We start from the raw sequence: 68,908 nt of genomic DNA, 5'->3' as shown, positions 1-68,908 counted from the left end.
TGCGCATGCCCCAACAGCGAGCGCTGATAGGCGGCGAGAGAGCTGATTGACGTGTCCTAGGCAGCCAACCGGGACGCGGCAAGGGGCGGGTGCTGCCGTATCCCTACTGCGCATGTCCAAACCGCGAGCGCCTCGGTTGGGGGGGGTAACCGGGAGCGAACGGGAACGGGGGTCGGGGCTGCTGCGGAGCGCTCGCTGCGGCCGGTGCCCGCGGAGCCCGGCGGGAGAGCGCGAGGGGAACGGAGCGGCGAGAGACGCGGCAGGTGAGTGCGACCACGGGGACCGTGCCGTTGGAACGGGGGGAGCGGGATGGGCTCCGTTTCCCCCCCGCCCTTACGGCCGAGCTGGCGAAGCTGGTGGGCGGCGTGCGAGCCCGAGGGCAGGTGCGCTGAAGGCTTGCGGTCTGGAGCCGCGTCTCCCTCCGGCGCAGCGCCCGTGCGCGGCCCGGCAGTCCCTCCGGGAGCGGCGCAGCCCCCGTTAGTGGGGGCGCGTTTAAAAGCGGAGCTGAGGCGCGGTTGCAGGCTCGGTGGTGGGGCGCCGCTTCGGCGGGAGCTCGGGGCGAGGCGCGGCGGGTTCCGTGTCCCGTAGGCGCGGCTTCCGTGCCGCGGCTCTCCGTGTGCTTTTTTGTTCTGTTGCCTTTGTTTTTTGGGTTTTTTTTTTCGGGATTCCCGCGGCACGCGGCGCGACCGCTCGCCCGGGGCTGCCGCGGCGGGTCTCTGTGCTGCCGCCCTGTGGCGAAACTCGGGTACTGCAGCGCACGGCCAGGGGGCAGAGACGCTGCTCGACCCGAAGCAGCCAGAGGTGCCAGATAAGAAACAACCGTCAGAACCGGCAGGAGCTGCGGCTTCAGAGCTCTGTCAGCGTTGATCTTATGAGTCTGATGTTGATGTTGATCATTTTGCCTTATATTATGCTACAGTGTTCTGTTTGGTACTGCTAGTGGGTAACAAATAATTGTGCTGTACCACAGCACGAGGTGATAATATTTTGTAGATTTATACTGCCAAAGAATTTGCAAGTATATTGCAAAGGGGGGAATTCAAGAGAAGCTGCCAAGTTAATGTATGCTGTGATGAAGTTATAAGAACTCATACCCTCATTAACCAGTTGATGTGAGGGAAATGCTTTCTGACCCCCTGCATGCTGAGGGGATATTTTTCACCTCTTAGATCCTTCTGCATGACAAGAGGGAGACAGAAGATTAAATAACACGTTGTTTAGAAGCAGAGTGCTTAGTTTCTGTTTAACTAATAGGTGTATTGTCAGTGTATTGGCCAGCGTGCCGCAGAGGAGCAGGAGGCGCCAGCCGGCCGGGGGCAGATGCCGGGTGCGTCCCCAGCTCGCCAGAGCTCCCCCTGAGCCTCCTCCCGCGGCCCCGCTCGCCCCGTGCAGCTGCCCCCAGCTGCGGCAGCTCCTGCCCACCCGTCCCGTGTTCCTGGGCCGCTCCCGAGCCCCACGGTGAAGGCGGCAGGCCGGCCCTCGGCACCTCTCCGGTGGCCCGTGCGGAAGGAGCAGGCTCAGGCAGGGGTGAGCTACGGTGCTAACGGCTGCCGCTTCTTCTTTCCCTCTCCCAGAGGCCACGCTGAGGATGCGGCCGTTCGCTGCCACCCCGGGGATGCCGTCGGCTGCGCCCGCCTCGGGCTGGCGAGGCTCGTCTGGCAGCGCGGCGGGAAAAGGGACGGGGGAGCGCGTCCCGTCCGTGGACGGGTGCTGCCGCGGCTGGAGCCGGAGAGGTAAAGAGGAAGAAATGCGGGTCCGTCGGCCCGACGTCTGCTTCCTGCGGCGGGCAAGAGAGGGAGCCCCTCTCTCCGGGTGGCGAAGGGTCCCTCTGCGTGGCGTGCAGCGGGCCAGGCCGTCAAGGTGCGCGGCAGGTCCGTGCGCGTATCCCGGAGCGGGACGGCTGCGTGGCGAGCGAGCCAGCGAGGCTCCGTGTCCCTGAAGCCTCGTCTCGTAGTAGCCCTGACACCCCACCGTGTTCTCCTAGGCTGAGGACGGCCGAGCGCCCCGAGGGAGGAGAGGAGGGGACAGGAGCGTCTGAGCTGTTAGAAGCCTCCTGGCAGCCACCGAAAGCGAGAGCCGCTGTGAGTCCCTGGCCCTCAGGCCTCGTCCCCGGCTTCTGTGTCCTGGTGCCTCCCTGCCCCTCCGTCTCCTTTTTCCCCACGCTTTCTCTGGCCTGTTCTTGTCCCCGCTGTTCTCTTGTCCCCGCTGTGCGCTCTCGTCTGCCCCCCCCCGCTGTGCGCTCTCGTCTCCCCCCTCTGCTGTGCTGTCTTGTCTGTGTGTCTCCCCGCTGTTCTCTTCCTCTCTGTGTCTGTACGTGCTGCTCTGTCCCCCGACCTTCCTGTCTTTCTCTTTCCTTCCTCCCTCCCTTCGTCTTCTCTCTCTGTGCCTTTGTCGTGCTCAGCGTTGCTGGCTTTCTTCATTCTGTACGGCACTGTTCCTGTCCTCGTTCCTGTTCTGAGCCTTCGTGCTGCCCCCCGCCCCGTTTTTCTCTTTTTTTGTTGTTTTTTCCCTGCCCTCCGTCTCTCCGCGGGGCTCCTCATTCCTCTCTTTGTTCCTCCAGCCCCCTGTGCTCCCCGCGGTCTCTCTCGCTCTGCCATCGGTTTTGCCTGTTGCTCTCCCTCTTGCTTCCCGTTGATAGGAGGAACAAAAATCTTTTAGAAAGCCCTCGGCATAAGGTAGCAAGACCAGGCCTAACGTAACAGAAACCGAACAGAGAAAAACTGGCTCTACAGGGACTGGAGGTGGTGCAAAGCGGGATGTCCTTGGCTCGCAGGCTGGGAAAATGGAACGTTCCACTGAATGGAGAAGGAGCTACTTGAGTAGCAGCACAAAATGAGAGTGGGCGTGCTCAAGAAATGAGGTCGAGAAGCCGACACCGGGGCGGGGGGGCACCGGGGACCGCTGGAGACCCTTGGTGGACACGCTGGCACACCAAGGATGGACTGCCAGCGAAGGGTGGGGTTATGGAAAGAGCTTCCGTTTAATGCATTAACTAAGCGCTGGGAGCAAATGAATATCCAATAGGTAGATGTAATCAATACCAAGAAGCGTGAGTCACATGCGCGCTCGATTACGGGGCGATCCTTGAGCGTGTGGTGCGCTGTATTGAAATTGCCTGCCGTTTAACACTTTCAGAACAGTGTTAAAGAGTCTTTTTTGCCGACGTTTTGGTACCTCCCCGCGTCCCGTGGTTTCTCGCTGCGTCCCCGTGTCCCGCTCCCTGCCCGTGGCCGCGTTCCTCTCTGTCCCATTGACCGTGCCGGGCTTTTTTCCTCCGTCTCCGCCCCGCCGCGCCGATTTGTTTCTTCCTCTGCCCTGTTCCTCGGTGCTCTTCCGGCCTCTTTTCCTCTGTCCCCCCCGCTGCTGTGTTCTCTGCCTTGTTTTTTCAGATACCTGTCCCTGTTTTCTCTTCTCGCTTGTGAAGAGAAGCTGCCAGGGGGCAGAGACGCTGTGTGACCCGCGGGGTTCGCAGTCAGGTCTCCGCGTGTCAGCGTCCGTCCCCCCGACGGGGGTCAGGTCCCCGTTTGTGTGCAAACAACATCCCTCCCTCGGTGCCTCCTTAGAACGTTTAATGGTGTAAATATTGCTACTGCTAACGTTGTCGGTGCGGCTTCTTTCCTCAGTGGATCCGTCCTGCAGTCGGTGGCCCACGAATGCTTGGCAACAGCAGGAGCGGATTGAAAGGACCGTCCGCTGGAGGATGCCAAAGACTCCTGGGTCACTGATGGAAGCAGCTTTGCGTAAAGCAAGGGGTACGTGAAGCCGGGCGTGCGGGGACGGCTGCCCAGCAGGTAATGGGAGCTGAACCTTTACCTCCAGGGACTTCTGCCCAGAAAGCTGAAGAACTTGCTCTCCCGCGAGAGAGCGAAGGGGGGTATCGATATTGGCCGGCACGAACAGCTCCCTGCTCAGGTTGGCCAGCAGCATTGCCGTGCCGGGGGGCAGCTGCCGGCCTGCGGGCCGGGGGCTGCGGCTGTTTGGGGCGCTGCCCCCGCTTTGTTTTCCTAGGGGAGCCCCCCCACTTTTGGGGGGTGGTGGTACGTGCATGTGTAAATGACACGATGTTCCCAGCTGCTTTGTTCTCTGCCTTGTTTTTTCAGGTGCCTGTCCCTGTGTTCTCTTCTCACTTTTGAAGAGAAGCTGCCAAGTTAACGTATGCTGCGATGAAGTTATAGAAGATGTAGCCCTCATGAACCGGTTGACGTGAGGGAAATGCTTTCTGAGCGCCTGCACGGTGAGGGGACATTTTTCGCCTTTTAGATCCTTCTGCATGAGAGGAGGGAGACGGAAGGTTAAGTAACACGTTGTTTAGAAGCTGAGAGCTTAGTTTATATTTAACTAATAATTAACAGATGTGTTGTCAGCGAGAAACCAAATGGTTATAACTAACCTCATCCAATGCAGTACAGCACGCGGCTTAGCAGCGCCGCTGACTCTGCCGTCCCGTTTCTTTCCCCGTTTCGGGCGGCGAGGCGGCCAGAGGACCCGCTCTGTGCGGCCGCAGGGCCCGTGGAGTCGAGGACTCTCTCGGCGCGCCCCGGGGGTTTCTGTGGAGAGACTCCTGGTCTCGGTCGGGTCGCCGCGGGGACGCGCGAGGACGGGTGAGGAGTCTTTCTTTGCTGAGAGCTGGGGCCGGGCTTTTGGTACCGGTTGTTGCGGTGCTCCGTTGCGGTGTAAAGCCGGCTCTGTATGTAGCGGTGAGGTGTACCGTAGTTCGGTTTAATTCTTGGATAGGCCTTGGTTCTGACCGTGCACTGGAACGGCAAAAACTACAGCTTTTCCTTTTTCCAGGTTCAGAGCCCGTGCCTCATTTGGTTATATCTGTAAACATTCAACATCTTAGCACGAATCACAAGTGCATTTTTGACAGTTGCCACGTTTTCTTTTTATCCTCTTGATTCGTGCTTTGGCCTCAACGTTAGCTAGTACTTGCCTAGCGGCGGCCAGGTCCGGTTTGGTGTTATCTTTGAAAATCATCAATTTATACCCTGTTCGTTTTGTTGCCATTTCAGGATCTATAGGCACGGCTGAGATTTGCATGGCCTGGAGTACTGAATGTATTAACCGAATAAAGCACGGGATCATACACGGTACAAACAGCTCCCCCAAAGAAGTGATCCCACCAATGGCCGGTAAGTATAGAATTCCATTTCTGTACTGGGACACGCGCAACTCGTTTTATCTCCTCTGCTGTTTTCATGATAGCTTCCCCATTACCATCTATTTCTGAACAACACTCAGAAGTATTCCATTTCCCACAGACACCCCCTTCTTCAGCTAAAAGATAATCTAAGGCTACCCGATTTTGGTCCACTGCAGCCCTGGTCTGAGACAATTGTCTTGCTATGAGATTCAGTGCCTCAGCTGTCCGGTTGCTTCTTATTTCAACCACTGCTTGCAACCGGATAATTCGGTTTAGCATGTATATTGGGGTACGGTATCCCCAGCTTCCATCTTGGGCCCAGGTGGCTGGATCATAGTATTCAATTATCCTTTTCGCAGGCCATTCATCATCTTTCCAAGTTTGCGTTCCTCCTCTGGGGACATTTGTTAAACCCCTCTTCTCTCTCTTTAAAGTTTCGTACAGAGGTTTCCCCAGATGACTCCCTTTTTCCTTTAGGAAAAGGAAAAATGCTGGTTGAATTATCCCTATTGTACAAGACCCTCTCCATTTAGGCATTAACTCGTTCTAAGCTCTATTCCCACATATCCAAAATAATCCATCGGGGGCTTTCCGTGGTTCGTTGACATAGGTAGAGGCAGGATTCTGCCAAGATCTCCTTAAATCCCCCATTTCCTCCAAGGGGTTTGCTTTGCTTCGATTCTTCCAGCATATCGTTTCATTTCCCAGGCTACAATTTGGAGACCAATATCCATTAGGAGGACAAGATCCTCATGATCTCCCACTTTTATATGAAGTATTCACGTGAATGGGATGTTATACACAGTCGGTCAGTTTCTCCGTCACCTGTTTCTTGTTGCCTCTCTTGCAAGATGTGAATGTGTCCTTAGCAACAAGTTAGCATTCTATTGCTCTGTTTACCACAACATGTATCTGGTTGTCCAGGAAAATGCAGCTAATATGAAGCTTTAGCTGACAGGCAAATTCACTAAAAGAGAAACTTGTATATTGCAAAGGGGGGAATTCGAGAGAAGCTGCCAAGTTAATGTATGCTGCCATGAAGTTATAGAACTCATACCCTCATTAACCAGCTGATGTGAGGTAAATGCTTTCTGACCCCCTGCACACTGAGGGGATATTTTTCACCTTTTAGATCCTTCTGCATGACAAGAGGGAGACAGAAGATTAAATAACACGTTGTTTAGAAGCAGAGTGCTTAGTTTCTATTTAACTAATAGGTGTATTGTCAGTGTATTGGCTAGCGTGCCGCAGAGGAGCAGGAGGCGCCAGCCGGCCGGGGGCAGATGCCGGGTGCGTCCCCAGCTCGCCAGAGCTCCCCCTGAGCCTCCTCCCGCGGCCCCGCTCGCCCCGTGCAGCCGCCCCCAGCTGCGGCAGCTCCTGCCCACCCATCCCGTGTTCCTGGGCCGCTCCCGAGCCCCACGGTGAAGGCGGCAGGCCGGCCCTCGGCACCTCTCCGGTGGCCCGTGCGGAAGGAGCAGGCTCAGGCAGGGGTGAGCTACGGTGCTAACGGCTGCCGCTTCTTCTTTCCCGCTCCCAGAGGCCACGCTGAGGATGCGGCCGTTCGCTGCCACCCCGGGGATGCCGTCGGCTGCGCCCGCCTCGGGCTGGCGAGGCTCGTCTGGCAGCGCGGCGGGAAAAGGGACGGGGGAGCGCGTCCCGTCTGTGGACGGGTGCTGCCGCGGCTGGAGCCGGAGAGGTAAAGAGGAAGAAGTGCGGGTCCGTCGGCCCGACGTCTGCTTCCTGCGGCGGGCAAGAGAGGGAGCCCCTCTCTCCGGGTGGCGAAGGGTCCCTCTGCGTGGCGTGCAGCGGGCCAGGCCGTCTAGGTGCGCGGCAGGTCCGTGCGCGTATCCCGGAGCGGGATGGCTGCGTGGCGAGCGAGCCAGCGAGGCTCCGTGTCCCCGAAGCCTCGTCTCGTAGCAGCCCTGACACCACACCGTGTTCTCCTAGGCTGAGGACGGCCGAGCGCCCCGAGGGAGGAGAGGAGGGGACAGGAGCGTCTGAGCTGTTAGAAGCCTCCTGGCAGCCACCGAAAGCGAGAGCCGCTGTGAGTCCCTGGCCCTCGGGCCTCGTCCCCGGCTTCTGTGTCCTGGTGCCTCCCTGCCCCTCCGTCTCCTTTTTCCCCACGCTTTCTCTGGCCCGTTCTTGTCCCCGCTGCGCTCTCGTGTCCGTCCCCCCGCTGCGTTCTCGTCCGTGTGCGTGTCCCCCCGCTGCGCTCTCGTCTGTGTGTCCCCCCGCTCTTCTCTTCCTCTCTGTGTCTGTACGTGCTGCTCTGTCCCCCGACCTTCCTGTCTTTCTCTTTCCTTCCTCCCTCCCTTCGTCTTCTCTCTCTGTGCCTTTGTCGTGCTCAGCGTTGCTGGCTTTCTTCATTCTGTATGGCGCTGTTCCCATCCTCGTTCCTGTTCTGAGCCTTCGTGCTGCCCCCCGCCCCGTTTTTCTCTTTTTTTGTTGTTTTTTCCCTGCCCTCCGTCTCTCCGCGGGGCTCCTCATTCCTCTCTTTGTTCCTCCAGCCCCCTGTGCTCCCCGCGGTCTCTCTCGCTCTGCCATCGGTTTTGCCTGTTGCTCTCCTTCTTGCTTCCCGTTGATAGGAGGAACAAAAATCTTTTAGAAAGCCCTCGGCATAAGGTAGCAAGACCAGGCCTAACGTAACAGAAACCTAAGAGAGAAAAACTGGCTCTACAGGGACTGGAGGTGGGGCAAAGCGGGATGTCCTTGGCTCGCAGGCTGGGAAAATGGAACGTTCCACTGAATGGAGAAGGAGCTACTTGAGTAGCAGCACAAAATGAGAGTGGGCGTGCTCAAGAAATGAGGTCGAGAAGCCGACACCGGGGCGGGGGGGCACCGGGGACCGCGGGAGACCCTTGGTGGACACGCTGGCACACCAAGGATGGACTGCCAGCGAAGGGTGGGGTTATGGAAAGAGCTTCCGTTTAATGCATTAACTAAGCGCTGGGAGCAAATGAATATCCAATAGGTAGATGTAATCAATACCAAGAAGCGTGAGTCACATGCACGCTCGATTACAGGGGCGATCCTTGAGCGTGTGGTGCGCTGTATTGAAATTGCCTGCCGTTTAACACTTTCAGAACAGTGTTAAAGAGTCTTTTTTGCCGACGTTTTGGTACCTCCCCGCGTCCCGTGGTTTCTCGCTGCGTCCCCGTGTCCCGCTCCCTGCCCGTGGCCGCGTTCCTCTCTGTCCCATTGACCGTGCCGGGCTTTTTTCCTCCGTCTCCGCCCCGCCGCGCCGATTTGTTTCTTCCTCTGCCCTGTTCCTCGGTGCTCTTCCGGCCTCTTTTCCTCTGTCCCCCCCGCTGCTGTGTTCTCTGCCTTGTTTTTTCAGATACCTGTCCCTGTTTTCTCTTCTCGCTTGTGAAGAGAAGCTGCCAGGGGGCAGAGACGCTGTGTGACCCGCGGGGTTCGCAGTCAGAACTTGCTCTCACGCGAGCTTTAGAGTTATGCAAAGAGAAGAAGATTAATATTTGCACTGATTCTAAGCAGGTTTTTCGAGTGGTGCATGCCCTTGAAGACAATTGAAAAGAATAAAGTTTATTAACAGCACAAGGAAGGCAGATTGAACGGGATGCTCCAGTTGCTGGAAGCTGTGCTGTTGCTAGAAAAGTTGCCGTCATGCGTTGCAAAGGGCCTCAGAAGGGAAACGCCGATCAGGAAACTGGAAATAAATTGGCAGACGCCCTGTAAAACCAGCCAGCGAAAGGACAGAGACCGACACAAAAGCCACGTCTCTGATCCCAGGTGGCTGTCTCCTCCGAGCAACATCAGGAAACTGTAACAAAGAGGATAAGAAATTAATAGGAGATTTATAGCCAAGTTAGAATTAGGGTCCAAAGAAGCCGTCACCGGCGACGGGAGAGCAGCGGTGCCTCGCGGCGTGAGGAGCTGATGCGCTCTGTCAAGATGAGACGAAAAGGTAAGAGCGAATTTAGAAACTCTTTGCGAGCGAGTGACCCGGCAATGTGAAATGTGTCTAGAAAACCATCTTAATACTGTATACAGGGTACAGAGAAGAGCAACTGGACGAGGGAAATGTACCGGGGCAACACTGGCAAATAGAGTTCTCCAAACTGCCTGGAGAAGGGGGGTGTCGATATTGGCCGGCACGAACAGCTCCCTGCTCAGGCTGGCCAGCAGCATTGCCGTGCCGGGGGGCAGCTGCCGGCCTGTGGGCCGGGGGCTGCGGCTGTTTGGGGCGCTGCCCCCGCTTTGTTTTCCTAGGGGAGCCCCCCACTTTTGGGGGGTGGTGGTACGTGCACGTGTAAATGACACGATGTTCCTTTTGTTGCCATTTCAGGATCTATAGGCACGGCTGAGATTTGCATGGCTTGGAATACTGAATGTATTAACTGAATAACGCACGGGATCATACACGGTACAAACAGCTCCCCCAAAGAAGTGATCCCACCAATGGCCGGTAAGTATAGAATTCCATTTCTGTACTGGGACATGCGCAACTCGTTTTATCTCCTCTGCTATTTTCATTATAGCTTCCCCATTACCATCTATTTCTAAACAACACTCAGAAGTATTCCATTTCCCACAGACACCCCCTTCTTCAGCTAAAAGATAATCTAAGGCTACCCGATTTTGGTCCACTGCAGCCCTGGTCCGAGACAATTGTCTCGCTATGAGATTCAGTGCCTCAGCTGTCCGGTTGCTTATTACTTCAGCCACTGCTTGCAACCGGATAATTCGGTTTAGCATGTATATTGGGGTACGGTATCCCCAGCTTCCATCTTGGGCCCAGGTGGCTGGATCATAGTATTCAATTATCCTTTTCGCAGGCCATTCATCATCTCTCCAAGTTTGCGTTCCTCCTCTGGGGACATTTGTTAAACCCCTCTTCTCTCTGTTTAAAGTTTCGTACAGAGGTTTCCCCAGGTGACTCCCTTTTTCCTTTGGGAAAAGGAAAAATGCTGGTTGAATTATCCCTATTGTACAAGACCCTCTCCATTTAGGCATTAACTCGTTCTAAGCTCTATTCCCACATATCCAAAATAATCCATCGGGGGCTTTCCATGGTTCGTTGACATCGGTAGAGGCAGGATTCTGCCAAGATCTCCTTAAATCCCCCATTTCCTCCAAGGGGTTTGCTTTGCTTCGATTCTTCCAGCATATCGTTTCATTTCCCAGGCTACAATTTGGAGACCAATATCCATTAGGAGGACAAGATCCTCATGATCTCCCACTTTTATATGAAGTATTCACGTGAATGGGATGTTATACACAGTCGGTCAGTTTCTCCGTCACCTGTTTCTTGTTGCCCCTCTTGCAAGATGTGAATGTGTCCTTAGCAACAAGTTAGCATTCTATTGCTCTGTTTACCACAACATGTATCTGGTTGTCCAGGAAAATGCAGCTAATATGAAGCTTTAGCTGACAGGCAAATTCACTAAAAGAGAAGCTTGTTTTGTAACAAAACCAGCACAGCCCCCCACCACGAGGGGCATGTTTTTTTTCCCCCCAGGAGTTCAGGAGGGGACCCAGGAGTTCCGGAGGGGGACCCAGGAGTTCAGGAGGGACCCAGGATTTCTGGGGGGACAGAAATGCCATTTGTGCCGCGGCGGGTCTCAGTGTCGCCGTCCTGTGGACAAAGCGCGGTGCTGCACCCGGCCGCCCCAATGCGGTGCCGCGGCGCGCCTCAGTGCTGCCGCCCTGTGGCGAAACCCGGGTACTGCAGCGCACGGCCAGGGGGCAGAGACGCTGTTTGCCCCGAAGCAGCCAGAGGTGCCAGATAAGAAACACAAGCAGTCAGAGGTGCCAGATAAGAAAGAACCGTCAGAACCGGCAGGAGCTGCGGCTTCAGAGCTCTGTCAGCGTTGATCTTATGACTCTGATTTTGATGCGAGCCATTTTGACTTACATTATGCTACAGTGTTCTGTTTGGCACTGCTAGTGGGTAACAAATAATTGTGCTGTACCACAGCACGAGGTGATAATATTTCGTAGATTTGTACTGTCAAAGAATTTGCAAGTATATTGCAAAGGGGGGAATTCAAGAGAAGCTGCTAAATTAATGTATAGTGTGATTAAGTTACAAAAGACAAGCCTGTCATCAGGCAGTTGACATAAGAAATGCTTTCTGGAAACGTGCAAAACGAGGGGCTATGTTTCAAGAACTCTCATGTGGAATTGCTGTGTTTCAGGGGGAGCTGTGACCGCCCCATGCTCAGCAGACCCCCAGCCCCGGTGGGGGGAGCAGCGCCGGAGCGGGAGACGCGGCACCGTCGTCCGTCCCCAGCGTGCCGGGGGGCGGCTGCCGGCCTGTGGGACGTGGCTGCGGCTGTTCGGGGCGCTGCCCCCCCCGGGTTTGGGGGCTCTGGTATGTACGTATGTGAATGGCATTTTAAAGTAATGAGCTGCCCGCTGGGGCTGTTTTCCTTTTCTGACAGGCGATCGGGAGGGGGAGAAGGACAGAGAGAAGAGAGCTGGAAATATTAACAATGTTTTACTAATGCTACTGATAAGAATAGAGAAAATAATTCAAAATATACAAAACCAATCTTGAATGTCTCAGCACCTGCAGAGCCGGCACCCGAAGTGTGGTGAGCCGGCACCCAACCGTGGGGCTGGTTGGGCGCGTCGTTGGCGGAGCCGGCACCGACGATCTCTGGACGCGTCGAGGCGCTGCGGTGGGTTTTCCTGGAAATTCCAAGGCCCTGGTGTTTTATGATTGTAACTACTTACTTACTGTAAGACATTTAGAATGAAAAGGTAAATAAGAGTAACCAGAAGAGTCTTTGGGAGTAAATAATGCCTGTCATCTACTCTAGCTGTTACTCAAAACTCTGCAGACAGTAATTATCTCCAATTGATGTAGTAAAATTTAAAAGAGTGGCAGCACTAATTGGAAGTAATACCTGTGGAGAAAAAAATCTCTAGTTTGTAATAAAAAATAATGTGTGCTAGTTAATCCGGCTGGTAGTAATGTAATGATAAAAATGTTAAAGTGTAAATAAATGAAATTATTTAGGCGTGAGCAATAACTGAATTTAATTTCAGCTATTACTTCTTGGTGAACTAGGCAGCAGTTATTCCCAATCTGCATCCTAGTTTAAAAACCACATTGTTTGGAATTCCTTTGAAATGGTAAAGGCAGAAAACTAATGTGGAGTCATTGGTAGCTCCATTTGCACAACCGTTATGAAATAAACTGCAGGCAGGCACGAATGACTGCATAGGAAACAAAGTAAGGAAGCTTTAGATTTTAAAGAGCATTGGAAAGTAATGGGGAGTGTTTAGTATTTAAATTCTAACAGAGCCATGAGATTGGAGGCAACAACGCTCAGAACCAAACGGAGTCAAAACGTTACTTTTTTTTTTTTTTTTTTTTTTTTTAAAGAGAAGTAAAAATGAACCACTAAATAGCGGCTGTTTCTAAATGGTGAGGATTCAGAATGGGCCAATCAGATCGCTCGGGAGGGCTGGAGGGGCGGAGCGCTGATAGGCGGGGAGAATGGCAATTGATGTGCGTAGGCAGCCAATCAGGTTGCCGGAGCGGCGGGCGTTGGGGTGTCCGTACTGCGCATGCCCAAAGTGCGCAGTCCTCAGTCAGGTCCGACGTGAGGCGGGCACCTGGGCGCGGACCGCGGAAGGCGCATCCAATAGGAGGACGGCGCGGTGGGGTGTAAAGCAGCCAATCAGAGTGCGCCGACTCAATCCCGTTTGAACAGCTGCCTGCCTTGCAAACGCGTCCGTGGTGTCTCGGGGCGAGCGGGGGGAGGCTGTGGAGCGCTCATTTTGGCCTCTCCGTCCCGTTTGCCTCGCTCTCCCTCTCTCTGTGTCACCTCTCTGTGTCTCTGGCTCCCTGTCACTGTCTTTCTCTGATAAGCTGACCTGCTCTTTGCCCTCCTTTTTTGTGGAATCACAGGCTCATTCTGCTTGGAAAAGACACGTGCAATTTTAAATTTGGGGTTGACTTCTAGGCGTTTTTTTCCCCATTAGTGTAAATCGATGGCACGTTGTCCTGCGGCTCATTCCCCTTCTGTTCCGTGGAGTCTTCAATTTAGGATGTTCAGGTAAGAAAGTTTGTCCTTCCAGAAAAGGAGCAGTCATTGGTAGGACTGAGAGAGGCTTTGAAGTGCACGATCAGAATTGAAGCCAGATTGCACTTGCCGTTGCTGCTGTCCGTCTTGTCTCTCACTGGTTTCCCCATGGCTCCCTAGTGTTTGGGCATGTTTTTTCCCCAAGGAGAGGCCGTGCGGGTGAGGATTGAGAGGATTCAGAGCGGGCCAATCAGATGGCGCGGGAGGGCTGGAGGGGCGGAGCGCTGGTTGGCTGCCTAGGCACGTCAGTTGCCACACTGTCCGCCTATCAGGTTGGCAGAGGGGCGGGCGTTGCGGTCTCCCTACTGCGCATGCCCCAACAGCGAGCGCTGATAGGCGGCGAGAGAGCTGATTGACGTGTCCTAGGCAGCCAACCGGGAGGCGGCAAGGGGCGGGTGCTGCCGTATCCCTACTGCGCATGTCCAAACCGCGAGCGCCTCGGTTGGGGGGGGTAACCGGGAGCGAACGGGAACGGGGGTCGGGGCTGCTGCGGAGCGCTCGCTGCGGCCGGTGCCCGCGGAGCCCGGCGGGAGAGCGCGAGGGGAACGGAGCGGCGAGAGACGCGGCAGGTGAGTGCGGCCACGGGGACCGTGCCGTTGGAACGGGGGGAGCGGGATGGGCTCCGTTTCCCCCCCCGCCCTTACGGCCGAGCTGGCGAAGCTGGTGGGCGGCGTGCGAGCCCGAGGGCAGGTGCGCTGAAGGCTTGCGGTCTGGAGCCGCGTCTCCCTCCGGCGCAGCGCCCGTGCGCGGCCCGGCAGTCCCTCCGGGAGCGGCGCAGCCCCCGTTAGTGGGGGCGCGTTTAAAAGCGGAGCTGAGGCGCGGTTGCAGGCTCGGTGGTGGGGCGCCGCTTCGGCGGGAGCTCGGGGCGAGGCGCGGCGGGTTCCGTGTCCCGTAGGCGCGGCTTCCGTGCCGCGGCTCTCCGTGTGCTTTTTTGTTCTGTTGCCTTTGTTTTTTGGGTTTTTTTTTTCGGGATTCCCGCGGCACGCGGCGCGACCGCTCGCCCGGGGCTGCCGCGGCGGGTCTCTGTGCTGCCGCCCTGTGGCGAAACTCGGGTACTGCAGCGCACGGCCAGGGGGCAGAGACGCTGCTCGACCCGAAGCAGCCAGAGGTGCCAGATAAGAAACAACCGTCAGAACCGGCAGGAGCTGCGGCTTCAGAGCTCTGTCAGCGTTGATCTTATGAGTCTGATGTTGATGTTGATCATTTTGCCTTATATTATGCTACAGTGTTCTGTTTGGTACTGCTAGTGGGTAACAAATAATTGTGCTGTACCACAGCACGAGGTGATAATATTTTGTAGATTTATACTGCCAAAGAATTTGCAAGTATATTGCAAAGGGGGGAATTCAAGAGAAGCTGCCAAGTTAATGTATGCTGTGATGAAGTTATAAGAACTCATACCCTCATTAACCAGTTGATGTGAGGGAAATGCTTTCTGACCCCCTGCATGCTGAGGGGATATTTTTCACCTCTTAGATCCTTCTGCATGACAAGAGGGAGACAGAAGATTAAATAACACGTTGTTTAGAAGCAGAGTGCTTAGTTTCTGTTTAACTAATAGGTGTATTGTCAGTGTATTGGCCAGCGTGCCGCAGAGGAGCAGGAGGCGCCAGCCGGCCGGGGGCAGATGCCGGGTGCGTCCCCAGCTCGCCAGAGCTCCCCCTGAGCCTCCTCCCGCGGCCCCGCTCGCCCCGTGCAGCTGCCCCCAGCTGCGGCAGCTCCTGCCCACCCATCCCGTGTTCCTGGGCCGCTCCCGAGCCCCACGGTGAAGGCGGCAGGCCGGCCCTCGGCACCTCTCCGGTGGCCCGTGCGGAAGGAGCAGGCTCAGGCAGGGGTGAGCTACGGTGCTAATGGCTGCCGCTTCTTCTTTCCCTCTCCCAGAGGCCACGCTGAGGATGCGGCCGTTCGCTGCCACCCCGGGGATGCCGTCGGCTGCGCCCGCCTCGGGCTGGCGAGGCTCGTCTGGCAGCGCGGCGGGAAAAGGGACGGGGGAGCGCGTCCCGTCCGTGGACGGGTGCTGCCGCGGCTGGAGCCGGAGAGGTAAAGAGGAAGAAATGCGGGTCCGTCGGCCCGACGTCTGCTTCCTGCGGCGGGCAAGAGAGGGAGCCCCTCTCTCCGGGTGGCGAAGGGTCCCTCTGCGTGGCGTGCAGCGGGCCAGGCCGTCAAGGTGCGCGGCAGGTCCGTGCGCGTATCCCGGAGCGGGACGGCTGCGTGGCGAGCGAGCCAGCGAGGCTCCGTGTCCCTGAAGCCTCGTCTCGTAGCAGCCCTGACACCCCACCGTGTTCTCCTAGGCTGAGGACGGCCGAGCGCCCCGAGGGAGGAGAGGAGGGGACAGGAGCGTCTGAGCTGTTAGAAGCCTCCTGGCAGCCACCGAAAGCGAGAGCCGCTGTGAGTCCCTGGCCCTCGGGCCTCGTCCCCGGCTTCTGTGTCCTGGTGCCTCCCTGCCCCTCCGTCTCCTTTTTCCCCACGCTTTCTCTGGCCTGTTCTTGTCCCCGCTGTTCTCTTGTCCCCGCTGTGCGCTCTCGTCTGCCCCCCCCCGCTGTGCGCTCTCGTCTCCCCCCTCTGCTGTGCTGTCTTGTCTGTGTGTCTCCCCGCTGTTCTCTTCCTCTCTGTGTCTGTACGTGCTGCTCTGTCCCCCGACCTTCCTGTCTTTCTCTTTCCTTCCTCCCTCCCTTCGTCTTCTCTCTCTGTGCCTTTGTCGTGCTCAGCGTTGCTGGCTTTCTTCATTCTGTACGGCACTGTTCCTGTCCTCGTTCCTGTTCTGAGCCTTCGTGCTGCCCCCCGCCCCGTTTTTCTCTTTTTTTGTTGTTTTTTCCCTGCCCTCCGTCTCTCCGCGGGGCTCCTCATTCCTCTCTTTGTTCCTCCAGCCCCCTGTGCTCCCCGCGGTCTCTCTCGCTCTGCCATCGGTTTTGCCTGTTGCTCTCCCTCTTGCTTCCCGTTGATAGGAGGAACAAAAATCTTTTAGAAAGCCCTCGGCATAAGGTAGCAAGACCAGGCCTAACGTAACAGAAACCTAACAGAGAAAAACTGGCTCTACAGGGACTGGAGGTGGCGCAAAGCGGGATGTCCTTGGCTCGCAGGCTGGGAAAATGGAACGTTCCACTGAATGGAGAAGGAGCTACTTGAGTAGCAGCACAAAATGAGAGTGGGCGTGCTCAAGAAATGAGGTCGAGAAGCCGACACCGGGGCGGGGGGGCACCGGGGACCGCTGGAGACCCTTGGTGGACACGCTGGCACACCAAGGATGGACTGCCAGCGAAGGGTGGGGTTATGGAAAGAGCTTCCGTCTAATGCATTAACTAAGCGCTGGGAGCAAATGAATATCCAATAGGTAGATGTAATCAATACCAAGAAGCGTGAGTCACATGCGCGCTCGATTACGGGGCGATCCTTGAGCGTGTGGTGCGCTGTATTGAAATTGCCTGCCGTTTAACACTTTCAGAACAGTGTTAAAGAGTCTTTTTTGCCGACGTTTTGGTACCTCCCCGCGTCCCGTGGTTTCTCGCTGCGTCCCCGTGTCCCGCTCCCTGCCCGTGGCCGCGTTCCTCTCTGTCCCATTGACCGTGCCGGGCTTTTTTCCTCCGTCTCCGCCCCGCCGCGCCGATTTGTTTCTTCCTCTGCCCTGTTCCTCGGTGCTCTTCCGGCCTCTTTTCCTCTGTCCTCCCCGCTGCTGTGTTCTCTGCCTTGTTTTTTCAGATACCTGTCCCTGTTTTCTCTTCTCGCTTGTGAAGAGAAGCTGCCAGGGGGCAGAGACGCTGTGTGACCCGCGGGGTTCGCAGTCAGGTCTCCGCGTGTCAGCGTCCGTCCCCCCGACGGGGGTCAGGTCCCCGTTTGTGTGCAAACAACATCCCTCCCTCGGTGCCTCCTTAGAACGTTTAATGGTGTAAATATTGCTACTGCTAACGTTGTCGGTGCGGCTTCTTTCCTCAGTGGATCCGTCCTGCAGTCGGTGGCCCACGAATGCTTGGCAACAGCAGGAGCGGATTGAAAGGACCGTCCACTGGAGGATGCCAAAGACTCCTGGGTCACTGATGGAAGCAGCTTTGCGTAAAGCAAGGGGTACGTGAAGCCGGGCGTGCGGGGACGGCTGCCCAGCAGGTAATGGGAGCTGAACCTTTACCTCCAGGGACTTCTGCCCAGAAAGCTGAAGAACTTGCTCTCCCGCGAGAGAGCGAAGGGGGGTATCGATATTGGCCGGCACGAACAGCTCCCTGCTCAGGTTGGCTAGCAGCATTGCCGTGCCGGGGGGCAGCTGCCGGCCTGCGGGCCGGGGGCTGCGGCTGTTTGGGGCGCTGCCCCCGCTTTGTTTTCCTAGGGGAGCCCCCCCACTTTTGGGGGGTGGTGGTACGTGCATGTGTAAATGACACGATGTTCCCAGCTGCTTTGTTCTCTGCCTTGTTTTTTCAGGTGCCTGTCCCTGTGTTCTCTTCTCACTTTTGAAGAGAAGCTGCCAAGTTAACGTATGCTGCGATGAAGTTATAGAAGATGTAGCCCTCATGAACCGGTTGACGTGAGGGAAATGCTTTCTGAGCGCCTGCACGGTGAGGGGACATTTTTCGCCTTTTAGATCCTTCTGCATGAGAGGAGGGAGACGGAAGGTTAAGTAACACGTTGTTTAGAAGCTGAGAGCTTAGTTTATATTTAACTAATAATTAACAGATGTGTTGTCAGCGAGAAACCAAATGGTTATAACTAACCTCATCCAATGCAGTACAGCACGCGGCTTAGCAGCGCCGCTGACTCTGCCGTCCCGTTTCTTTCCCCGTTTCGGGCGGCGAGGCGGCCGGAGGACCCGCTCTGTGCGGCCGCAGGGCCCGTGGAGTCGAGGACTCTCTCGGCGCGCCCCGGGGGTTTCTGTGGAGAGACTCCTGGTCTCGGTCGGGTCGCCGCGGGGACGCGCGAGGACGGGTGAGGAGTCTTTCTTTGCTGAGAGCTGGGGCCGGGCTTTTGGTACCGGTTGTTGCGGTGCTCCGTTGCGGTGTAAAGCCGGCTCTGTATGTAGCGGTGAGGTGTACCGTAGTTCGGTTTAATTCTTGGATAGGCCTTGGTTCTGACCGTGCACTGGAACGGCAAAAACTACAGCTTTTCCTTTTTCCAGGTTCAGAGCCCGTGCCTCATTTGGTTATATCTGTAAACATTCAACATCTTAGCACGAATCACAAGTGCATTTTTGACAGTTGCCACGTTTTCTTTTTATCCTCTTGATTTGTGCTTTGGCCTCAACGTTAGCTAGTACTTGCCTAGCGGCGGCCAGGTCCGGTTTGGTGTTATCTTTGAAAATCATCAATTTATACCCTGTTCGTTTTGTTGCCATTTCAGGATCTATAGGCACGGCTGAGATTTGCATGGCCTGGAGTACTGAATGTATTAACCGAATAAAGCACGGGATCATACACGGTACAAACAGCTCCCCCAAAGAAGTGATCCCACCAATGGCCGGTAAGTATAGAATTCCATTTCTGTACTGGGACACGCGCAACTCGTTTTATCTCCTCTGCTGTTTTCATGATAGCTTCCCCATTACCATCTATTTCTAAACAACACTCAGAAGTATTCCATTTCCCACAGACACCCCCTTCTTCAGCTAAAAGATAATCTAAGGCTACCCGATTTTGGTCCACTGCAGCCCTGGTCTGAGACAATTGTCTTGCTATGAGATTCAGTGCCTCAGCTGTCCGGTTGCTTCTTATTTCAACCACTGCTTGCAACCGGATAATTCGGTTTAGCATGTATATTGGGGTACGGTATCCCCAGCTTCCATCTTGGGCCCAGGTGGCTGGATCATAGTATTCAATTATCCTTTTCGCAGGCCATTCATCATCTTTCCAAGTTTGCGTTCCTCCTCTGGGGACATTTGTTAAACCCCTCTTCTCTCTCTTTAAAGTTTCGTACAGAGGTTTCCCCAGATGACTCCCTTTTTCCTTTAGGAAAAGGAAAAATGCTGGTTGAATTATCCCTATTGTACAAGACCCTCTCCATTTAGGCATTAACTCGTTCTAAGCTCTATTCCCACATATCCAAAATAATCCATCGGGGGCTTTCCGTGGTTCGTTGACATAGGTAGAGGCAGGATTCTGCCAAGATCTCCTTAAATCCCCCATTTCCTCCAAGGGGTTTGCTTTGCTTCGATTCTTCCAGCATATCGTTTCATTTCCCAGGCTACAATTTGGAGACCAATATCCATTAGGAGGACAAGATCCTCATGATCTCCCACTTTTATATGAAGTATTCACGTGAATGGGATGTTATACACAGTCGGTCAGTTTCTCCGTCACCTGTTTCTTGTTGCCTCTCTTGCAAGATGTGAATGTGTCCTTAGCAACAAGTTAGCATTCTATTGCTCTGTTTACCACAACATGTATCTGGTTGTCCAGGAAAATGCAGCTAATATGAAGCTTTAGCTGACAGGCAAATTCACTAAAAGAGAAACTTGTATATTGCAAAGGGGGGAATTCGAGAGAAGCTGCCAAGTTAATGTATGCTGCCATGAAGTTATAGAACTCATACCCTCATTAACCAGCTGATGTGAGGTAAATGCTTTCTGACCCCCTGCACACTGAGGGGATATTTTTCACCTTTTAGATCCTTCTGCATGACAAGAGGGAGACAGAAGATTAAATAACACGTTGTTTAGAAGCAGAGTGCTTAGTTTCTATTTAACTAATAGGTGTATTGTCAGTGTATTGGCCAGCGTGCCGCAGAGGAGCAGGAGGCGCCAGCCGGCCGGGGGCAGATGCCGGGTGCGTCCCCAGCTCGCCAGAGCTCCCCCTGAGCCTCCTCCCGCGGCCCCGCTCGCCCCGTGCAGCCGGCCCCAGCTGCGGCAGCTCCTGCCCACCCGTCCCGTGTTCCTGGGCCGCTCCCGAGCCCCACGGTGAAGGCGGCAGGCCGGCCCTCGGCACCTCTCCGGTGGCCCGTGCGGAAGGAGCAGGCTCAGGCAGGGGTGAGCTACGGTGCTAACGGCTGCCGCTTCTTCTTTCCCGCTCCCAGAGGCCACGCTGAGGATGCGGCCGTTCGCTGCCACCCCGGGGATGCCGTCGGCTGCGCCTGCCTCGGGCTGGCGAGGCTCGTCTGGCAGCGCGGCGGGAAAAGGGACGGGGGAGCGCGTCCCGTCTGTGGACGGGTGCTGCCGCGGCTGGAGCCGGAGAGGTAAAGAGGAAGAAGTGCGGGTCCGTCGGCCCGACGTCTGCTTCCTGCGGCGGGCAAGAGAGGGAGCCCCTCTCTCCGGGTGGCGAAGGGTCCCTCTGCGTGGCGTGCAGCGGGCCAGGCCGTCTAGGTGCGCGGCAGGTCCGTGCGCGTATCCCGGAGCGGGATGGCTGCGTGGCGAGCGAGCCAGCGAGGCTCCGTGTCCCCGAAGCCTCGTCTCGTAGCAGCCCTGACACCCCACCGTGTTCTCCTAGGCTGAGGACGGCCGAGCGCCCCGAGGGAGGAGAGGAGGGGACAGGAGCGTCTGAGCTGTTAGAAGCCTCCTGGCAGCCACCGAAAGCGAGAGCCGCTGTGAGTCCCTGGCCCTCGGGCCTCGTCCCCGGCTTCTGTGTCCTGGTGCCTCCCTGCCCCTCCGTCTCCTTTTTCCCCACGCTTTCTCTGGCCCGTTCTTGTCCCCGCTGCGCTCTCGTGTCCGTCCCCCCGCTGCGTTCTCGTCCGTGTGCGTGTCCCCCCGCTGCGCTCTCGTCTGTGTGTCCCCGCGCTCTTCTCTTCCTCTCTGTGTCTGTACGTGCTGCTCTGTCCCCCGACCTTCCTGTCTTTCTCTTTCCTTCCTCCCTCCCTTCGTCTTCTCTCTCTGTGCCTTTGTCGTGCTCAGCGTTGCTGGCTTTCTTCATTCTGTATGGCGCTGTTCCCATCCTCGTTCCTGTTCTGAGCCTTCGTGCTGCCCCCCGCCCCGTTTTTCTCTTTTTTTGTTGTTTTTTCCCTGCCCTCCGTCTCTCGGCGTGGCTCCTCATTCCTCTCTTTGTTCCTCCAGCCCCCTGTGCTCCCCGCGGTCTCTCTCGCTCTGCCATCGGTTTTGCCTGTTGCTCTCCTTCTTGCTTCCCGTTGATAGGAGGAACAAAAATCTTTTAGAAAGCCCTCGGCATAAGGTAGCAAGACCAGGCCTAACGTAACAGAAACCTAAGAGAGAAAAACTGGCTCTACAGGGACTGGAGGTGGCGCAAAGCGGGATGTCCTTGGCTCGCAGGCTGGGAAAATGGAACGTTCCACTGAATGGAGAAGGAGCTACTTGAGTAGCAGCACAAAATGAGAGTGGGCGTGCTCAAGAAATGAGGTCGAGAAGCCGACACCGGGGCGGGGGGGCACCGGGGACCGCTGGAGACCCTTGGTGGACACGCTGGCACACCAACGATGGACTGCCAGCGAAGGGTGGGGTTATGGAAAGAGCTTCCGTTTAATGCATTAACTAAGCGCTGGGAGCAAATGAATATCCAATAGGTAGATGTAATCAATACCAAGAAGCGTGAGTCACATGCACGCTCGATTACAGGGGCGATCCTTGAGCGTGCGGTGCGCTGTATTGAAATTGCCTGCCGTTTAACACTTTCAGAACAGTGTTCAAGAGTCTTTTTTGCCGACGTTTTGGTATCTCCCCGCGTCCCGTGGTTTCTCGCTGCGTCCCCGTGTCCCGCTCCCTGCCCGTGGCCGCGTTCCTCTCTGTCCCATTGACCGTGCCGGGCTTTTTTCCTCCGTCTCCGCCCCGCCGCGCCGATTTGTTTCTTCCTCTGCCCTGTTCCTCGGTGCTCTTCCGGCCTCTTTTCCTCTGTCCCCCCCGCTGCTGTGTTCTCTGCCTTGTTTTTTCAGATACCTGTCCCTGTTTTCTCTTCTCGCTTGTGAAGAGAAGCTGCCAGGGGGCAGAGACGCTGTGTGACCCGCGGGGTTCGCAGTCAGAACTTGCTCTCACGCGAGCTTTAGAGTTATGCAAAGAGAAGAAGATTAATATTTGCACTGATTCTAAGCAGGTTTTTCGAGTGGTGCATGCCCTTGAAGACAATTGAAAAGAATAAAGTTTATTAACAGCACAAGGAAGGCAGATTGAACGGGATGCTCCAGTTGCTGGAAGCTGTGCTGTTGCTAGAAAAGTTGCCGTCATGGGTTGCAAAGGGCCTCAGAAGGGAAACGCCGATCAGGAAACTGGAAATAAATTGGCAGACGCCCTGTAAAACCAGCCAGCGAAAGGACAGAGACCGACACAAAAGCCACGTCTCTGATCCCAGGTGGCGGTCTCCTCCGAGCAACATCAGGAAACTGTAACAAAGAGGATAAGAAATTAATAGGAGATTTATAGCCAAGTTAGAATTAGGGTCCAAAGAAGCCGTCACCGGCGACGGGAGAGCAGCGGTGCCTCGCGGCGTGAGGAGCTGATGCGCTCTGTCAAGATGAGACGAAAAGGTAAGAGCGAATTTAGAAACTCTTTGCGAGCGAGTGACCCGGCAATGTGAAATGTGTCTAGAAAACCATCTTAATACTGTATACAGGGTACAGAGAAGAGCAACTGGACGAGGGAAATGTACCGGGGCAACACTGGCAAATATAGTTCTCCAAACTGCCTGGAGAAGGGGGGTGTCGATATTGGCCGGCACGAACAGCTCCCTGCTCAGGCTGGCCAGCAGCATTGCCGTGCCGGGGGGCAGCTGCCGGCCTGTGGGCCGGGGGCTGCGGCTGTTTGGGGCGCTGCCCCCGCTTTGTTTTCCTAGGGGAGCCCCCCACTTTTGGGGGGTGGTGGTACGTGCACGTGTAAATGACACGATGTTCCTTTTGTTGCCATTTCAGGATCTATAGGCACGGCTGAGATTTGCATGGCTTGGAATACTGAATGTATTAACTGAATAACGCACGGGATCATACACGGTACAAACAGCTCCCCCAAAGAAGTGATCCCACCAATGGCCGGTAAGTATAGAATTCCATTTCTGTACTGGGACATGCGCAACTCGTTTTATCTCCTCTGCTATTTTCATTATAGCTTCCCCATTACCATCTATTTCTAAACAACACTCAGAAGTATTCCATTTCCCACAGACACCCCCTTCTTCAGCTAAAAGATAATCTAAGGCTACCCGATTTTGGTCCACTGCAGCCCTGGTCCGAGACAATTGTCTCGCTATGAGATTCAGTGCCTCAGCTGTCCGGTTGCTTATTACTTCAGCCACTGCTTGCAACCGGATAATTCGGTTTAGCATGTATATTGGGGTACGGTATCCCCAGCTTCCATCTTGGGCCCAGGTGGCTGGATCATAGTATTCAATTATCCTTTTCGCAGGCCATTCATCATCTCTCCAAGTTTGCGTTCCTCCTCTGGGGACATTTGTTAAACCCCTCTTCTCTCTGTTTAAAGTTTCGTACAGAGGTTTCCCCAGATGACTCCCTTTTTCCTTTGGGAAAAGGAAAAATGCTGGTTGAATTATCCCTATTGTACAAGACCCTCTCCATTTAGGCATTAACTCGTTCTAAGCTCTATTCCCACATATCCAAAATAATCCATCGGGGGCTTTCCATGGTTCGTTGACATCGGTAGAGGCAGGATTCTGCCAAGATCTCCTTAAATCCCCCATTTCCTCCAAGGGGTTTGCTTTGCTTCGATTCTTCCAGCATATCGTTTCATTTCCCAGGCTACAATTTCCAGACCAATATCCATTAGGAGGACAAGATCCTCATGATCTCCCACTTTTATATGAAGTATTCACGTGAATGGGATGTTATACACAGTCGGTCAGTTTCTCCGTCACCTGTTTCTTGTTGCCCCTCTTGCAAGATGTGAATGTGTCCTTAGCAACAAGTTAGCATTCCATTGCTCTGTTTACCACAACATGTATCTGGTTGTCCAGGAAAATGCAGCTAATATGAAGCTTTAGCTGACAGGCAAATTCACTAAAAGAGAAACTTGTTTTGTAACAAAACCAGCACAGCCCCCCACCGCCAGGGGCATGTTTTTTTCCCCCAGGAGTTCCGGAGGGGGACCCAGGAGTTCCGGAGGGACCCAGGATTTCTGGGGGGACAGAAATGCCATTTGTGCCGCGGCGGGTCTCAGTGTCGCCGTCCTGTGGACAAAGCGCGGTGCTGCACCCGGCCGCCCCAATGCGGTGCCGCGGCGCGCCTCAGTGCTGCCGCCCTGTGGCGAAACTCGGGTACTGCAGCGCACGGCCAGGGGGCAGAGACGCTGCTTGCCCCGAAGCAGCCAGAGGTGCCAGATAAGAAACACAAGCAGTCAGAGGTGCCAGATAAGAAAGAACCGTCAGAACCGGCAGGAGCTGCGGCTTCAGAGCTCCATCAGCGTTGATCTTATGACTCTGATGTTGATGCTAGTCATTTTGTCTTACATTATGCTACAGTGTTCTGTTTGGCACTGCTAGTGGGTAACAAATAATTGTGCTGTACCATAGCACGAGGTGATAATATTTCGTAGATTTGTACTGTCAAAGAATTTGCAAGTGTATTGCAAAGGGGGGAATTCAAGAGAAGCTGCTAAATTAATGTATAGTGTGATTAAGTTACAAAAGACAAGCCTGTCATCAGGCAGTTGACATAAGAAATGCTTTCTGGAAACGTGCAAAACGAGGGGCTATGTTTCAAGAACTCTCCTGTGGAATTGCTGTGTTTCAGGGGGAGCTGTGACCGCCCCATGCTCAGCAGACCCCCAGCCCCGGTGGGGGGAGCAGCGCCGGAGCGGGAGACGCGGCACCGTCGTCCGTCCCCAGCGTGCCGGGGGGCGGCTGCCGGCCTGTGGGACGTGGCTGCGGCTGTTCGGGGCGCTGCCCCCCCGGGTTTGGGGGCTCTGGTATGTACGTATGTGAATGGCATTTTAAAGTAATGAGCTGCCCGCTGGGGCTGTTTTCCTTTTCTGACAGGCGATCGGGAGGGGGAGAAGGACAGAGAGAAGAGAGCTGGAAATATTAACAATGTTTTACTAATGCTACTGATAAGAATAGAGAAAATAATACAAAATATAGAAAACCAATCTTGAATGTCTCAGCACCTGCAGAGCCGGCACCCGAAGTGTGGTGAGCCGGCACCCAACCGTGGGGCTGGTTGGGCGCGTCGTTGGCGGAGCCGGCACCGACGATCTCTGGACGCGTCGAGGCGCTGCGGTGGGTTTTCCTGGAAATTCCAAGGCCCTGGTGTTTTATGATTGTAACTACTTACTTACTGTAAGACATTTAGAATGAAAAGGTAAATAAGAGTAACCAGAAGAGTCTTTGGGAGTAAATAATGCCTGTCATCTACTCTAGCTGTTACTCAAAACTCTGCAGACAGTAATTATCTCCAATTGATGTAGTAAAATTTAAAAGAGTGGCAGCACTAATTGGAAGTAATACCTGTGGAGAAAAAATCTCTAGTTTGTAATAAAAAATAATGTGTGCTAGTTAATCCGGCTGGTAGTAATGTAATGATAAAAATGTTAAAGTGTAAATAAATGAAATTATTTAGGCGTGAGCAATAACTGAATTTAATTTCAGCTATTACTTCTTGGTGAACTAGGCAGCAGTTATTCCCAATCTGCATCCTAGTTTAAAAACCACATTGTTTGGAATTCCTTTGAAATGGTAAAGGCAGAAAACTAATGTGGAGTCATTGGTAGCTCCATTTGCACAACCGTTATGAAATAAACTGCAGGCAGGCACGAATGACTGCATAGGAAACAAAGTAAGGAAGCTTTAGATTTTAAAGAGCATTGGAAAGTAATGGGGAGTGTTTAGTATTTAAATTCTAACAGAGCCATGAGATTGGAGGCAACAACGCTCAGAACCAAACGGAGTCAAAACGTTACTTTTTTTTTTTTTTTTTTTTTTTTTTTAAAGAGAAGTAAAAATGAACCACTAAATAGCGGCTGTTTCTAAATGGTGAGGATTCAGAATGGGCCAATCAGATCGCTCGGGAGGGCTGGAGGGGCGGAGCGCTGATAGGCGGGGAGAATGGCAAGTGATGTGCGTAGGCAGCCAATCAGGTTGCCGGAGCGGCGGGCGTTGGGGTGTCCGTACTGCGCATGCCCAAAGTGCGCAGTCCTCAGTCAGGTCCGACGTGAGGCGGGCACCTGGGCGCGGACCGCGGAAGGCGCATCCAATAGGAGGACGGCGCGGTGGGGTGTAAAGCAGCCAATCAGAGTGCGCCGACTCAATCCCGTTTGAACAGCTGCCTGCCTTGCAAACGCGTCCGTGGTGTCTCGGGGCGAGCGGGGGGAGGCTGTGGAGCGCTCATTTTGGCCTCTCCGTCCCGTTTGCCTCGCTCTCCCTCTCTCTGTGTCACCTCTCTGTGTCTCTGGCTCCCTGTCACTGTCTTTCTCTGATAAGCTGACCTGCTCTTTGCCCTCCTTTTTTGTGGAATCACAGGCTCATTCTGCTTGGAAAAGACACGTGCAATTTTAAATTTGGGGTTGACTTCTAGGCGTTTTTTTCCCCATTAGTGTAAATCGATGGCACGTTGTCCTGCGGCTCATTCCCCTTCTGTTCCGTGGAGTCTTCAATTTAGGATGTTCAGGTAAGAAAGTTTGTCCTTCCAGAAAAGGAGCAGTCATTGGTAGGACTGAGAGAGGCTTTGAAGTGCACGATCAGAATTGAAGCCAGATTGCACTTGCCGTTGCTGCTGTCCGTCTTGTCTCTCACTGGTTTCCCCATGGCTCCCTAGTGTTTGGGCATGTTTTTTCCCCAAGGAGAGGCCGTGCGGGTGAGGATTGAGAGGATTCAGAGCGGGCCAATCAGATGGCGCGGGAGGGCTGGAGGGGCGGAGCGCTGGTTGGCTGCCTAGGCACGTCAGTTGCCACACTGTCCGCCTATCAGGTTGGCAGAGGGGCGGGCGTTGCGGTCTCCCTACTGCGCATGCCCCAACAGCGAGCGCTGATAGGCGGCGAGAGAGCTGATTGACGTGTCCTAGGCAGCCAACCGGGACGCGGCAAGGGGCGGGTGCTGCGGTATCCCTACTGCGCATGTCCAAACCGCGAGCGCCTCGGTTGGGGGGGGGTAACCGGGAGCGAACGGGAACGGGGGTCGGGGCTGCTGCGGAGCGCTCGCTGCGGCCGGTGCCCGCGGAGCCCGGCGGGAGAGCGCGAGGGGAACGGAGCGGCGAGAGACGCGGCAGGTGAGTGCGACCACGGGGACCGTGCCGTTGGAACGGGGGGAGCGGGATGGGCTCCGTTTCCCCCCCGCCCTTACGGCCGAGCTGGCGAAGCTGGTGGGCGGCGTGCGAGCCCGAGGGCAGGTGCGCTGAAGGCTTGCGGTCTGGAGCCGCGTCTCCCTCCGGCGCAGCGCCCGTGCGCGGCCCGGCAGTCCCTCCGGGAGCGGCGCAGCCCCCGTTAGTGGGGGCGCGTTTAAAAGCGGAGCTGAGGCGCGGTTGCAGGCTCGGTGGTGGGGCGCCGCTTCGGCGGGAGCTCGGGGCGAGGCGCGGCGGGTTCCGTGTCCCGTAGGCGCGGCTTCCGTGCCGCGGCTCTCCGTGTGCTTTTTTGTTCTGTTGCCTTTGTTTTTTGGGTTTTTTTTTTCGGGATTCCCGCGGCACGCGGCGCGACCGCTCGCCCGGGGCTGCCGCGGCGGGTCTCTGTGCTGCCGCCCTGTGGCGAAACTCGGGTACTGCAGCGCACGGCCAGGGGGCAGAGACGCTGCTCGACCCGAAGCAGCCAGAGGTGCCAGATAAGAAACAACCGTCAGAACCGGCAGGAGCTGCGGCTTCAGAGCTCTGTCAGCGTTGATCTTATGAGTCTGATGTTGATGTTGATCATTTTGCCTTATATTATGCTACAGTGTTCTGTTTGGTACTGCTAGTGGGTAACAAATAATTGTGCTGTACCACAGCACGAGGTGATAATATTTTGTAGATTTATACTGCCAAAGAATTTGCAAGTATATTGCAAAGGGGGGAATTCAAGAGAAGCTGCCAAGTTAATGTATGCTGTGATGAAGTTATAAGAACTCATACCCTCATTAACCAGTTGATGTGAGGGAAATGCTTTCTGACCCCCTGCATGCTGAGGGGATATTTTTCACCTCTTAGATCCTTCTGCATGACAAGAGGGAGACAGAAGATTAAATAACACGTTGTTTAGAAGCAGAGTGCTTAGTTTCTGTTTAACTAATAGGTGTATTGTCAGTGTATTGGCCAGCGTGCCGCAGAGGAGCAGGAGGCGCCAGCCGGCCGGGGGCAGATGCCGGGTGCGTCCCCAGCTCGCCAGAGCTCCCCCTGAGCCTCCTCCCGCGGCCCCGCTCGCCCCGTGCAGCCGCCCCCAGCTGCGGCAGCTCCTGCCCACCCGTCCCGTGTTCCTGGGCCGCTCCCGAGCCCCACGGTGAAGGCGGCAGGCCGGCCCTCGGCACCTCTCCGGTGGCCCGTGCGGAAGGAGCAGGCTCAGGCAGGGGTGAGCTACGGTGCTAACGGCTGCCGCTTCTTCTTTCCCTCTCCCAGAGGCCACGCTGAGGATGCGGCCGTTCGCTGCCACCCCGGGGATGCCGTCGGCTGCGCCCGCCTCGGGCTGGCGAGGCTCGTCTGGCAGCGCGTCGGGAAAAGGGACGGGGGAGCGCGTCCCGTCCGTGGACGGGTGCTGCCGCGGCTGGAGCCGGAGAGGTAAAGAGGAAGAAATGCGGGTCCGTCGGCCCGACGTCTGCTTCCTGCGGCGGGCAAGAGAGGGAGCCCCTCTCTCCGGGTGGCGAAGGGTCCCTCTGCGTGGTGTGCAGCGGGCCAGGCCGTCAAGGTGCGCGGCAGGTCCGTGCGCGTATCCCGGAGCGGGACGGCTGCGTGGCGAGCGAGCCAGCGAGGCTCCGTGTCCCCGAAGCCTCGTCTCGTAGCAGCCCTGACACCCCACCGTGTTCTCCTAGGCTGAGGACGGCCGAGCGCCCCGAGGGAGGAGAGGAGGGGACAGGAGCGTCTGAGCTGTTAGAAGCCTCCTGGCAGCCACCGAAAGCGAGAGCCGCTGTGAGTCCCTGGCCCTCGGGCCTCGTCCCCGGCTTCTGTGTCCTGGTGCCTCCCTGCCCCTCCGTCTCCTTTTTCCCCACGCTTTCTCTGGCCTGTTCTTGTCCCCGCTGTTCTCTTGTCCCCGCTGTGCGCTCTCGTCTGCCCCCCCCCGCTGTGCGCTCTCGTCTCCCCCCTCTGCTGTGCTGTCTTGTCTGTGTGTCTCCCCGCTGTTCTCTTCCTCTCTGTGTCTGTACGTGCTGCTCTGTCCCCCGACCTTCCTGTCTTTCTCTTTCCTTCCTCCCTCCCTTCGTCTTCTCTCTCTGTGCCTTTGTCGTGCTCAGCGTTGCTGGCTTTCTTCATTCTGTATGGCGCTGTTCCCATCCTCGTTCCTGTTCTGAGCCTTCGTGCTGCCCCCCGCCCCGTTTTTCTCTTTTTTTGTTGTTTTTTCCCTGCCCTCCGTCTCTCGGCGTGGCTCCTCATTCCTCTCTTTGTTCCTCCAGCCCCCTGTGCTCCCCGCGGTCTCTCTCGCTCTGCCATCGGTTTTGCCTGTTGCTCTCCTTCTTGCTTCCCGTTGATAGGAGGAACAAAAATCTTTTAGAAAGCCCTCGGCATAAGGTAGCAAGACCAGGCCTAACGTAACAGAAACCTAAGAGAGAAAAACTGGCTCTACAGGGACTGGAGGTGGCGCAAAGCGGGATGTCCTTGGCTCGCAGGCTGGGAAAATGGAACGTTCCACTGAATGGAGAAGGAGCTACTTGAGTAGCAGCACAAAATGAGAGTGGGCGTGCTCAAGAAATGAGGTCGAGAAGCCGACACCGGGGCGGGGGGGCACCGGGGACCGCTGGAGACCCTTGGTGGACACGCTGGCACACCAAGGATGGACTGCCAGCGAAGGGTGGGGTTATGGAAAGAGCTTCCGTCTAATGCATTAACTAAGCGCTGGGAGCAAATGAATATCCAATAGGTAGATGTAATCAATACCAAGAAGCGTGAGTCACATGCGCGCTCGATTACGGGGCGATCCTTGAGCGTGTGGTGCGCTGTATTGAAATTGCCTGCCGTTTAACACTTTCAGAACAGTGTTAAAGAGTCTTTTTTGCCGACGTTTTGGTACCTCCCCGCGTCCCGTGGTTTCTCGCTGCGTCCCCATGTCCCGCTCCCTGCCCGTGGCCGCGTTCCTCTCTGTCCCATTGACCGTGCCGGGCTTTTTTCCTCCGTCTCCGCCGCGCCGATTTGTTTCTTCCTCTGCCCTGTTCCTCGGTGCTCTTCCGGCCTCTTTTCCTCTGTCCTCCCCGCTGCTGTGTTCTCTGCCTTGTTTTTTCAGATACCTGTCCCTGTTTTCTCTTCTCGCTTGTGAAGAGAAGCTGCCAGGGGGCAGAGACGCTGTGTGACCCGCGGGGTTCGCAGTCAGGTCTCCGCGTGTCAGCGTCCGTCCCCCCGACGGGGGTCAGGTCCCCGTTTGTGTGCAAACAACATCCCTCCCTCGGTGCCTCCTTAGAACGTTTAATGGTGTAAATATTGCTACTGCTAACGTTGTCGGTGCGGCTTCTTTCCTCAGTGGATCCGTCCTGCAGTCGGTGGCCCACGAATGCTTGGCAACAGCAGGAGCGGATTGAAAGGACCGTCCACTGGAGGATGCCAAAGACTCCTGGGTCACTGATGGAAGCAGCTTTGCGTAAAGCAAGGGGTACGTGAAGCAGGGCGTGCGGGGACGGCTGCCCAGCAGGTAATGGGAGCTGAACCTTTACCTCCAGGGACTTCTGCCCAGAAAGCTGAAGAACTTGCTCTCCCGCGAGAGAGCGAAGGGGGGTATCGATATTGGCCGGCACGAACAGCTCCCTGCTCAGGTTGGCCAGCAGCATTGCCGTGCCGGGGGGCAGCTGCCGGCCTGCGGGCCGGGGGCTGCGGCTGTTTGGGGCGCTGCCCCCGCTTTGTTTTCCTAGGGGAGCCCCCCCACTTTTGGGGGGTGGTGGTACGTGCATGTGTAAATGACACGATGTTCCCAGCTGCTTTGTTCTCTGCCTTGTTTTTTCAGGTGCCTGTCCCTGTGTTCTCTTCTCACTTTTGAAGAGAAGCTGCCAAGTTAACGTATGCTGCGATGAAGTTATAGAAGATGTAGCCCTCATGAACCGGTTGACGTGAGGGAAATGCTTTCTGAGCGCCTGCACGGTGAGGGGACATTTTTCGCCTTTTAGATCCTTCTGCATGAGAGGAGGGAGACGGAAGGTTAAGTAACACGTTGTTTAGAAGCTGAGAGCTTAGTTTATATTTAACTAATAATTAACAGATGTGTTGTCAGCGAGAAACCAAATGGTTATAACTAACCTCATCCAATGCAGTACAGCACGCGGCTTAGCAGCGCCGCTGACTCTGCCGTCCCGTTTCTTTCCCCGTTTCGGGCGGCGAGGCGGCCGGAGGACCCGCTCTGTGCGGCCGCAGGGCCCGTGGAGTCGAGGACTCTCTCGGCGCGCCCCGGGGGTTTCTGTGGAGAGACTCCTGGTCTCGGTCGGGTCGCCGCGGGGACGCGCGAGGACGGGTGAGGAGTCTTTCTTTGCTGAGAGCTGGGGCCGGGCTTTTGGTACCGGTTGTTGCGGTGCTCCGTTGCGGTGTAAAGCCGGCTCTGTATGTAGCGGTGAGGTGTACCGTAGTTCGGTTTAATTCTTGGATAGGCCTTGGTTCTGACCGTGCACTGGAACGGCAAAAACTACAGCTTTTCCTTTTTCCAGGTTCAGAGCCCGTGCCTCATTTGGTTATATCTGTAAACATTCAACATCTTAGCACGAATCACAAGTGCATTTTTGACAGTTGCCACGTTTTCTTTTTATCCTCTTGATTCGTGCTTTGGCCTCAACGTTAGCTAGTACTTGCCTAGCGGCGGCCAGGTCCGGTTTGGTGTTATCTTTGAAAATCATCAATTTATACCCTGTTCGTTTTGTTGCCATTTCAGGATCTATAGGCACGGCTGAGATTTGCCTGGCCTGGAGTACTGAATGTATTAACCGAATAAAGCACGGGATCATACACGGTACAAACAGCTCCCCCAAAGAAGTGATCCCACCAATGGCCGGTAAGTATAGAATTCCATTTCTGTACTGGGACACGCGCAACTCGTTTTATCTCCTCTGCTGTTTTCATGATAGCTTCCCCATTACCATCTATTTCTAAACAACACTCAGAAGTATTCCATTTCCCACAGACACCCCCTTCTTCAGCTAAAAGATAATCTAAGGCTACCCGATTTTGGTCCACTGCAGCCCTGGTCTGAGACAATTGTCTTGCTATGAGATTCAGTGCCTCAGCTGTCCGGTTGCTTCTTATTTCAACCACTGCTTGCAACCGGATAATTCGGTTTAGCATGTATATTGGGGTACGGTATCCCCAGCTTCCATCTTGGGCCCAGGTGGCTGGATCATAGTATTCAATTATCCTTTTCGCAGGCCATTCATCATCTTTCCAAGTTTGCGTTCCTCCTCTGGGGACATTTGTTAAACCCCTCTTCTCTCTCTTTAAAGTTTCGTACAGAGGTTTCCCCAGATGACTCCCTTTTTCCTTTAGGAAAAGGAAAAATGCTGGTTGAATTATCCCTATTGTACAAGACCCTCTCCATTTAGGCATTAACTCGTTCTAAGCTCTATTCCCACATATCCAAAATAATCCATCGGGGGCTTTCCGTGGTTCGTTGACATCGGTAGAGGCAGGATTCTGCCAAGATCTCCTTAAATCCCCCATTTCCTCCAAGGGGTTTGCTTTGCTTCGATTCTTCCAGCATATCGTTTCATTTCCCAGGCTACAATTTGGAGACCAATATCCATTAGGAGGACAAGATCCTCATGATCTCCCACTTTTATATGAAGTATTCACGTGAATGGGATGTTATACACAGTCGGTCAGTTTCTCCGTCACCTGTTTCTTGTTGCCTCTCTTGCAAGATGTGAATGTGTCCTTAGCAACAAGTTAGCATTCTATTGCTCTGTTTACCACAACATGTATCTGGTTGTCCAGGAAAATGCAGCTAATATGAAGCTTTAGCTGACAGGCAAATTCACTAAAAGAGAAACTTGTATATTGCAAAGGGGGGAATTCGAGAGAAGCTGCCAAGTTAATGTATGCTGCCATGAAGTTATAGAACTCATACCCTCATTAACCAGCTGATGTGAGGTAAATGCTTTCTGACCCCCTGCACACTGAGGGGATATTTTTCACCTTTTAGATCCTTCTGCATGACAAGAGGGAGACAGAAGATTAAATAACACGTTGTTTAGAAGCAGAGTGCTTAGTTTCTATTTAACTAATAGGTGTATTGTCAGTGTATTGGCTAGCGTGCCGCAGAGGAGCAGGAGGCGCCAGCCGGCCGGGGGCAGATGCCGGGTGCGTCCCCAGCTCGCCAGAGCTCCCCCTGAGCCTCCTCCCGCGGCCCCGCTCGCCCCGTGCAGCCGGCCCCAGCTGCGGCAGCTCCTGCCCACCCGTCCCGTGTTCCTGGGCCGCTCCCGAGCCCCACGGTGAAGGCGGCAGGCCGGCCCTCGGCACCTCTCCGGTGGCCCGTGCGGAAGGAGCAGGCTCAGGCAGGGGTGAGCTACGGTGCTAACGGCTGCCGCTTCTTCTTTCCTGCTCCCAGAGGCCACGCTGAGGATGCGGCCGTTCGCTGCCACCCCGGGGATGCCGTCGGCTGCGCCCGCCTCGGGCTGGCAAGGCTCGTCTGGCAGCGCGGCGGGAAAAGGGACGGGGGAGCGCGTCCCGTCTGTGGACGGGTGCTGCCGCGGCTGGAGCCGGAGAGGTAAAGAGGAAGAAGTGCGGGTCCGTCGGCCCGACGTCTGCTTCCTGCGGCGGGCAAGAGAGGGAGCCCCTCTCTCCGGGTGGCGAAGGGTCCCTCTGCGTGGCGTGCAGCGGGCCAGGCCGTCTAGGTGCGCGGCAGGTCCGTGCGCGTATCCCGGAGCGGGATGGCTGCGTGGCGAGCGAGCCAGCGAGGCTCCGTGTCCCCGAAGCCTCGTCTCGTAGCAGCCCTGACACCACACCGTGTTCTCCTAGGCTGAGGACGGCCGAGCGCCCCGAGGGAGGAGAGGAGGGGACAGGAGCGTCTGAGCTGTTAGAAGCCTCCTGGCAGCCACCGAAAGCGAGAGCCGCTGTGAGTCCCTGGCCCTCGGGCCTCGTCCCCGGCTTCTGTGTCCTGGTGCCTCCCTGCCCCTCCGTCTCCTTTTTCCCCACGCTTTCTCTGGCCCGTTCTTGTCCCCGCTGCGCTCTCGTGTCCGTCCCCCCGCTGCGTTCTCGTCCGTGTGCGTGTCCCCCCGCTGCGCTCTCGTCTGTGTGTCCCCGCGCTCTTCTCTTCCTCTCTGTGTCTGTACGTGCTGCTCTGTCCCCCGACCTTCCTGTCTTTCTCTTTCCTTCCTCCCTCCCTTCGTCTTCTCTCTCTGTGCCTTTGTCGTGCTCAGCGTTGCTGGCTTTCTTCATTCTGTATGGCGCTGTTCCCATCCTCGTTCCTGTTCTGAGCCTTCGTGCTGCCCCCCGCCCCGTTTTTCTCTTTTTTTGTTGTTTTTTCCCTGCCCTCCGTCTCTCGGCGTGGCTCCTCATTCCTCTCTTTGTTCCTCCAGCCCCCTGTGCTCCCCGCGGTCTCTCTCGCTCTGCCATCGGTTTTGCCTGTTGCTCTCCTTCTTGCTTCCCGTTGATAGGAGGAACAAAAATCTTTTAGAAAGCCCTCGGCATAAGGTAGCAAGACCAGGCCTAACGTAACAGAAACCTAAGAGAGAAAAACTGGCTCTACAGGGACTGGAGGTGGCGCAAAGCGGGATGTCCTTGGCTCGCAGGCTGGGAAAATGGAACGTTCCACTGAATGGAGAAGGAGCTACTTGAGTAGCAGCACAAAATGAGAGTGGGCGTGCTCAAGAAATGAGGTCGAGAAGCCGACACCGGGGCGGGGGGGCACCGGGGACCGCTGGAGACCCTTGGTGGACACGCTGGCACACCAAGGATGGACTGCCAGCGAAGGGTGGGGTTATGGAAAGAGCTTCCGTTTAATGCATTAACTAAGCGCTGGGAGCAAATGAATATCCAATAGGTAGATGTAATCAATACCAAGAAGCGTGAGTCACATGCACGCTCGATTACAGGGGCGATCCTTGAGCGTGCGGTGCGCTGTATTGAAATTGCCTGCCGTTTAACACTTTCAGAACAGTGTTCAAGAGTCTTTTTTGCCGACGTTTTGGTATCTCCCCGCGTCCCGTGGTTTCTCGCTGCGTCCCCGTGTCCCGCTCCCTGCCCGTGGCCGCGTTCCTCTCTGTCCCATTGACCGTGCCGGGCTTTTTTCCTCCGCCTCCGCCCCGCCGCGCCGATTTGTTTCTTCCTCTGCCCTGTTCCTCGGTGCTCTTCCGGCCTCTTTTCCTCTGTCCCCCCCGCTGCTGTGTTCTCTGCCTTGTTTTTTCAGATACCTGTCCCTGTTTTCTCTTCTCGCTTGTGAAGAGAAGCTGCCAGGGGGCAGAGACGCTGTGTGACCCGCGGGGTTCGCAGTCAGAACTTGCTCTCACGCGAGCTTTAGAGTTATGCAAAGAGAAGAAGATTAATATTTGCACTGATTCTAAGCAGGTTTTTCGAGTGGTGCATGCCCTTGAAGACAATTGAAAAGAATAAAGTTTATTAACAGCACAAGGAAGGCAGATTGAACGGGATGCTCCAGTTGCTGGAAGCTGTGCTGTTGCTAGAAAAGTTGCCGTCATGGGTTGCAAAGGGCCTCAGAAGGGAAACGCCGATCAGGAAACTGGAAATAAATTGGCAGACGCCCTGTAAAACCAGCCAGCGAAAGGACAGAGACCGACACAAAAGCCACGTCTCTGATCCCAGGTGGCGGTCTCCTCCGAGCAACATCAGGAAACTGTAACAAAGAGGATAAGAAATTAATAGGAGATTTATAGCCAAGTTAGAATTAGGGTCCAAAGAAGCCGTCACCGGCGACGGGAGAGCAGCGGTGCCTCGCGGCGTGAGGAGCTGATGCGCTCTGTCAAGATGAGACGAAAAGGTAAGAGCGAATTTAGAAACTCTTTGCGAGCGAGTGACCCGGCAATGTGAAATGTGTCTAGAAAACCATCTTAATACTGTATACAGGGTACAGAGAAGAGCAACTGGACGAGGGAAATGTACCGGGGCAACACTGGCAAATAGAGTTCTCCAAACTGCCTGGAGAAGGGGGGTGTCGATATTGGCCGGCACGAACAGCTCCCTGCTCAGGCTGGCCAGCAGCATTGCCGTGCCGGGGGGCAGCTGCCGGCCTGTGGGCCGGGGGCTGCGGCTGTTTGGGGCGCTGCCCCCGCTTTGTTTTCCTAGGGGAGCCCCCCACTTTTGGGGGGTGGTGGTACGTGCACGTGTAAATGACACGATGTTCCTTTTGTTGCCATTTCAGGATCTATAGGCACGGCTGAGATTTGCATGGCTTGGAATACTGAATGTATTAACTGAATAACGCACGGGATCATACACGGTACAAACAGCTCCCCCAAAGAAGTGATCCCACCAATGGCCGGTAAGTATAGAATTCCATTTCTGTACTGGGACATGCGCAACTCGTTTTATCTCCTCTGCTATTTTCATGATAGCTTCCCCATTACCATCTATTTCTAAACAACACTCAGAAGTATTCCATTTCCCACAGACACCCCCTTCTTCAGCTAAAAGATAATCTAAGGCTACCCGATTTTGGTCCACTGCAGCCCTGGTCCGAGACAATTGTCTCGCTATGAGATTCAGTGCCTCAGCTGTCCGGTTGCTTATTACTTCAGCCACTGCTTGCAACCGGATAATTCGGTTTAGCATGTATATTGGGGTACGGTATCCCCAGCTTCCATCTTGGGCCCAGGTGGCTGGATCATAGTATTCAATTATCCTTTTCGCAGGCCATTCATCATCTCTCCAAGTTTGCGTTCCTCCTCTGGGGACATTTGTTAAACCCCTCTTCTCTCTGTTTAAAGTTTCGTACAGAGGTTTCCCCAGATGACTCCCTTTTTCCTTTGGGAAAAGGAAAAATGCTGGTTGAATTATCCCTATTGTACAAGACCCTCTCCATTTAGGCATTAACTCGTTCTAAGCTCTATTCCCACATATCCAAAATAATCCATCGGGGGCTTTCCATGGTTCGTTGACATCGGTAGAGGCAGGATTCTGCCAAGATCTCCTTAAATCCCCCATTTCCTCCAAGGGGTTTGCTTTGCTTCGATTCTTCCAGCATATCGTTTCATTTCCCAGGCTACAATTTCCAGACCAATATCCATTAGGAGGACAAGATCCTCATGATCTCCCACTTTTATATGAAGTATTCACGTGAATGGGATGTTATACACAGTCGGTCAGTTTCTCCGTCACCTGTTTCTTGTTGCCCCTCTTGCAAGATGTGAATGTGTCCTTAGCAACAAGTTAGCATTCCATTGCTCTGTTTACCACAACATGTATCTGGTTGTCCAGGAAAATGCAGCTAATATGAAGCTTTAGCTGACAGGCAAATTCACTAAAAGAGAAACTTGTTTTGTAACAAAACCAGCACAGCCCCCCACCGCCAGGGGCATGTTTTTTTCCCCCAGGAGTTCCGGAGGGGGACCCAGGAGTTCCGGAGGGACCCAGGATTTCTGGGGGGACAGAAATGCCATTTGTGCCGCGGCGGGTCTCAGTGTCGCCGTCCTGTGGACAAAGCGCGGTGCTGCACCCGGCCGCCCCAATGCGGTGCCGCGGCGCGCCTCAGTGCTGCCGCCCTGTGGCGAAACTCGGGTACTGCAGCGCACGGCCAGGGGGCAGAGACGCTGCTTGCCCCGAAGCAGCCAGAGGTGCCAGATAAGAAACACAAGCAGTCAGAGGTGCCAGATAAGAAAGAACCGTCAGAACCGGCAGGAGCTGCGGCTTCAGAGCTCCATCAGCGTTGATCTTATGACTCTGATGTTGATGCTAGTCATTTTGTCTTACATTATGCTACAGTGTTCTGTTTGGCACTGCTAGTGGGTAACAAATAATTGTGCTGTACCATAGCACGAGGTGATAATATTTCGTAGATTTGTACTGTCAAAGAATTTGCAAGTATATTGCAAAGGGGGGAATTCAAGAGAAGCTGCTAAATTAATGTATAGTGTGATTAAGTTACAAAAGACAAGCCTGTCATCAGGCAGTTGACATAAGAAATGCTTTCTGGAAACGTGCAAAACGAGGGGCTATGTTTCAAGAACTCTCCTGTGGAATTGCTGTGTTTCAGGGGGAGCTGTGACCGCCCCATGCTCAGCAGACCCCCAGCCCCGGTGGGGGGAGCAGCGCCGGAGCGGGAGACGCGGCACCGTCGTCCGTCCCCAGCGTGCCGGGGGGCGGCTGCCGGCCTGTGGGACGTGGCTGCGGCTGTTCGGGGCGCTGCCCCCCCGGGTTTGGGGGCTCTGGTATGTACGTATGTGAATGGCATTTTAAAGTAATGAGCTGCCCGCTGGGGCTGTTTTCCTTTTCTGACAGGCGATCGGGAGGGGGAGAAGGACAGAGAGAAGAGAGCTGGAAATATTAACAATGTTTTACTAATGCTACTGATAAGAATAGAGAAAATAATACAAAATATAGAAAACCAATCTTGAATGTCTCAGCACCTGCAGAGCCGGCACCCGAAGTGTGGTGAGCCGGCACCCAACCGTGGGGCTGGTTGGGCGCGTCGTTGGCGGAGCCGGCACCGACGATCTCTGGACGCGTCGAGGCGCTGCGGTGGGTTTTCCTGGAAATTCCAAGGCCCTGGTGTTTTATGATTGTAACTACTTACTTACTGTAAGACATTTAGAATGAAAAGGTAAATAAGAGTAACCAGAAGAGTCTTTGGGAGTAAATAATGCCTGTCATCTACTCTAGCTGTTACTCAAAACTCTGCAGACAGTAATTATCTCCAATTGATGTAGTAAAATTTAAAAGAGTGGCAGCACTAATTGGAAGTAATACCTGTGGAGAAAAAATCTCTAGTTTGTAATAAAAAATAATGTGTGCTAGTTAATCCGGCTGGTAGTAATGTAATGATAAAAATGTTAAAGTGTAAATAAATGAAATTATTTAGGCGTGAGCAATAACTGAATTTAATTTCAGCTATTACTTCTTGGTGAACTAGGCAGCAGTTATTCCCAATCTGCATCCTAGTTTAAAAACCACATTGTTTGGAATTCCTTTGAAATGGTAAAGGCAGAAAACTAATGTGGAGTCATTGGTAGCTCCATTTGCACAACCGTTATGAAATAAACTGCAGGCAGGCACGAATGACTGCATAGGAAACAAAGTAAGGAAGCTTTAGATTTTAAAGAGCATTGGAAAGTAATGGGGAGTGTTTAGTATTTAAATTCTAACAGAGCCATGAGATTGGAGGCAACAACGCTCAGAACCAAACGGAGTCAAAACGTTACTTTTTTTTTTTTTTTTTTTTTTTTTTAAAGAGAAGTAAAAATGAACCACTAAATAGCGGCTGTTTCTAAATGGTGAGGATTCAGAATGGGCCAATCAGATCGCTCGGGAGGGCTGGAGGGGCGGAGCGCTGATAGGCGGGGAGAATGGCAAGTGATGTGCGTAGGCAGCCAATCAGGTTGCCGGAGCGGCGGGCGTTGGGGTGTCCGTACTGCGCATGCCCAAAGTGCGCAGTCCTCAGTCAGGTCCGACGTGAGGCGGGCACCTGGGCGCGGACCGCGGAAGGCGCATCCAATAGGAGGACGGCGCGGTGGGGTGTAAAGCAGCCAATCAGAGTGCGCCGACTCAATCCCGTTTGAACAGCTGCCTGCCTTGCAAACGCGTCCGTGGTGTCTCGGGGCGAGCGGGGGGAGGCTGTGGAGCGCTCATTTTGGCCTCTCCGTCCCGTTTGCCTCGCTCTCCCTCTCTCTGTGTCACCTCTCTGTGTCTCTGGCTCCCTGTCACTGTCTTTCTCTGATAAGCTGACCTGCTCTTTGCCCTCCTTTTTTGTGGAATCACAGGCTCATTCTGCTTGGAAAAGACACGTGCAATTTTAAATTTGGGGTTGACTTCTAGGCGTTTTTTTCCCCATTAGTGTAAATCGATGGCACGTTGTCCTGCGGCTCATTCCCCTTCTGTTCCGTGGAGTCTTCAATTTAGGATGTTCAGGTAAGAAAGTTTGTTCTTCCAGAAAAGGAGCAGTCATTGGTAGGACTGAGAGAGGCTTTGAAGTGCACGATCAGAATTGAAGCCAGATTGCACTTGCCGTTGCTGCTGTCCGTCTTGTCTCTCACTGGTTTCCCCATGGCTCCCTAGTGTTTGGGCATGTTTTTTCCCCAAGGAGAGGCCGTGCGGGTGAGGATTGAGAGGATTCAGAGCGGGCCAATCAGATGGCGCGGGAGGGCTGGAGGGGCGGAGCGCTGGTTGGCTGCCTAGGCACGTCAGTTGCCACACTGTCCGCCTATCAGGTTGGCAGAGGGGCGGGCGTTGCGGTCTCCCTACTGCGCATGCCCCAACAGCGAGCGCTGATAGGCGGCGAGAGAGCTGATTGACGTGTCCTAGGCAGCCAACCGGGACGCGGCAAGGGGCGGGTGCTGCCGTATCCCTACTGCGCATGTCCAAACCGCGAGCGCCTCGGTTGGGGGGGGGTAACCGGGAGCGAACGGGAACGGGGGTCGGGGCTGCTGCGGAGCGCTCGCTGCGGCCGGCGGTGTCGGTGCCCGCGGAGCCCGGCGGGAGAGCGCGAGGGGAACGGAGCGGCGAGAGACGCGGCAGGTGAGTGCGGCCACGGGGACCGTGCCGTTGGAACGGGGGGAGCGGGATGGGCTCCGTTTCCCCCCCGCCCTTACGGCCGAGCTGGCGAAGCTGGTGGGCGGCGTGCGAGCCCGAGGGCAGGTGCGCTGAAGGCTTGCGGTCTGGAGCCGCGTCTCCCTCCGGCGCAGCGCCCGTGCGCGGCCCGGCAGTCCCTCCGGGAGCGGCGCAGCCCCCGTTAGTGGGGGCGCGTTTAAAAGCGGAGCTGAGGCGCGGTTGCAGGCTCGGTGGTGGGGCGCCGCTTCGGCGGGAGCTCGGGGCGAGGCGCGGCGGGTTCCGTGTCCCGTAGGCGCGGCTTCCGTGCCGCGGCTCTCCGTGTGCTTTTTTGTTCTGTTGCCTTTGTTTTTTGGGTTTTTTTTTTCGGGATTCCCGCGGCACGCGGCGCGACCGCTCGCCCGGGGCTGCCGCGGCGGGTCTCTGTGCTGCCGCCCTGTGGCGAAACTCGGGTACTGCAGCGCACGGCCAGGGGGCAGAGACGCTGCTCGACCCGAAGCAGCCAGAGGTGCCAGATAAGAAACAACCGTCAGAACCGGCAGGAGCTGCGGCTTCAGAGCTCTGTCAGCGTTGATCTTATGAGTCTGATGTTGATGTTGATCATTTTGCCTTATATTATGCTACAGTGTTCTGTTTGGTACTGCTAGTGGGTAACAAATAATTGTGCTGTACCACAGCACGAGGTGATAATATTTTGTAGATTTATACTGCCAAAGAATTTGCAAGTATATTGCAAAGGGGGGAATTCAAGAGAAGCTGCCAAGTTAATGTATGCTGTGATGAAGTTATAAGAACTCATACCTTCATTAACCAGTTGATGTGAGGTAAATGCTTTCTGACCCCCTGCATGCTGAGGGGATATTTTTCACCTCTTAGATCCTTCTGCATGACAAGAGGGAGACAGAAGATTAAATAACACGTTGTTTAGAAGCAGAGTGCGTAGTTTCTATTTAACTAATAGGTGTATTGTCAGTGTATTGGCCAGCGTGCCGCAGAGGAGCAGGAGGCGCCAGCCGGCCGGGGGCAGATGCCGGGTGCGTCCCCAGCTCGCCAGAGCTCCCCCTGAGCCTCCTCCCGCGGCCCCGCTCGCCCCGTGCAGCCGCCCCCAGCTGTGGCAGCTCCTGCCCACCCGTCCCGTGTTCCTGGGCCGCTCCCGAGCCCCACGGTGAAGGCGGCAGGCCGGCCCTCGGCACCTCTCCGGTGGCCCGTGCGGAAGGAGCAGGCTCAGGCAGGGGTGAGCTACGGTGCTAACGGCTGCCGCTTCTTCTTTCCCTCTCCCAGAGGCCACGCTGAGGATGCGGCCGTTCCTTGCCACCCCGGGGATGCCGTCGGCTGCACCCGCCTCGGGCTGGCGAGGCTCGTCTGGCAGCGCGGCGGGAAAAGGGACGGGGGAGCGCGTCCCGTCTGTGGACGGGTGCTGCCGCGGCTGGAGCCGGAGAGGTAAAGAGGAAGAAATGCGGGTCCGTCGGCCCGACGTCTGCTTCCTGCGGCGGGCAAGAGAGGGAGCCCCTCTCTCCGGGTGGCGAAGGGTCCCTCTGCGTGGTGTGCAGCGGGCCAGGCCGTCTAGGTGCGCGGCAGGTCCGTGCGCGTATCCCGGAGCGGGATGGCTGCGTGGCGAGCGAGCCAGCGAGGCTCCGTGTCCCCGAAGCCTCGTCTCGTAGCAGCCCTGACACCACACCGTGTTCTCCTAGGCTGAGGACGGCCGAGCGCCCCGAGGGAGGAGAGGAGGGGACAGGAGCGTCTGAGCTGTTAGAAGCCTCCTGGCAGCCACCGAAAGCGAGAGCCGCTGTGAGTCCCTGGCCCTCGGGCCTCGTCCCCGGCTTCTGTGTCCTGGTGCCTCCCTGCCCCTCCGTCTCCTTTTTCGCCACGCTTTCTCTGGCCTGTTCTTGTCCCCGCTGTTCTCTTGTCCCCGCTGTGCGCTCTCGTCTGCCCCCCCCGCTGTGCGCTCTCGTTTCCCCCCTCTGCTGTGCTGTCTTGTCTGTGTGTCTCCCCGCTGTTCTCTTCCTCTCTGTGTCTGTACGTGCTGCTCTGTCCCCCGACCTTCCTGTCTTTCTCTTTCCTTCCTCCCTCCCTTCGTCTTCTCTCTCTGTGCCTTTGTCGTGCTCAGCGTTGCTGGCTTTCTTCATTCTGTATGGCGCTGTTCCCATCCTCGTTCCTGTTCTGAGCCTTCGTGCTGCCCCCCGCCCCGTTTTTCTCTTTTTTTGTTGTTTTTTCCCTGCCCTCCGTCTCTCGGCGTGGCTCCTCATTCCTCTCTTTGTTCCTCCAGCCCCCTGTGCTCCCCGCGGTCTCTCTCGCTCTGCCATCGGTTTTGCCTGTTGCTCTCCCTCTTGCTTCCCGTTGATAGGAGGAACAAAAATCTTTTAGAAAGCCCTCGGCATAAGGTAGCAAGACCAGGCCTAACGTAACAGAAACCTAAGAGAGAAAAACTGGCTCTACAGGGACTGGAGGTGGCGCAAAGCGGGATGTCCTTGGCTCGCAGGCTGGGAAAATGGAACGTTCCACTGAATGGAGAAGGAGCTACTTGAGTAGCAGCACAAAATGAGAGTGGGCGTGCTCAAGAAATGAGGTCGAGAAGCCGACACCGGGGCGGGGGGGCACCGGGGACCGCTGGAGACCCTTGGTGGACACGCTGGCACACCAAGGATGGACTGCCAGCGAAGGGTGGGGTTATGGAAAGAGCTTCCGTCTAATGCATTAACTAAGCGCTGGGAGCAAATGAATATCCAATAGGTAGATGTAATCAATACCAAGAAGCGTGAGTCACATGAGCGCTCGATTACGGGGCGATCCTTGAGCGTGTGGTGCGCTGTATTGAAATTGCCTGCCGTTTAACACTTTCAGAACAGTGTTCAAGAGTCTTTTTTGCCGACGTTTTGGTACCTCCCCGCGTCCCGTGGTTTCTCGCTGCGTCCCCGTGTCCCGCTCCCTGCCCGTGGCCGCGTTCCTCTCTGTCCCATTGACCGTGCCGGGCTTTTTTCCTCCGTCTCCGCCCCGCCGCGCCGATTTGTTTCTTCCTCTGCCCTGTTCCTCGGTGCTCTTCCGGCCTCTTTTCCTCTGTCCTCCCCGCTGCTGTGTTCTCTGCCTTGTTTTTTCAGATACCTGTCCCTGTTTTCTCTTCTCGCTTGTGAAGAGAAGCTGCCAGGGGGCAGAGACGCTGTGTGACCCGCGGGGTTCGCAGTCAGGTCTCCGCGTGTCAGCGTCCGTCCCCCCGACGGGGGTCAGGTCCCCGTTTGTGTGCAAACAACATCCCTCCCTCGGTGCCTCCTTAGAACGTTTAATGGTGTAAATATTGCTACTGCTAACGTTGTCGGTGCGGCTTCTTTCCTCAGTGGATCCGTCCTGCAGTCGGTGGCCCACGAATGCTTGGCAACAGCAGGAGCGGATTGAAAGGACCGTCCACTGGAGGATGCCAAAGACTCCTGGGTCACTGATGGAAGCAGCTTTGCGTAAAGCAAGGGGTACGTGAAGCCGGGCGTGCGGGGACGGCTGCCCAGCAGGTAATGGGAGCTGAACCTTTACCTCCAGGGACTTCTGCCCAGAAAGCTGAAGAACTTGCTCTCCCGCGAGAGAGCGAAGGGGGGTATCGATATTGGCCGGCACGAACAGCTCCCTGCTCAGGTTGGCCAGCAGCATTGCCGTGCCGGGGGGCAGCTGCCGGCCTGCGGGCCGGGGGCTGCGGCTGTTTGGGGCGCTGCCCCCGCTTTGTTTTCCTAGGGGAGCCCCCCCACTTTTGGGGGGTGGTGGTACGTGCATGTGTAAATGACACGATGTTCCCAGCTGCTTTGTTCTCTGCCTTGTTTTTTCAGGTGCCTGTCCCTGTGTTCTCTTCTCACTTTTGAAGAGAAGCTGCCAAGTTAACGTATGCTGCGATGAAGTTATAGAAGATGTAGCCCTCATGAACCGGTTGACGTGAGGGAAATGCTTTCTGAGCGCCTGCACGGTGAGGGGACATTTTTCGCCTTTTAGATCCTTCTGCATGAGAGGAGGGAGACGGAAGGTTAAGTAACACGTTGTTTAGAAGCTGAGAGCTTAGTTTATATTTAACTAATAATTAACAGATGTGTTGTCAGCGAGAAACCAAATGGTTATAACTAACCTCATCCAATGCAGTACAGCACGCGGCTTAGCAGCGCCGCTGACTCTGCCGTCCCGTTTCTTTCCCCGTTTCGGGCGGCGAGGCGGCCGGAGGACCCGCTCTGTGCGGCCGCAGGGCCCGTGGAGTCGAGGACTCTCTCGGCGCGCCCCGGGGGTTTCTGTGGAGAGACTCCTGGTCTCGGTCGGGTCGCCGCGGGGACGCGCGAGGACGGGTGAGGAGTCTTTCTTTGCTGAGAGCTGGGGCCGGGCTTTTGGTACCGGTTGTTGCGGTGCTCCGTTGCGGTGTAAAGCCGGCTCTGTATGTAGCGGTGAGGTGTACCGTAGTTCGGTTTAATTCTTGGATAGGCCTTGGTTCTGACCGTGCACTGGAACGGCAAAAACTACAGCTTTTCCTTTTTCCAGGTTCAGAGCCCGTGCCTCATTTGGTTATATCTGTAAACATTCAACATCTTAGCACGAATCACAAGTGCATTTTTGACAGTTGCCACGTTTTCTTTTTATCCTCTTGATTCGTGCTTTGGCCTCAACGTTAGCTAGTACTTGCCTAGCGGCGGCCAGGTCCGGTTTGGTGTTATCTTTGAAAATCATCAATTTATACCCTGTTCGTTTTGTTGCCATTTCAGGATCTATAGGCACGGCTGAGATTTGCCTGGCCTGGAGTACTGAATGTATTAACCGAATAAAGCACGGGATCATACACGGTACAAACAGCTCCCCCAAAGAAGTGATCCCACCAATGGCCGGTAAGTATAGAATTCCATTTCTGTACTGGGACACGCGCAACTCGTTTTATCTCCTCTGCTGTTTTCATGATAGCTTCCCCATTACCATCTATTTCTAAACAACACTCAGAAGTATTCCATTTCCCACAGACACCCCCTTCTTCAGCTAAAAGATAATCTAAGGCTACCCGATTTTGGTCCACTGCAGCCCTGGTCTGAGACAATTGTCTTGCTATGAGATTCAGTGCCTCAGCTGTCCGGTTGCTTCTTATTTCAACCACTGCTTGCAACCGGATAATTCGGTTTAGCATGTATATTGGGGTACGGTATCCCCAGCTTCCATCTTGGGCCCAGGTGGCTGGATCATAGTATTCAATTATCCTTTTCGCAGGCCATTCATCATCTTTCCAAGTTTGCGTTCCTCCTCTGGGGACATTTGTTAAACCCCTCTTCTCTCTCTTTAAAGTTTCGTACAGAGGTTTCCCCAGATGACTCCCTTTTTCCTTTAGGAAAAGGAAAAATGCTGGTTGAATTATCCCTATTGTACAAGACCCTCTCCATTTAGGCATTAACTCGTTCTAAGCTCTATTCCCACATATCCAAAATAATCCATCGGGGGCTTTCCGTGGTTCGTTGACATAGGTAGAGGCAGGATTCTGCCAAGATCTCCTTAAATCCCCCATTTCCTCCAAGGGGTTTGCTTTGCTTCGATTCTTCCAGCATATCGTTTCATTTCCCAGGCTACAATTTGGAGACCAATATCCATTAGGAGGACAAGATCCTCATGATCTCCCACTTTTATATGAAGTATTCACGTGAATGGGATGTTATACACAGTCGGTCAGTTTCTCCGTCACCTGTTTCTTGTTGCCTCTCTTGCAAGATGTGAATGTGTCCTTAGCAACAAGTTAGCATTCTATTGCTCTGTTTACCACAACATGTATCTGGTTGTCCAGGAAAATGCAGCTAATATGAAGCTTTAGCTGACAGGCAAATTCACTAAAAGAGAAACTTGTATATTGCAAAGGGGGGAATTCGAGAGAAGCTGCCAAGTTAATGTATGCTGCCATGAAGTTATAGAACTCATACCCTCATTAACCAGCTGATGTGAGGTAAATGCTTTCTGACCCCCTGCACACTGAGGGGATATTTTTCACCTTTTAGATCCTTCTGCATGACAAGAGGGAGACAGAAGATTAAATAACACGTTGTTTAGAAGCAGAGTGCTTAGTTTCTATTTAACTAATAGGTGTATTGTCAGTGTATTGGCTAGCGTGCCGCAGAGGAGCAGGAGGCGCCAGCCGGCCGGGGGCAGATGCCGGGTGCGTCCCCAGCTCGCCAGAGCTCCCCCTGAGCCTCCTCCCGCGGCCCCGCTCGCCCCGTGCAGCCGGCCCCAGCTGCGGCAGCTCCTGCCCACCCGTCCCGTGTTCCTGGGCCGCTCCCGAGCCCCACGGTGAAGGCGGCAGGCCGGCCCTCGGCACCTCTCCGGTGGCCCGTGCGGAAGGAGCAGGCTCAGGCAGGGGTGAGCTACGGTGCTAACGGCTGCCGCTTCTTCTTTCCTGCTCCCAGAGGCCACGCTGAGGATGCGGCCGTTCGCTGCCACCCCGGGGATGCCGTCGGCTGCGCCCGCCTCGGGCTGGCAAGGCTCGTCTGGCAGCGCGGCGGGAAAAGGGACGGGGGAGCGCGTCCCGTCTGTGGACGGGTGCTGCCGCGGCTGGAGCCGGAGAGGTAAAGAGGAAGAAGTGCGGGTCCGTCGGCCCGACGTCTGCTTCCTGCGGCGGGCAAGAGAGGGAGCCCCTCTCTCCGGGTGGCGAAGGGTCCCTCTGCGTGGCGTGCAGCGGGCCAGGCCGTCTAGGTGCGCGGCAGGTCCGTGCGCGTATCCCGGAGCGGGATGGCTGCGTGGCGAGCGAGCCAGCGAGGCTCCGTGTCCCCGAAGCCTCGTCTCGTAGCAGCCCTGACACCACACCGTGTTCTCCTAGGCTGAGGACGGCCGAGCGCCCCGAGGGAGGAGAGGAGGGGACAGGAGCGTCTGAGCTGTTAGAAGCCTCCTGGCAGCCACCGAAAGCGAGAGCCGCTGTGAGTCCCTGGCCCTCGGGCCTCGTCCCCGGCTTCTGTGTCCTGGTGCCTCCCTGCCCCTCCGTCTCCTTTTTCCCCACGCTTTCTCTGGCCCGTTCTTGTCCCCGCTGCGCTCTCGTGTCCGTCCCCCCGCTGCGTTCTCGTCCGTGTGCGTGTCCCCCCGCTGCGCTCTCGTCTGTGTGTCCCCGCGCTCTTCTCTTCCTCTCTGTGTCTGTACGTGCTGCTCTGTCCCCCGACCTTCCTGTCTTTCTCTTTCCTTCCTCCCTCCCTTCGTCTTCTCTCTCTGTGCCTTTGTCGTGCTCAGCGTTGCTGGCTTTCTTCATTCTGTATGGCGCTGTTCCCATCCTCGTTCCTGTTCTGAGCCTTCGTGCTGCCCCCCGCCCCGTTTTTCTCTTTTTTTGTTGTTTTTTCCCTGCCCTCCGTCTCTCGGCGTGGCTCCTCATTCCTCTCTTTGTTCCTCCAGCCCCCTGTGCTCCCCGCGGTCTCTCTCGCTCTGCCATCGGTTTTGCCTGTTGCTCTCCTTCTTGCTTCCCGTTGATAGGAGGAACAAAAATCTTTTAGAAAGCCCTCGGCATAAGGTAGCAAGACCAGGCCTAACGTAACAGAAACCTAAGAGAGAAAAACTGGCTCTACAGGGACTGGAGGTGGCGCAAAGCGGGATGTCCTTGGCTCGCAGGCTGGGAAAATGGAACGTTCCACTGAATGGAGAAGGAGCTACTTGAGTAGCAGCACAAAATGAGAGTGGGCGTGCTCAAGAAATGAGGTCGAGAAGCCGACACCGGGGCGGGGGGGCACCGGGGACCGCTGGAGACCCTTGGTGGACACGCTGGCACACCAAGGATGGACTGCCAGCGAAGGGTGGGGTTATGGAAAGAGCTTCCGTTTAATGCATTAACTAAGCGCTGGGAGCAAATGAATATCCAATAGGTAGATGTAATCAATACCAAGAAGCGTGAGTCACATGCACGCTCGATTACAGGGGCGATCCTTGAGCGTGCGGTGCGCTGTATTGAAATTGCCTGCCGTTTAACACTTTCAGAACAGTGTTCAAGAGTCTTTTTTGCCGACGTTTTGGTATCTCCCCGCGTCCCGTGGTTTCTCGCTGCGTCCCCGTGTCCCGCTCCCTGCCCGTGGCCGCGTTCCTCTCTGTCCCATTGACCGTGCCGGGCTTTTTTCCTCCGCCTCCGCCCCGCCGCGCCGATTTGTTTCTTCCTCTGCCCTGTTCCTCGGTGCTCTTCCGGCCTCTTTTCCTCTGTCCCCCCCGCTGCTGTGTTCTCTGCCTTGTTTTTTCAGATACCTGTCCCTGTTTTCTCTTCTCGCTTGTGAAGAGAAGCTGCCAGGGGGCAGAGACGCTGTGTGACCCGCGGGGTTCGCAGTCAGAACTTGCTCTCACGCGAGCTTTAGAGTTATGCAAAGAGAAGAAGATTAATATTTGCACTGATTCTAAGCAGGTTTTTCGAGTGGTGCATGCCCTTGAAGACAATTGAAAAGAATAAAGTTTATTAACAGCACAAGGAAGGCAGATTGAACGGGATGCTCCAGTTGCTGGAAGCTGTGCTTTTGCTAGAAAAGTTGCCGTCATGGGTTGCAAAGGGCCTCAGAAGGGAAACGCCGATCAGGAAACTGGAAATAAATTGGCAGACGCCCTGTAAAACCAGCCAGCGAAAGGACAGAGACCGACACAAAAGCCACGTCTCTGATCCCAGGTGGCTGTCTCCTCCAAGCAACATCAGGAAACTGTAACAAAGAGGATAAGAAATTAATAGGAGATTTATAGCCAAGTTAGAATTAGGGTCCAAAGAAGCCGTCACCGGCGACGGGAGAGCAGCGGTGCCTCGCGGCGTGAGGAGCTGATGCGCTCTGTCAAGATGAGACGAAAAGGTAAGAGCGAATTTAGAAACTCTTTGCGAGCGAGTGACCCGGCAATGTGAAATGTGTCTAGAAAACCATCTTAATACCGTATGCAGGGTACAGAGAAGAGCAACTGGACGAGGGAAATGTACCGGGGCAACACTGGCAAATAGAGTTCTCCAAACTGCCTGGAGAAGGGGGGTGTCGATATTGGCCGGCACGAACAGCTCCCTGCTCAGGCTGGCCAGCAGCATTGCCGTGCCGGGGGGCAGCTGCCGGCCTGTGGGCCGGGGGCTGCGGCTGTTTGGGGCGCTGCCCCCGCTTTGTTTTCCTAGGGGAGCCCCCCACTTTTGGGGGGTGGTGGTACGTGCACGTGTAAATGACACGATGTTCCTTTTGTTGCCATTTCAGGATCTATAGGCACGGCTGAGATTTGCATGGCTTGGAATACTGAATGTATTAACCGAATAACGCACGGGTTCATACATGGTACAAACAGCTCCCCCAAAGAAGTGATCCCACCAATGGCCGGTAAGTATAGAATTCCATTTCTGTACTGGGGCACGCGCAACTCGTTTTATCTCCTCTGCTGTTTTCATGATAGCTTCCCCATTACCATCTATTTCTAAACAACACTCAGAAGTATTCCATTTCCCACAGACACCCCCTTCTTCAGCTAAAAGATAATCTAAGGCTACCCGATTTTGGTCCACTGCAGCCCTGGTCTGAGACAATTGTCTTGCTATGAGATTCAGTGTCTCAGCTGTCCGGTTGCTTCTTATTTCAACCACTGCTTGCAACCGGATAATTCGGTTTAGCATGTATATTGGGGTACGGTATCCCCAGCTTCCATCTTGGGCCCAGGTGGCTGGATCATAGTATTCAATTATCCTTTTCGCAGGCCATTCATCATCTTTCCAAGTTTGCGTTCCTCCTCTGGGGACATTTGTTAAACCCCTCTTCTCTCTCTTTAAAGTTTCGTACAGAGGTTTCCCCAGATGACTCCCTTTTTCCTTTGGGAAAAGGAAAAATGCTGGTTGAATTATCCCTATTGTACAAGACCCTCTCCATTTAGGCATTAACTCGTTCTAAGCTCTGTTCCCACATATCCAAAATAATCCATTGTGGGCTTTCCGTGGTTCGTTGACATCGGTAGAGCCAGGATTCTGCCAAGATCCCCTTAAATCCCCCATTTCCTCCAAGGGGTTTGCTTTGCTTCGATTCTTCCAGCATATCGTTTCATTTCCCAGGCTACAATTTGGAGACCAATATCCATTAGGAGGACAAGATCCTCATGATCTCCCACTTTTATATGAAGTATTCACGTGAATGGGATGTTATACACAGTCGGTCAGTTTCTCCGTCACCTGTTTCTTGTTGCCCCTCTTGCAAGATGTGAATGTGTCCTTAGCAACAAGTTAGCATTCCATTGCTCTGTTTACCACAACATGTATCTGGTTGTCCAGGAAAATGCAGCTAATATGAAGCTTTAGCTGACAGGCAAATTCACTAAAAGAGAAACTTGTTTTGTAACAAAACCAGCACAGCCCCCCACCGCCAGGGGCATGTTTTTTTCCCCCAGGAGTTCCGGAGGGGGACCCAGGAGTTCCGGAGGGACCCAGGATTTCTGGGGGGACAGAAATGCCATTTGTGCCGCGGCGGGTCTCAGTGTCGCCGTCCTGTGGACAAAGCGCGGTGCTGCACCCGGCCGCCCCAATGCGGTGCCGCGGCGCGCCTCAGTGCTGCCGCCCTGTGGCGAAACTCGGGTACTGCAGCGCACGGCCAGGGGGCAGAGACGCTGCTTGCCCCGAAGCAGCCAGAGGTGCCAGATAAGAAACACAAGCAGTCAGAGGTGCCAGATAAGAAAGAACCGTCAGAACCGGCAGGAGCTGCGGCTTCAGAGCTCCATCAGCGTTGATCTTATGACTCTGATGTTGATGCTAGTCATTTTGTCTTACATTATGCTACAGTGTTCTGTTTGGCACTGCTAGTGGGTAACAAATAATTGTGCTGTACCATAGCACGAGGTGATAATATTTCGTAGATTTGTACTGTCAAAGAATTTGCAAGTATATTGCAAAGGGGGGAATTCAAGAGAAGCTGCTAAATTAATGTATAGTGTGATTAAGTTACAAAAGACAAGCCTGTCATCAGGCAGTTGACATAAGAAATGCTTTCTGGAAACGTGCAAAACGAGGGGCTATGTTTCAAGAACTCTCCTGTGGAATTGCTGTGTTTCAGGGGGAGCTGTGACCGCCCCATGCTCAGCAGACCCCCAGCCCCGGTGGGGGGAGCAGCGCCGGAGCGGGAGACGCGGCACCGTCGTCCGTCCCCAGCGTGCCGGGGGGCGGCTGCCGGCCTGTGGGACGTGGCTGCGGCTGTTCGGGGCGCTGCCCCCCCGGGTTTGGGGGCTCTGGTATGTACGTATGTGAATGGCATTTTAAAGTAATGAGCTGCCCGCTGGGGCTGTTTTCCTTTTCTGACAGGCGATCGGGAGGGGGAGAAGGACAGAGAGAAGAGAGCTGGAAATATTAACAATGTTTTACTAATGCTACTGATAAGAATAGAGAAAATAATACAAAATATAGAAAACCAATCTTGAATGTCTCAGCACCTGCAGAGCCGGCACCCGAAGTGTGGTGAGCCGGCACCCAACCGTGGGGCTGGTTGGGCGCGTCGTTGGCGGAGCCGGCACCGACGATCTCTGGACGCGTCGAGGCGCTGCGGTGGGTTTTCCTGGAAATTCCAAGGCCCTGGTGTTTTATGATTGTAACTACTTACTTACTGTAAGACATTTAGAATGAAAAGGTAAATAAGAGTAACCAGAAGAGTCTTTGGGAGTAAATAATGCCTGTCATCTACTCTAGCTGTTACTCAAAACTCTGCAGACAGTAATTATCTCCAATTGATGTAGTAAAATTTAAAAGAGTGGCAGCACTAATTGGAAGTAATACCTGTGGAGAAAAAATCTCTAGTTTGTAATAAAAAATAATGTGTGCTAGTTAATCCGGCTGGTAGTAATGTAATGATAAAAATGTTAAAGTGTAAATAAATGAAATTATTTAGGCGTGAGCAATAACTGAATTTAATTTCAGCTATTACTTCTTGGTGAACTAGGCAGCAGTTATTCCCAATCTGCATCCTAGTTTAAAAACCACATTGTTTGGAATTCCTTTGAAATGGTAAAGGCAGAAAACTAATGTGGAGTCATTGGTAGCTCCATTTGCACAACCGTTATGAAATAAACTGCAGGCAGGCACGAATGACTGCATAGGAAACAAAGTAAGGAAGCTTTAGATTTTAAAGAGCATTGGAAAGTAATGGGGAGTGTTTAGTATTTAAATTCTAACAGAGCCATGAGATTGGAGGCAACAACGCTCAGAACCAAACGGAGTCAAAACGTTACTTTTTTTTTTTTTTTTTTTTTTTTTTTTTTTAAAGAGAAGTAAAAATGAACCACTAAATAGCGGCTGTTTCTAAATGGTGAGGATTCAGAATGGGCCAATCAGATCGCTCGGGAGGGCTGGAGGGGCGGAGCGCTGATAGGCGGGGAGAATGGCAAGTGATGTGCGTAGGCAGCCAATCAGGTTGCCGGAGCGGCGGGCGTTGGGGTGTCCGTACTGCGCATGCCCAAAGTGCGCAGTCCTCAGTCAGGTCCGACGTGAGGCGGGCACCTGGGCGCGGACCGCGGAAGGCGCATCCAATAGGAGGACGGCGCGGTGGGGTGTAAAGCAGCCAATCAGAGTGCGCCGACTCAATCCCGTTTGAACAGCTGCCTGCCTTGCAAACGCGTCCGTGGTGTCTCGGGGCGAGCGGGGGGAGGCTGTGGAGCGCTCATTTTGGCCTCTCCGTCCCGTTTGCCTCGCTCTCCCTCTCTCTGTGTCACCTCTCTGTGTCTCTGGCTCCCTGTCACTGTCTTTCTCTGATAAGCTGACCTGCTCTTTGCCCTCCTTTTTTGTGGAATCACAGGCTCATTCTGCTTGGAAAAGACACGTGCAATTTTAAATTTGGGGTTGACTTCTAGGCGTTTTTTTCCCCATTAGTGTAAATCGATGGCACGTTGTCCTGCGGCTCATTCCCCTTCTGTTCCGTGGAGTCTTCAATTTAGGATGTTCAGGTAAGAAAGTTTGTTCTTCCAGAAAAGGAGCAGTCATTGGTAGGACTGAGAGAGGCTTTGAAGTGCACGATCAGAATTGAAGCCAGATTGCACTTGCCGTTGCTGCTGTCCGTCTTGTCTCTCACTGGTTTCCCCATGGCTCCCTAGTGTTTGGGCATGTTTTTTCCCCAAGGAGAGGCCGTGCGGGTGAGGATTGAGAGGATTCAGAGCGGGCCAATCAGATGGCGCGGGAGGGCTGGAGGGGCGGAGCGCTGGTTGGCTGCCTAGGCACGTCAGTTGCCACACTGTCCGCCTATCAGGTTGGCAGAGGGGCGGGCGTTGCGGTCTCCCTACTGCGCATGCCCCAACAGCGAGCGCTGATAGGCGGCGAGAGAGCTGATTGACGTGTCCTAGGCAGCCAACCGGGACGCGGCAAGGGGCGGGTGCTGCCGTATCCCTACTGCGCATGTCCAAACCGCGAGCGCCTCGGTTGGGGGGGGGTAACCGGGAGCGAACGGGAACGGGGGTCGGGGCTGCTGCGGAGCGCTCGCTGCGGCCGGCGGTGTCGGTGCCCGCGGAGCCCGGCGGGAGAGCGCGAGGGGAACGGAGCGGCGAGAGACGCGGCAGGTGAGTGCGGCCACGGGGACCGTGCCGTTGGAACGGGGGGAGCGGGATGGGCTCCGTTTCCCCCCCGCCCTTACGGCCGAGCTGGCGAAGCTGGTGGGCGGCGTGCGAGCCCGAGGGCAGGTGCGCTGAAGGCTTGCGGTCTGGAGCCGCGTCTCCCTCCGGCGCAGCGCCCGTGCGCGGCCCGGCAGTCCCTCCGGGAGCGGCGCAGCCCCCGTTAGTGGGGGCGCGTTTAAAAGCGGAGCTGAGGCGCGGTTGCAGGCTCGGTGGTGGGGCGCCGCTTCGGCGGGAGCTCGGGGCGAGGCGCGGCGGGTTCCGTGTCCCGTAGGCGCGGCTTCCGTGCCGCGGCTCTCCGTGTGCTTTTTTGTTCTGTTGCCTTTGTTTTTTGGGTTTTTTTTTTCGGGATTCCCGCGGCACGCGGCGCGACCGCTCGCCCGGGGCTGCCGCGGCGGGTCTCTGTGCTGCCGCCCTGTGGCGAAACTCGGGTACTGCAGCGCACGGCCAGGGGGCAGAGACGCTGCTCGACCCGAAGCAGCCAGAGGTGCCAGATAAGAAACAACCGTCAGAACCGGCAGGAGCTGCGGCTTCAGAGCTCTGTCAGCGTTGATCTTATGAGTCTGATGTTGATGTTGATCATTTTGCCTTATATTATGCTACAGTGTTCTGTTTGGTACTGCTAGTGGGTAACAAATAATTGTGCTGTACCACAGCACGAGGTGATAATATTTTGTAGATTTATACTGCCAAAGAATTTGCAAGTATATTGCAAAGGGGGGAATTCAAGAGAAGCTGCCAAGTTAATGTATGCTGTGATGAAGTTATAAGAACTCATACCTTCATTAACCAGTTGATGTGAGGTAAATGCTTTCTGACCCCCTGCATGCTGAGGGGATATTTTTCACCTCTTAGATCCTTCTGCATGACAAGAGGGAGACAGAAGATTAAATAACACGTTGTTTAGAAGCAGAGTGCGTAGTTTCTATTTAACTAATAGGTGTATTGTCAGTGTATTGGCCAGCGTGCCGCAGAGGAGCAGGAGGCGCCAGCCGGCCGGGGGCAGATGCCGGGTGCGTCCCCAGCTCGCCAGAGCTCCCCCTGAGCCTCCTCCCGCGGCCCCGCTCGCCCCGTGCAGCCGCCCCCAGCTGTGGCAGCTCCTGCCCACCCGTCCCGTGTTCCTGGGCCGCTCCCGAGCCCCACGGTGAAGGCGGCAGGCCGGCCCTCGGCACCTCTCCGGTGGCCCGTGCGGAAGGAGCAGGCTCAGGCAGGGGTGAGCTACGGTGCTAACGGCTGCCGCTTCTTCTTTCCCTCTCCCAGAGGCCACGCTGAGGATGCGGCCGTTCCTTGCCACCCCGGGGATGCCGTCGGCTGCACCCGCCTCGGGCTGGCGAGGCTCGTCTGGCAGCGCGGCGGGAAAAGGGACGGGGGAGCGCGTCCCGTCTGTGGACGGGTGCTGCCGCGGCTGGAGCCGGAGAGGTAAAGAGGAAGAAATGCGGGTCCGTCGGCCCGACGTCTGCTTCCTGCGGCGGGCAAGAGAGGGAGCCCCTCTCTCCGGGTGGCGAAGGGTCCCTCTGCGTGGTGTGCAGCGGGCCAGGCCGTCTAGGTGCGCGGCAGGTCCGTGCGCGTATCCCGGAGCGGGATGGCTGCGTGGCGAGCGAGCCAGCGAGGCTCCGTGTCCCCGAAGCCTCGTCTCGTAGCAGCCCTGACACCACACCGTGTTCTCCTAGGCTGAGGACGGCCGAGCGCCCCGAGGGAGGAGAGGAGGGGACAGGAGCGTCTGAGCTGTTAGAAGCCTCCTGGCAGCCACCGAAAGCGAGAGCCGCTGTGAGTCCCTGGCCCTCGGGCCTCGTCCCCGGCTTCTGTGTCCTGGTGCCTCCCTGCCCCTCCGTCTCCTTTTTCGCCACGCTTTCTCTGGCCTGTTCTTGTCCCCGCTGTTCTCTTGTCCCCGCTGTGCGCTCTCGTCTGCCCCCCCCGCTGTGCGCTCTCGTTTCCCCCCTCTGCTGTGCTGTCTTGTCTGTGTGTCTCCCCGCTGTTCTCTTCCTCTCTGTGTCTGTACGTGCTGCTCTGTCCCCCGACCTTCCTGTCTTTCTCTTTCCTTCCTCCCTCCCTTCGTCTTCTCTCTCTGTGCCTTTGTCGTGCTCAGCGTTGCTGGCTTTCTTCATTCTGTATGGCGCTGTTCCCATCCTCGTTCCTGTTCTGAGCCTTCGTGCTGCCCCCCGCCCCGTTTTTCTCTTTTTTTGTTGTTTTTTCCCTGCCCTCCGTCTCTCGGCGTGGCTCCTCATTCCTCTCTTTGTTCCTCCAGCCCCCTGTGCTCCCCGCGGTCTCTCTCGCTCTGCCATCGGTTTTGCCTGTTGCTCTCCCTCTTGCTTCCCGTTGATAGGAGGAACAAAAATCTTTTAGAAAGCCCTCGGCATAAGGTAGCAAGACCAGGCCTAACGTAACAGAAACCTAAGAGAGAAAAACTGGCTCTACAGGGACTGGAGGTGGCGCAAAGCGGGATGTCCTTGGCTCGCAGGCTGGGAAAATGGAACGTTCCACTGAATGGAGAAGGAGCTACTTGAGTAGCAGCACAAAATGAGAGTGGGCGTGCTCAAGAAATGAGGTCGAGAAGCCGACACCGGGGCGGGGGGGCACCGGGGACCGCTGGAGACCCTTGGTGGACACGCTGGCACACCAAGGATGGACTGCCAGCGAAGGGTGGGGTTATGGAAAGAGCTTCCGTCTAATGCATTAACTAAGCGCTGGGAGCAAATGAATATCCAATAGGTAGATGTAATCAATACCAAGAAGCGTGAGTCACATGCGCGCTCGATTACGGGGCGATCCTTGAGCGTGTGGTGCGCTGTATTGAAATTGCCTGCCGTTTAACACTTTCAGAACAGTGTTCAAGAGTCTTTTTTGCCGACGTTTTGGTACCTCCCCGCGTCCCGTGGTTTCTCGCTGCGTCCCCGTGTCCCGCTCCCTGCCCGTGGCCGCGTTCCTCTCTGTCCCATTGACCGTGCCGGGCTTTTTTCCTCCGTCTCCGCCCCGCCGCGCCGATTTGTTTCTTCCTCTGCCCTGTTCCTCGGTGCTCTTCCGGCCTCTTTTCCTCTGTCCTCCCCGCTGCTGTGTTCTCTGCCTTGTTTTTTCAGATACCTGTCCCTGTTTTCTCTTCTCGCTTGTGAAGAGAAGCTGCCAGGGGGCAGAGACGCTGTGTGACCCGCGGGGTTCGCAGTCAGGTCTCCGCGTGTCAGCGTCCGTCCCCCCGACGGGGGTCAGGTCCCCGTTTGTGTGCAAACAACATCCCTCCCTCGGTGCCTCCTTAGAACGTTTAATGGTGTAAATATTGCTACTGCTAACGTTGTCGGTGCGGCTTCTTTCCTCAGTGGATCCGTCCTGCAGTCGGTGGCCCACGAATGCTTGGCAACAGCAGGAGCGGATTGAAAGGACCGTCCACTGGAGGATGCCAAAGACTCCTGGGTCACTGATGGAAGCAGCTTTGCGTAAAGCAAGGGGTACGTGAAGCCGGGCGTGCGGGGACGGCTGCCCAGCAGGTAATGGGAGCTGAACCTTTACCTCCAGGGACTTCTGCCCAGAAAGCTGAAGAACTTGCTCTCCCGCGAGAGAGCGAAGGGGGGTATCGATATTGGCCGGCACGAACAGCTCCCTGCTCAGGTTGGCCAGCAGCATTGCCGTGCCGGGGGGCAGCTGCCGGCCTGCGGGCCGGGGGCTGCGGCTGTTTGGGGCGCTGCCCCCGCTTTGTTTTCCTAGGGGAGCCCCCCCACTTTTGGGGGGTGGTGGTACGTGCATGTGTAAATGACACGATGTTCCCAGCTGCTTTGTTCTCTGCCTTGTTTTTTCAGGTGCCTGTCCCTGTGTTCTCTTCTCACTTTTGAAGAGAAGCTGCCAAGTTAACGTATGCTGCGATGAAGTTATAGAAGATGTAGCCCTCATGAACCGGTTGACGTGAGGGAAATGCTTTCTGAGCGCCTGCACGGTGAGGGGACATTTTTCGCCTTTTAGATCCTTCTGCATGAGAGGAGGGAGACGGAAGGTTAAGTAACACGTTGTTTAGAAGCTGAGAGCTTAGTTTATATTTAACTAATAATTAACAGATGTGTTGTCAGCGAGAAACCAAATGGTTATAACTAACCTCATCCAATGCAGTACAGCACGCGGCTTAGCAGCGCCGCTGACTCTGCCGTCCCGTTTCTTTCCCCGTTTCGGGCGGCGAGGCGGCCGGAGGACCCGCTCTGTGCGGCCGCAGGGCCCGTGGAGTCGAGGACTCTCTCGGCGCGCCCCGGGGGTTTCTGTGGAGAGACTCCTGGTCTCGGTCGGGTCGCCGCGGGGACGCGCGAGGACGGGTGAGGAGTCTTTCTTTGCTGAGAGCTGGGGCCGGGCTTTTGGTACCGGTTGTTGCGGTGCTCCGTTGCGGTGTAAAGCCGGCTCTGTATGTAGCGGTGAGGTGTACCGTAGTTCGGTTTAATTCTTGGATAGGCCTTGGTTCTGACCGTGCACTGGAACGGCAAAAACTACAGCTTTTCCTTTTTCCAGGTTCAGAGCCCGTGCCTCATTTGGTTATATCTGTAAACATTCAACATCTTAGCACGAATCACAAGTGCATTTTTGACAGTTGCCACGTTTTCTTTTTATCCTCTTGATTCGTGCTTTGGCCTCAACGTTAGCTAGTACTTGCCTAGCGGCGGCCAGGTCCGGTTTGGTGTTATCTTTGAAAATCATCAATTTATACCCTGTTCGTTTTGTTGCCATTTCAGGATCTATAGGCACGGCTGAGATTTGCCTGGCCTGGAGTACTGAATGTATTAACCGAATAAAGCACGGGATCATACACGGTACAAACAGCTCCCCCAAAGAAGTGATCCCACCAATGGCCGGTAAGTATAGAATTCCATTTCTGTACTGGGACACGCGCAACTCGTTTTATCTCCTCTGCTGTTTTCATGATAGCTTCCCCATTACCATCTATTTCTAAACAACACTCAGAAGTATTCCATTTCCCACAGACACCCCCTTCTTCAGCTAAAAGATAATCTAAGGCTACCCGATTTTGGTCCACTGCAGCCCTGGTCTGAGACAATTGTCTTGCTACGAGATTCAGTGCCTCAGCTGTCCGGTTGCTTCTTATTTCAACCACTGCTTGCAACCGGATAATTCGGTTTAGCATGTATATTGGGGTACGGTATCCCCAGCTTCCATCTTGGGCCCAGGTGGCTGGATCATAGTATTCAATTATCCTTTTCGCAGGCCATTCATCATCTTTCCAAGTTTGCGTTCCTCCTCTGGGGACATTTGTTAAACCCCTCTTCTCTCTCTTTAAAGTTTCGTACAGAGGTTTCCCCAGATGACTCCCTTTTTCCTTTAGGAAAAGGAAAAATGCTGGTTGAATTATCCCTATTGTACAAGACCCTCTCCATTTAGGCATTAACTCGTTCTAAGCTCTATTCCCACATATCCAAAATAATCCATCGGGGGCTTTCCGTGGTTCGTTGACATAGGTAGAGGCAGGATTCTGCCAAGATCTCCTTAAATCCCCCATTTCCTCCAAGGGGTTTGCTTTGCTTCGATTCTTCCAGCATATCGTTTCATTTCCCAGGCTACAATTTGGAGACCAATATCCATTAGGAGGACAAGATCCTCATGATCTCCCACTTTTATATGAAGTATTCACGTGAATGGGATGTTATACACAGTCGGTCAGTTTCTCCGTCACCTGTTTCTTGTTGCCTCTCTTGCAAGATGTGAATGTGTCCTTAGCAACAAGTTAGCATTCTATTGCTCTGTTTACCACAACATGTATCTGGTTGTCCAGGAAAATGCAGCTAATATGAAGCTTTAGCTGACAGGCAAATTCACTAAAAGAGAAACTTGTATATTGCAAAGGGGGGAATTCGAGAGAAGCTGCCAAGTTAATGTATGCTGCCATGAAGTTATAGAACTCATACCCTCATTAACCAGCTGATGTGAGGTAAATGCTTTCTGACCCCCTGCACACTGAGGGGATATTTTTCACCTTTTAGATCCTTCTGCATGACAAGAGGGAGACAGAAGATTAAATAACACGTTGTTTAGAAGCAGAGTGCTTAGTTTCTATTTAACTAATAGGTGTATTGTCAGTGTATTGGCTAGCGTGCCGCAGAGGAGCAGGAGGCGCCAGCCGGCCGGGGGCAGATGCCGGGTGCGTCCCCAGCTCGCCAGAGCTCCCCCTGAGCCTCCTCCCGCGGCCCCGCTCGCCCCGTGCAGCCGGCCCCAGCTGCGGCAGCTCCTGCCCACCCGTCCCGTGTTCCTGGGCCGCTCCCGAGCCCCATGGTGAAGGCGGCAGGCCGGCCCTCGGCACCTCTCCGGTGGCCCGTGCGGAAGGAGCAGGCTCAGGCAGGGGTGAGCTACGGTGCTAACGGCTGCCGCTTCTTCTTTCCTGCTCCCAGAGGCCACGCTGAGGATGCGGCCGTTCGCTGCCACCCCGGGGATGCCGTCGGCTGCGCCCGCCTCGGGCTGGCAAGGCTCGTCTGGCAGCGCGGCGGGAAAAGGGACGGGGGAGCGCGTCCCGTCTGTGGACGGGTGCTGCCGCGGCTGGAGCCGGAGAGGTAAAGAGGAAGAAGTGCGGGTCCGTCGGCCCGACGTCTGCTTCCTGCGGCGGGCAAGAGAGGGAGCCCCTCTCTCCGGGTGGCGAAGGGTCCCTCTGCGTGGCGTGCAGCGGGCCAGGCCGTCTAGGTGCGCGGCAGGTCCGTGCGCGTATCCCGGAGCGGGATGGCTGCGTGGCGAGCGAGCCAGCGAGGCTCCGTGTCCCCGAAGCCTCGTCTCGTAGCAGCCCTGACACCACACCGTGTTCTCCTAGGCTGAGGACGGCCGAGCGCCCCGAGGGAGGAGAGGAGGGGACAGGAGCGTCTGAGCTGTTAGAAGCCTCCTGGCAGCCACCGAAAGCGAGAGCCGCTGTGAGTCCCTGGCCCTCGGGCCTCGTCCCCGGCTTCTGTGTCCTGGTGCCTCCCTGCCCCTCCGTCTCCTTTTTCCCCACGCTTTCTCTGGCCCGTTCTTGTCCCCGCTGCGCTCTCGTGTCCGTCCCCCCGCTGCGTTCTCGTCCGTGTGCGTGTCCCCCCGCTGCGCTCTCGTCTGTGTGTCCCCGCGCTCTTCTCTTCCTCTCTGTGTCTGTACGTGCTGCTCTGTCCCCCGACCTTCCTGTCTTTCTCTTTCCTTCCTCCCTCCCTTCGTCTTCTCTCTCTGTGCCTTTGTCGTGCTCAGCGTTGCTGGCTTTCTTCATTCTGTATGGCGCTGTTCCCATCCTCGTTCCTGTTCTGAGCCTTCGTGCTGCCCCCCGCCCCGTTTTTCTCTTTTTTTGTTGTTTTTTCCCTGCCCTCCGTCTCTCGGCGTGGCTCCTCATTCCTCTCTTTGTTCCTCCAGCCCCCTGTGCTCCCCGCGGTCTCTCTCGCTCTGCCATCGGTTTTGCCTGTTGCTCTCCTTCTTGCTTCCCGTTGATAGGAGGAACAAAAATCTTTTAGAAAGCCCTCGGCATAAGGTAGCAAGACCAGGCCTAACGTAACAGAAACCTAAGAGAGAAAAACTGGCTCTACAGGGACTGGAGGTGGCGCAAAGCGGGATGTCCTTGGCTCGCAGGCTGGGAAAATGGAACGTTCCACTGAATGGAGAAGGAGCTACTTGAGTAGCAGCACAAAATGAGAGTGGGCGTGCTCAAGAAATGAGGTCGAGAAGCCGACACCGGGGCGGGGGGGCACCGGGGACCGCTGGAGACCCTTGGTGGACACGCTGGCACACCAAGGATGGACTGCCAGCGAAGGGTGGGGTTATGGAAAGAGCTTCCGTTTAATGCATTAACTAAGCGCTGGGAGCAAATGAATATCCAATAGGTAGATGTAATCAATACCAAGAAGCGTGAGTCACATGCACGCTCGATTACAGGGGCGATCCTTGAGCGTGCGGTGCGCTGTATTGAAATTGCCTGCCGTTTAACACTTTCAGAACAGTGTTCAAGAGTCTTTTTTGCCGACGTTTTGGTATCTCCCCGCGTCCCGTGGTTTCTCGCTGCGTCCCCGTGTCCCGCTCCCTGCCCGTGGCCGCGTTCCTCTCTGTCCCATTGACCGTGCCGGGCTTTTTTCCTCCGCCTCCGCCCCGCCGCGCCGATTTGTTTCTTCCTCTGCCCTGTTCCTCGGTGCTCTTCCGGCCTCTTTTCCTCTGTCCCCCCCGCTGCTGTGTTCTCTGCCTTGTTTTTTCAGATACCTGTCCCTGTTTTCTCTTCTCGCTTGTGAAGAGAAGCTGCCAGGGGGCAGAGACGCTGTGTGACCCGCGGGGTTCGCAGTCAGAACTTGCTCTCACGCGAGCTTTAGAGTTATGCAAAGAGAAGAAGATTAATATTTGCACTGATTCTAAGCAGGTTTTTCGAGTGGTGCATGCCCTTGAAGACAATTGAAAAGAATAAAGTTTATTAACAGCACAAGGAAGGCAGATTGAACGGGATGCTCCAGTTGCTGGAAGCTGTGCTTTTGCTAGAAAAGTTGCCGTCATGGGTTGCAAAGGGCCTCAGAAGGGAAACGCCGATCAGGAAACTGGAAATAAATTGGCAGACGCCCTGTAAAACCAGCCAGCGAAAGGACAGAGACCGACACAAAAGCCACGTCTCTGATCCCAGGTGGCTGTCTCCTCCAAGCAACATCAGGAAACTGTAACAAAGAGGATAAGAAATTAATAGGAGATTTATAGCCAAGTTAGAATTAGGGTCCAAAGAAGCCGTCACCGGCGACGGGAGAGCAGCGGTGCCTCGCGGCGTGAGGAGCTGATGCGCTCTGTCAAGATGAGACGAAAAGGTAAGAGCGAATTTAGAAACTCTTTGCGAGCGAGTGACCCGGCAATGTGAAATGTGTCTAGAAAACCATCTTAATACCGTATGCAGGGTACAGAGAAGAGCAACTGGACGAGGGAAATGTACCGGGGCAACACTGGCAAATAGAGTTCTCCAAACTGCCTGGAGAAGGGGGGTGTCGATATTGGCCGGCACGAACAGCTCCCTGCTCAGGCTGGCCAGCAGCATTGCCGTGCCGGGGGGCAGCTGCCGGCCTGTGGGCCGGGGGCTGCGGCTGTTTGGGGCGCTGCCCCCGCTTTGTTTTCCTAGGGGAGCCCCCCACTTTTGGGGGGTGGTGGTACGTGCACGTGTAAATGACACGATGTTCCTTTTGTTGCCATTTCAGGATCTATAGGCACGGCTGAGATTTGCATGGCTTGGAATACTGAATGTATTAACCGAATAACGCACGGGTTCATACATGGTACAAACAGCTCCCCCAAAGAAGTGATCCCACCAATGGCCGGTAAGTATAGAATTCCATTTCTGTACTGGGGCACGCGCAACTCGTTTTATCTCCTCTGCTGTTTTCATGATAGCTTCCCCATTACCATCTATTTCTAAACAACACTCAGAAGTATTCCATTTCCCACAGACACCCCCTTCTTCAGCTAAAAGATAATCTAAGGCTACCCGATTTTGGTCCACTGCAGCCCTGGTCTGAGACAATTGTCTTGCTATGAGATTCAGTGTCTCAGCTGTCCGGTTGCTTCTTATTTCAACCACTGCTTGCAACCGGATAATTCGGTTTAGCATGTATATTGGGGTACGGTATCCCCAGCTTCCATCTTGGGCCCAGGTGGCTGGATCATAGTATTCAATTATCCTTTTCGCAGGCCATTCATCATCTTTCCAAGTTTGCGTTCCTCCTCTGGGGACATTTGTTAAACCCCTCTTCTCTCTCTTTAAAGTTTCGTACAGAGGTTTCCCCAGATGACTCCCTTTTTCCTTTGGGAAAAGGAAAAATGCTGGTTGAATTATCCCTATTGTACAAGACCCTCTCCATTTAGGCATTAACTCGTTCTAAGCTCTGTTCCCACATATCCAAAATAATCCATTGTGGGCTTTCCGTGGTTCGTTGACATCGGTAGAGCCAGGATTCTGCCAAGATCCCCTTAAATCCCCCATTTCCTCCAAGGGGTTTGCTTTGCTTCGATTCTTCCAGCATATCGTTTCATTTCCCAGGCTACAATTTGGAGACCAATATCCATTAGGAGGACAAGATCCTCATGATCTCCCACTTTTATATGAAGTATTCACGTGAATGGGATGTTATACACAGTCGGTCAGTTTCTCCGTCACCTGTTTCTTGTTGCCTCTCTTGCAAGATGTGAATGTGTCCTTAGCAACAAGTTAGCATTCCATTGCTCTGTTTATCACAACATGTATCTGGTTCTCCAGGAAAATGCAGCTAATATGAAGCTTTAGCTGACAGGCAAATTCACTAAAAGAGAAACTTGTTTTGTAACAAAACCAGCACAGCCCCCCACCGCGAGGGGCATGTTTTTTTCGCCCAGGAGTTCAGGAGGGGACCCAGGAGTTCAGGAGGGGCCCCAGGAGTTCAGGAGGGGCCCCAGGAGTTCAGGAGGGACCCAGGAGTTCAGGAGGGACCCAGGATTTCTGGGGGGACAGAAATGCCATTTGTGCCGCGGCGGGTCTCAGTGTCGCCGTCCTGTGGACAAAGCGCGGTGCTGCACCCGGCCGCCCCAATGCGGTGCTGCGGCGCGCCTCAGTGCTGCCGCCCTGTGGCGAAACCCGGGTACTGCAGCGCACGGCCAGGGGGCAGAGACGCTGCTCGACCCGAAGCAGCCAGAGGTGCCAGATAAGAAACACAAGCAATCAGAGGTGCCAGATAAGAAAGAACCGTCAGAACCGGCAGGAGCTGCGGCTTCAGAGCTCCGTCAGCGTTGATCTTATGACTCTGATTTTGATGCGAGCCATTTTGACTTACATTGTGCTACAGTGTTCTGTTTGGCACTGCAGGCGGGTAACAAATACTTGTGCTGTACCACAGCACGAGGTGATAATATTTCGTAGATTTGTACTGCCAAAGAATTTGCAAGTATATTGCAAAGGGGGGAATTCAAGAGAAGCTGCTAAATTAATGTATAGTGTGATTAAGTTACAAAAGACAAGCCTGTCATCAGGCAGTTGACATAAGAAATGCTTTCTGGAAACGTGCAAAACGAGGGGCTATGTTTCAAGAACTCTCCTGTGGAATTGCTGTGTTTCAGGGGGAGCTGTGACCGCCCCATGCTCAGCAGACCCCCAGCCCCGGTGGGGGGAGCAGCGCCGGAGCGGGAGACGCGGCACCGTCGTCCGTCCCCAGCGTGCCGGGGGGCGGCTGCCGGCCTGTGGGACGTGGCTGCGGCTGTTCGGGGCGCTGACCCCCGGGTTTGGGGGCTCTGGTATGTACGTATGTGAATGGCATTTTAAAGTAATGAGCTGCCCGCTGGGGCTGTTTTCCTTTTCTAACTTTTTTTTTTGGAGTGAATCAATGGGGGAACTCGGGGGATGACGATGATGTTACCGGAGGAGCAGGCCAGCGAGAGATGGGGGCTCACAGCCCCAAAATGCCTGAAGAATCAGGGTGTTCAGTGGTACGGCAGGGAGGAGAAATTTCTCCCTGTCCGCTGCAGGGAAAACAGAACAATCCGCCATCAAAGCTGTCCTAGAGAAATACTTGCTGTTTGTCATTCAGGCTCTAGAACGGCCCAGTGTCCCGTTAAAGGTTGCGGTGGTGCGGGTCAGGGATCCCCAGGCTGTGCCGGGCCCACAGGACGGCTGCTGGTGGAACCAAAGTCCAGGACAATTTCTCAGAGGTAAGAACCTTTCGATTTGTTCTCCTCAGGACACGTCCCTTTGCCTCTGTCCCCCTCACAAGCTTACTCACCCCCTGGTTCCCTCAGTAACCCATTTCCTTCCAGCTCCTCTGCGATGACCCTGCCTGCCTTTGGTCCCTGCAGGCTCTTTGGTGGCATCACGGTGCCCGTTTGACCTCTTGGCCCATTAAATTCCCCTCTTTTCTCTCTTCCCCTCAAAACTTCCCCATTTGCCCTTGACACATCCCAGAGGCCTCATTTTTGCCCTCTTGTCTCCTCTCAGGACCCCCATCTGTTGGCCCCTGTCGAGGGTTTAGATTGCGGGGTGACAGTAAAACCCTGGCAGGTGCATTGTTAACCCCCTCTCCCCGCCACTTCCCCCTTTTGCCCCTCCCTCTCCCCCCGTCCCACTCAGGACAGGCGATCGGGAGGGGGAGAAGGACAGAGAGAAGAGAGCTGGAAATATTAACAATGTTTTACTAATGCTACTGATAAGAATAGAGAAAATAATACAAAATATACAAAACCAATCTTGAATGTCTCAGCACCTGCAGAGCCGGCACCCGAAGTGTGGTGAGCCGGCACCCAGCCGTGGGGCTGGTTGGGCGCGTCGTTGGCGGAGCCGGCACCGACGATCTCTGGACACGTCGAGGCGCTGCGGTGGGTTTTCCTGGAAATGCCAAGGCCCTGGTGTTTTATTGTTGTAACTACTTACTTACTGTAAGACATTTAGAATGAAAACGTAAATAAGAGTAACCAGAAGAGTCTTTGGGAGTAAATAATGCCTGTCATCTACTCTAGCTGTTACTCAAAACTCTGCAGACAGTAATTATCTCCAATTGATGTAGTAAAATTTAAAAGAGTGGACTATAAATACTGGAGCACTAATTGGAAGTAATACCTGTGGAGAAAAAAATCTCTAGTTTATAATAAAAAATAATGTGTGCTAGTTAATCTGGCTGGTAGTAATGTAATGATAAAAATGTTAAAGTGTAAATAAATGAAATTATTTAGGCGTGAGCAATAACTGAATTTAATTTCAGCTATTACTTCTTGGTGAACTAGGCAGCAGTTCTTCCCAATCTGAATCCTAGTTTAAAAACCACATTGTTTGGAATTCCTTTGAAATGGTAAAGGCAGAAAACTAATGTGGAGTCATTGGTAGCTCCATTTGCACAACCGTTATGAAATAAACTGCAGGCACGAATGACTGCATAGGAAACAAAGTAAGGAAGCTTTAGATTTTAAACAGCATTGGAAAGTAATCGGGAGTGTTTAGTATTTAAATTCTAACAGAGCCATGAGATTGGAGGCAACAAAGCTCAGAACCAAACGGAGTCAAAACGTTACTTTTTTTTTTTAAAGAGAAGTAAAAAGGAACCACTAAATAGTGGCTGTTTATAAATAGAGGTATTAAAAAGGTCCCAGGCAGTAATGATTCCCAACAGAACAGTAGAAGATATTTAGATGTAAAATAAAATTAGAAAACAGTGAGTTATGACAGTCTGAATTTAACTACAGTTTTTCTGGGGTTGTGCAAAAACATGACCGGTATTAATTACTTCTGAGTTAAAATAAAAAGTCAGCAAACTCGATGTGGTTAACAACAGTTAATTTTAATTTTTCAGTGTGCTGTCCAGTCTGGCCTCTCCCTCCAAGGGCGTGGTCTGAGAAAGCCACACCCCCAACTCCACCTCGTCCAAGCTCCGCCCCTGCCCGTCTGTGCCCTCCCCAAGGCGCGTGTCCCTTACGGACCCCTCCCCTTTCATCCCGCCCACCCCCAGCAGCATGATGCATCGAGGCCCCGCCCCCAGCCCCACCTTCAAACTCAGCCCCTGTTAAAACACGCCCCCTCAGAGCACGTGCTGTACAGAGCCCACCCTTATCTCGGCTCCACCCCTCCCTTCCGAAGCTACGCCCCCTTTGGGCGTGCCCCTCTCCCTACCCCAAGAGGCTCCTCCTATGGGGGCGTGACACACGGAGTCCCCACCCCTGCCCACTTTCCCCAGGCTGACCTCCCAATGGGCGTGTCCTCCCAGTCCCCGCCCCCCAGCACTGACCCCACCCCCGTGGGTGGGGCCACACTCAGCTGCGGGCGCGGCCCACCCCCCCCCCCCCCCCAAATAGGTGACCCCTGAGCAACGCCATGGCTGCCCTATGGCTGCCCCACCGGTACCGCTACAGCAGCCCCGTTCCTGCCCCATAAGCTCCAGACACGCCTCTGAAGAGCCCCCACAGCAGCCACTTCAGTGCCCCGCAGGTTATCACCACAGCCGCCCCTCCCGCCCCGCGGCCGCCGCTCGGGACCCCCGGAGCCCCCGGCCCCGCACCCGCCCGCAGCCCCGCAGCGCGCGGGCTCGCGCCCCGGGTGCCGGTGAAGCCACGTCCTGGCCGCGGCCGGAGAAGCCGCCGGTTCCCGCCCCCCCATCCCCCGATCGCTGCTGCTGCTGCTGCCGGAGGAGCCGCCGCGGCCGGAGGAGCTGCCGGTTTTCCGCCCAGACCCGACTCTCCGCCTTCCTCTTCAATCGCCGCCGCACGCCGCCATGACGTCTCCTTTTCCGCCATCTTGTCTCCCCCTTCTGGTCTATACCGAGGGAAGAGGAGACGCTCGCTGATTCGCTGACGGTGTCAGGCACGGAAGTCGTCCATTGGCTCCTCCCCACGTGGGGGCTCATCCCCCCCCCCCCTCCCAGGGGTGAGAGAAAGTCGCTGATTGGTCATCGTGTCGCTGAGAGGAGGAAGGCACTGATTGGTTACTGCCTTTCTGCCTATTTTCGTTCTCCCAGTAACAGGCGCTGATTCGCTAGTGCCCCTGAGGTAGAAAAGGCGCTGATTGGTCGCCGTTTTCCCGCCGACGTTCGCCCATAGCAACGAAGCGCTGATTGGGCAGCGCGGCCGAGGGCGCCGCTCGTCCATTGGCCGGAGGGCGGGCGGGGGGCGGGACTGGGCGGGACAACGAGGTGATAAAGGAGGCGGCGCAGAGCGCGCGCAGGACCAGACACGTGGA

The 68,908-nt window shown here is 55.0% G+C and overlaps 1 protein-coding gene and 2 long non-coding RNA genes across 3 annotated transcripts; all 3 read left to right on the top strand.

Annotated features, from left to right (window-relative positions):
• Positions 1-8,819: 8,819 nt before the first annotated feature.
• On the top strand, positions 8,820-68,184 carry LOC309438859 (uncharacterized protein). The gene is made up of 6 exons (XM_082050781.1): positions 8,820-9,068; positions 9,450-9,569; positions 11,302-11,477; positions 65,781-65,901; positions 66,447-66,561; positions 67,530-68,184. Exons 3-6 carry the CDS (start codon positions 11,321-11,323, stop codon positions 68,037-68,039), a joined length of 903 nt encoding a protein of 300 aa, XP_081906907.1. The 5' UTR covers positions 8,820-9,068; positions 9,450-9,569; positions 11,302-11,320; the 3' UTR covers positions 68,040-68,184.
• Positions 20,605-22,988, top strand: LOC309438866. The gene is made up of 3 exons (XR_014183886.1): positions 20,605-20,694; positions 22,146-22,575; positions 22,957-22,988. It is a non-coding gene; the product is annotated as an uncharacterized lncRNA (long non-coding RNA).
• On the top strand, positions 34,085-36,468 carry LOC309438754. Its single transcript, XR_014183852.1, has 3 exons — positions 34,085-34,174; positions 35,626-36,055; positions 36,437-36,468. It is a non-coding gene; the product is annotated as an uncharacterized lncRNA (long non-coding RNA).
• Positions 68,185-68,908: the final 724 nt, after the last annotated feature.

This window comes from Streptopelia decaocto (genome assembly GCF_964273445.1).
Source record: "Streptopelia decaocto genome assembly, chromosome: 4".
NCBI classification, from domain to species: Eukaryota; Metazoa; Chordata; class Aves; order Columbiformes; family Columbidae; genus Streptopelia; species Streptopelia decaocto.
Note: the sequence above shows the minus strand (reverse complement) of the source record. Positions and strands in the feature narration are given on the sequence as shown.

Coding starts and splice junctions, on each gene's coding strand:
- LOC309438859 (XM_082050781.1), top strand. CDS start 11,321: ATGCTCAGCAGACCCCCAGCCCCGGTGGGGGGAGCAGCGCCGGAGCGG. Junction 11,478..65,780: donor CCCCGGGTTTGGGGGCTCTG/GTATGTACGTAT, acceptor TTTGTCATTCAG/GCTCTAGAACGGCCCAGTGT. Junction 66,562..67,529: donor GGACACGTCGAGGCGCTGCG/GTGGGTTTTCCT, acceptor TTAATTTTTCAG/TGTGCTGTCCAGTCTGGCCT.